This window comes from Lycium barbarum, chromosome 7 (genome assembly GCF_019175385.1).
Source record: "Lycium barbarum isolate Lr01 chromosome 7, ASM1917538v2, whole genome shotgun sequence".
In the NCBI taxonomy this organism is placed as follows: Eukaryota; Viridiplantae; Streptophyta; class Magnoliopsida; order Solanales; family Solanaceae; genus Lycium; species Lycium barbarum.
This window is the reverse complement of record NC_083343.1, coordinates 61,842,716-61,914,804: the sequence shown is the minus strand read 5'-3', so window position 1 is coordinate 61,914,804 and position 72,089 is coordinate 61,842,716. Positions and strand designations below refer to the sequence as shown.

Genomic DNA, 72,089 nt, shown 5'->3' with positions numbered 1-72,089 from the left:
CCCCATATACATATACATATCTCGTATACATATGTCATATAAGCATGCAGGAGAACCCAAAGAAAATCATGTATCCATCGGAGTGACGTAAGGTCGGTGACCTCCGATTACATTATGGAATAACCGTGATCGCTTGGTCTCACCTCGAAGGAACGAGTATTTTAAGGCGAGGCTATCAACAGAGAATAGCATTAAAAGAAACATAGAATGGAATCATGGGCATCATAGACGTCAATTCATATGCTTTGTAATCTTTAGAAAAATAGTGTCATAACTAAGGAATAGAATTAAAGATCAAGAACTAGTTTAACACTTTCATACTCATATTGAATCCTTGGCTTAAGACTCTTAGTCATGGAATCATTCTTGTCATACTTATCATAGACATATTCTCTTTCTTAGCATCATCGTTATCATTGTCATCATAGACATATTTCCATTAGAATAGTTACAGTACTTATCGTTTGATAAACGGAACAAGGATCAAAAGTTTCCTTTGGATTCTACTCCAAAATAAGTCAAACAGAACAATAAGGAAAATCCGGGAACAATGGGCCCACCTCGGATCAAATGAGGCGGCGTACAAAATTTATGCATATTACATTTCATGACGTCACTTGTGAGAGTTTTAAGGTAATCGGGTCCTACTTATGCAAGTTCTAGATGTTTAGGAAGTTTTTCCAACATTTCACACAATTTCTAATTCAATTCTACTGAATGAAAAAAGGGTAACTTTAGGTGCGGATTCCGGAGAATGGAGTTGTCCCCGAGGCTCGTATCCAACCTAGTATGCCTAAGACATGCCAAAGAAGAAAGAGTAAAGCCTTACATACCTTTTTCCGCTCCTTATGCTATTCAAAATTCAAGTTCCAAATCCTCCAAAATCTACAAATTGGTCACATTTACCAAACCTTAATTAGAGCATTTAAAAGTGGAATCTTAAAGTAACACTTGTCTACCGAAATTTCGGCAGCACTTCCCCTGTAAATACACCATCCCCAAAATCTAATTTGGCCAATTTCAATCAACAACAATCCGGGAATTCAACCCGGCCAAACTATCAACATAATGTCAACAACCATTCTAACAATTTCCATATTCAATCCAAGATACATTCTAACAACTCAATCAATATACTACTTCCTTCAAGACCTTTCAACCCCAATAAAAACAATAACAACTTAATAATTTACGCACTAACAACATCATATTCCATACACGCAAGAACATCATATTCAATTTACATAACCTCCCAAAACAAGCCTCCAACTACTAAACTTCACCAAGCTCATTAAGCTTTTATTTGCAACAACAAAAAAATCCACAACACAACAACCAAAATACTAAATAAACTTGCTCACCGTTCCTTCATGATTCACCAAATATACACGGCTATACATATAATATACAACTCACGGCCAACATCATGCACACATGGCTACAACTTCACTAAAATCATCCAACTTCCATTATTAACATAACACCCACAACAATAACAACCCAATACTAGATAAAATAATTAAAACATGATTTCTACACACACACATACATGCACGGCCACACCCCTATATTCATATTCCTCATGAATTTCATCCATTTTTTGTACACTACAACATGCACCAATATCCATAACATATAAAGAAAGAATTAAACCTTACATTCTTCCTCACTTCTTCACTTGGATAGAACTCACAACTTGCAAGAATATGGGTTTTTCTTGCTCCAAAGACCACTTCACTTTGCTAGGAACCCTTCAATTAGTAGAAAATGATTTTTGAAGAAAAAAATTTCCAAGGTTTTGTTGGATCTTGCTCTTGGCCGAAATGGCCTTGGAAAATTTCTCCTTTTTCTCTTGTTCTTTGTTTTCTTGAAAAGTCTAGAAAGTCCCATGGAAAAGATGACTAAGTCATCTTTTATTTGGTCTCTTAAACTTCTAGTTGGGCCTAAGCCCACTCACTTGGATGGCCAACATGGTCCAATGACCCAAGCCCTTTTTTTTTTTGTTCTATTATGCACTTCATGAAAAATAAATTTTTTCGAATTCCAAATTTACCCTTCGTCTTCCTCTATATTTCCACGAGTCATGTTGCAAATTTCCCTTTATACCCTTGACCTTTCTCAACATTCCCACTTCCAAATTCTTCATAAACAACTCATATGCCAAACAAAAATAAAAATGAAGCCTTGTTTGTCATCTTCCTGCGATTATCTTGATTTATCCGATTGCACAAAAATGCGGGATATAACAAACAGGTTATGGGAGAGGCACATTATTCCTGCTATTCTATTCATCCAGGCTCAACAAAGATGTACTATGATCTCAAGGAAGTTTATTGGTGGGAGGGTATGAAAAGAGATATAACAAGGTTTGTCACTCAGTGTTCAAATTGTCAGCAGGTCAAAATAGAGCACCAGAAGCCTGGAGGCCTATTGTAGGCTATGGAGATTTCGACATGAAAGTGGGAGGTAATTAATATAGACTTTATTACAAGGTTGCCCTATCACGACCCGACTAAGGGCCGTGACGGGTACCCAGAGCTAACCACCGAGCACCACTCATCCTACTACTTATCATGCTCATTAAACGTTCTTTTATCAAAATCGTACTCAAACTATACGAAAATCGTCTTTCATTCGGGAACATAAATAGTTTTATATGCACAAGCCTTTTGGTAATTAAAATAAAATTTACATATATATATATATATATATATATATATATATATATATATATATATATATATATATACATAATGGCAATCTCGTGAGACCATATAACCCACCCTGCGTACCTACGAGCCTCTAATAGAGTACTAGACATAAGGACGGGACAAGACCCCGTCATGCCCAAAATATACATATGTACACAACAGAATAATCATAAGCACCTCCGAAACAATGGAGTGCTCTCAAATCAGCTGACAGCTACTACGAGTCTGGATCAAGCTCACCTCCCTATCTACATGTGGGCATGAACACAGCGTCCAAAGAAAACGGACGTCAGTACGAACATTGTACTGAGTATGAGAGGCATAAACAATGATATTAAGTCAATGAAATAAAGGAAGCATCAATAAGGAGAATCTGTATTTGACTGTCAAATATAGAGGAAATGATGCATGCTGGCTTACTCATAATCATCATTTATCTACACTTACCGCAATTCACCATTTCTCTTTGATTTCTCCACAATTATGATTATAACTCGTTATCGCGTTTTCTCATATATAATACTTATTTCATGGTCTAAATGTCACTTATAACATATTCACAATCACAGCATACCAATATTCATGATTCATTCCAATCACTACTCAACAATGACACTATTCACACATTCATGACCCAATTTCTATGTCTTTTCACAATCCAAGTGTTTCAAATTTTAACCACTCAAACCATATAATATGGTCATAAAACTCACCTTAGATGATGGATAAACAACACTCAAGTGGAGCTCCTCTTCTAGCACCAAAACCCTAACTCACCTCTTTTGAGTTTTCTTAGCTTAGATGAACTTTTAATGAGTTTCATACACTTGATTTCATGTTTTTGGTGTAGGTGACCATGGTTTTCCCTTGAATTCTTGTAGATGAATAATGGAGAAAGTTCTAGAGGTTTCTTTGGTGTGTGGAGAATGAAAATGAAATGAAATAAAAATGAGGGAGGGTCCTTATATTAAATCATGAAATCAGTTTCGTCCAAGATGTACGGTGTGATCGACGGAGCGTCGATCTGGCCGTCGAAGTCGTTAAATTTCCAGTGAGCAATTTGTCGTTTCCCTTCATTCTACGGTGAGAAGAACGGTCCGTCGAACTGATCGACGGAGCGTCGACCTGTTCGTCGAATGGTCTTCGCTCTAGCTCAATTCTACGGCACAATCGACAAAGCGTCGACTTGTCCGACGGTACAAAGAACGGTCGTCGAACCCCCTTTTGCAGAACTACGTTGGAGTTTCATTTGACGAACTTTTCTCTCTAGCCTTTTACTTCTTTGAAATCTTAATTAGAATTATTAAGTATCCCTTCTTACTTGTAGGGACATCATGTTCACCTTAACTTACGTTAGTCCCTTCACCACTCAGCAACCTAAAGTTCCGAGGTGTAACATGCCCCGTACTCAGCGGAAGCGTGATTCAATATGGGTCACAGTTGATAGGCTTACAAAGTCAGCTCACTTTCTGCCTGTCAGAACTACTTATGCAGTCGAGGATTATGCAAAGCTTTACCTTAAGGAAATTGTACGATTTCATGGTGTTCCTTTAGCCATTATTTCAGATAGGGGAGCACAGTTCACAGCTAAATTCTGGATATCTATTCTGCAGGGATTGGGGACTCAGGTGAGTCTTAGTACGGCGTTTCACCCCCAGACAGATGGACAAGCAGAGCGTACTATACAGACCCTTGAAGATATGCTTAGAGCTTGTGTACTTGATTTTCAAGGCAGTTGGGTTGATCATTTGCCTCTTATCGAGTTTGCATATAACAACAGTTACTATTCCAGTATTCAGATGGCTCCTTATGAGGCCTTATATGGGCGGAGATGCAGATCGCCCATAGGGTGGTTCGATGTCGGGGAGAATCAGTTACTAGGCCCAGACTTAATTCAACAAGCAGTTGATAAGGTGAAAGTGATTAGAGAGAGGTTGCTAACAGCTCAGAGCTAACAGAAATCCTATGCGGATAATCGGCGACGTAAGCTAGAGTTCGAGATAGGCAACTGGGTGTTCCTGAAAGTTTCGCCTATAAAGGGAGTGATGAGGTTTGGTAAGAAGGTTAAGTTGAGCCCTCGATATATTGGGCGATATAAGATCATTCGTATAGTGGGTACAATGGCATATAAGCTAGAATTGCCTTCTGAGTTAGAATCGGTACATCCAGTATTTCATGTATCAATGCTTCGTAAGTGTATCGGAGATCCTTCACGAGTGATACCAGTGAATGACATCCAGGTGACCGAGCAGTTATCATACGAGGAAGTTTCAGTGGCTATATTGGATAGGCAGGTCCGTCGGTTGCGGACCGAGGATGTAGCTTCGGTTAAAGTCTTGTGGAGGAGTAAGAATGTGGAGGAAGTGACTTGGGAAGCGGATGAGGCAATGAAGACGGAGTACCCGCATTTGTTTCCAGCAGTATACGAGGTTCAGTCTGAGGCATTATTGCCCCCAGGTATTACTTCATTTCAGTTGTCGTGATTGGTCGTGTGAGGCCATGGCATTGTTTATTATAGTATGTGGCCCTCTGTGGCATTATTTTGGGTTGTTGCGTGCAGGGTGGATTGGTATAAGCACAGGGGAAATTCTGCCGAAATTTTTATAACCAAGGATTGTTCAAACATTCGAGGACGAATGTTCCTAAGGGGGAGAGAATGTTACACCCCTCGTGTTCGTAGTGGTAGAACCTATGGTTTCCTAGTCGAGTATGCCCTTGGAATAGAGACTCGATGTCACGACCCAACCCCGTAGGCCGTGACTAGTACCTAATATGGGTACTCGTATACACACCCGTTAGCTATATGTTCAGTCCACAACTATCAACAGATAATGTAGTACATAAGCCGACAAGGCTGTCATAACATGTGGGAATGTCCCAACTATATATATATAAATGCAAGCCAACAAGGCTGCTACCACAACATGACAATATCTGCAAACCGACGAGGTTGTTACAACGATAAAATACGCATACTGATAATACACACACAACTGATCACGTCTGAATACGACCCACATACATGTCCACAAACCTCTAAGAGTTTCAACAGTGAAATATGACGGGACAGGGCCCCGTCCTACCCTTAGACAACATATGCATATATTTAGATAAAAAAGGATCTATACCAAAATCTGGGCTCCGGAACAACGGAACTCTCCAAGATAGCAGAAGGGAAATCTTAAGCTGGCGGTTCACCAAAGCACGTATCTGTACCTGCGGGCATGAAACGCAGCCCCCCGAAGAAAGGGGGTCAGTACGGAATATGTACTGAGCCTGTAAAGCGTGAAATACAGTAAACAAGTACAATATTCAGAATACCAAAACACTTGCCTTTGTGACATAATCATATTTGTCAATATCATATATCAGATGCATATATATATATATATATATGTATATATATATATATATATATATATATATATATATATATATATATATATCGTACCCGGCCCTTTAATGAGGGACGTGGTGAATAAGATCATCATAAGCCCTCCTGGCCGCCATGACATGTCATCATATATCATATCATCATATCGACATATCGTCATATCATCATATCATCATATCATCATATACATATATACCGTACCCGGCCCTTTAGCGAGGGACTCGGTGAACAATGCAGTGAAACTGTGCACGATAACATACCCGGCCCGGGACTCGGTGAAAGATATATTGAGGCATGCACGAGCAGGGTAGTGAGAAACTATATGCAATTCAAAACATTTTTAAGGACTCAATAGAATAGTCAACACGAACCATCGTTTGCAAATTTAAATAATAGTCATATCATATACCTTTCGGATGTCCCTGTGGATTATATCAAAATGGAACTTTGAAATCATGTGTACATATCAAAATATAAAAAAAAAATATAAGTTATGGGAATCAAGATCATTAGCCATCCTAGTGGTTCTAGGAATAGGAATTCCTTTGGAATCGTATATATATCGTATATTCATTTCACAACGATCATGCCAAAAAAAGAAAGAAGGGTTAACTTCACATACCTTTAGCGCTTATTCGCCACACAATATGTATACGCTTCCCAATAATACTTCAACCTATATTAAGACGCCAACAACTACGGTTAAGCTACGGGGAGATTCAAAACGTATTCTAACGTTAGTAACTCCTTTCTAGATGTTTAGACGATGTTTTCCCTTGTATCCAAACCAACTACATACAACCAATCCAACATACAACACAATGCATAATCTTAATTATCATTAGTCTTCCAAGCTCAATAAGAACAACAACAACGTGTCAAAACAGCCCGTACTTTACAACACTCGATAATAGTTTACATGCGATTATGACACATCCAATTTATTCTTGTTAGTCTATAGTCATAATATTTCGTCGAAACGATTCTATAACAGCCCAACCACTATGACAACATGATGTATATTCTTAACTATAATTAGTTTTTCCAACTTAGCGAAAACAACACGTCCAAAACAGTCCCTAACCAACAACACGTCCAAAACAGTCCCTAAACAACAACATAACAATGCTCGGAATTCTTGCAAACTTTTACGAACATACTAAGCAAACCACATACGATTCTTACACATTATTTCATGTCTTCCTTTCATATAATTTCAGTAAGTTACGACCAGCAGTCACACGACAACTACATCATCAATTCATACGCAACTAAGCTACATTGTCATCACTATAATCCTTACAACAACCCACAAACGGTTTTAGTTCCAACTCCAACCATTAAACACCTTCATCTCCATCATAAAATTCATGAAAACAACAATCAAAATATCAAGTAAAATCAGTTCACTATCTTCCACACAAAACAGTCCCTATACGGTTTTAACCATGCTTCAACATCACACACAAAATTTCATGGATTCAATTTATATTCATACTAACACAACTTCACCTTTAACCTTCCAATTCTTTTCATTCTTTTTACCATGCAATCTATGATAGCAACAACCATAATTACTAGAGAAAATCCGTCCACCATTTCCACTAAAACAGTCCCTACGGCCACATTAACATTCCAACACCAACATTCATGATTTTATGCATGCAATTCATGTTCACCAAGTTACAACCATACTTCAACATCAACACATATAATTTCATGCATGCAACTTATATTTACACATCTACATCACCCTTAATACATGCAAAAGAAAGTTAAACCTTACCTTGACAATTTGACTTCTCAACTTGGCTAGAGTTTGTGCCTTGAATTTAATTCTTGTTCTTGATATCTAGGATCAATCCCAAGTTGTTATACACCTTCCAAAGGGTTGAAATGCTTGAATAAATTATTTTTTTGGTCAACACACAAAGAGCTCAATTTTAGCCCTCTTGGCCGAGAGCTTCTCCTTCTTGTCTCTAAGTTTCCTATTTTTGTTAAAGATGAGAAAATGAGCTCCCTTAGTCATCCATTTGATTAAACTATGATGTCTACAAGTTGGACACATGCTCCACTCATGACATTGAGCCACTCAATTAACTTTGAACTTAATATTCAATTTCTTTCTCCCTCAACTTTCGGCTACTTGGCCGAGCCTCATTTTCTTTCTCCTTTCCATTTAATTGTTTACAATACAATTGCATGTGTAGTGGATGAATCATACACTAACCTTTGTCAATTGCAATCATACAAGGATGAATTGTCAATATTTAAATGTGCAATGATTCTTCCAACATGTATGCCTTCATAAAATAATGGATGCCTTCATAAAACAATGGATGCCTTCAATATTTAAATGCATGCCTCACACTTTTCTCCCCCTATTTTCAGCCACTTTGGCCGAGCCTCCCACTTATCTTTCTTTCAATTTAGTTGTCCACAATACAATGAAAGTGTAGTGGATGAATCAACATTTAAATGTATATTTGTATGTCTTCCATAATAGCCTTATTTTAGATGACTTTGAGTCATCTTTTGGGCATTGGCACGTTAATGGCCATCTTGGCTCATTGTTGCCACAAATTTTTAATTAACACCACAATTAAGTAGTTTCCTAATCTCCAATAATATTTTTATACTAAGTAAAATTTATAACCAATTAGTTCTAATTTAGAAATTAAGAATTAAAGGTTTCTATCTCACGTCGATTCCTTCGCGAATAACTCGACGTATAAAATATGGGGTCTAACACTCGAACCCGAGTTTGGAGGTAGAAAATGGCTTACCCCATGTACAAGGGTACCAGCAGATATTCCTGGCAATTTATAGAGTTAACAGTTGAGCGAATCGAATCGGCGCGATCTGAACTGAATCAGAAAAATCTGCAGAACACCAGTCATCGTCGACGGGTCGTCGACATGCTCGACAGACCGTCGGTGTGCGTCGTCGACAGGATCCCGCAGCCTTGCATCTGTAGGTGCAGGTCGACGGAGCAAGTCAACGGACCGTCAACATGTCGACGGGCCGTCAACCCGCTCGTCGAATCGGACGCTGTAGCCTTTTTGGCTTCCAAGTATAAATAGGTGGTCCACGACCCTATTTCATATTTTCCTCCTTCCAAAATCAGAAAAACCCTAAGATATTCTCTCCCAATATTTTCCATCATATTAGTGAAGATTTGACAAAACCCGGACCCCGTAAACCCGAGGTGGTGAAGAGGAAGGTTGTTTCTAGGGTTTCTTCAAGGTTGTGAAGTTAGGGAGTTGAAGTTAGAGTGAATCGTGGGATTTTTGACCCCTCAAGGTATGTACATGATTTCTACCCTTACATTTAAGTTGAGTATTAAGAGTTTTAGTGATTCTAAGAAAAGAGGGGAAAGTGGTGGAAGTGGTAAGTGGATGAAAGACAAGACAGTGACTTAGGGTTATTTTAAAAGATGATTAGGAAGGGATTTGATATATATATATATATATATATATATATATATATATATATATATATATATATATATATGTATGTGTGTGTGTGTGTGTGTGTGTTGTCATTGTTAATGTGAGTATTGTAGTTGATGTGGGATCGAATGAGAAGTTGGAGAGTTGTAAGCTTACAAGGAAATTATTGTCTATAGTTCGTTGAGCTTTATACACATTTGAGGATGGTTAGTAAGCGAAGTAAATAGCCTAATTAAGCCTTATGCTATCTTAATTGTAGACTTGCAAGTTCATAAGGTAGAAGTTGGGCGATTGCGTATACTTTAAGGTATGATAAGACTAACCTTTCCTTCTTTTGGCATGATCCTATGATATGATCCAACAAGCGAGTAAGCGAGATTTCATATTACTCTCCTCTTAGAAGTATTAGGAGTACTTCAGTCTTTGATGTTCATGTACCCTATTTATGAGTAATCCTTCTGTTCATGGGTCCAGTCTTATGTAGCCCATTCTATGCATACAGTTTATTCATGCATTACATTTATTATATATTATGTATATTGACCCGTGACTAGAAGGAGTTATATATGCACACATATCAGGCGTTATACACGCGAATATTAGATATATGTAAAGTATGAGAAGATATATAGGTGTTATATACGCATTACTACTATGATGAGGATATTGATTATGGCCACAGAGGAGCTAATATGATATGACGAGATGCCATAGAGGCTTACAGGAGTTATATACGCACAGACATCAGGCGTTATATACGCACAGACATCAGGCGTTATATACGCACTCATATAGATGCACGACCATCATTGATAGGTATGAGCATGCATATCATGTGCCCACAGAGGCATTGTCAGTTACACAGATTTAGGCAGATACTAGTTCATAAAAGTTCATGCAGTCAGTTATTTCAGTTATGAGTTCAGATCTTATCCATGATTCTTATGTTTTTATGTTGTTCTTATGCCTTACATACTCGGTACATTATCCGTACTGACTCTCTGTTGATCGGGGGGCTGCGTTCATGCCCGCGGGTACAAGGAGAAAGACATGCGGTCTGGCTCAGTAGGACCTCTAGATCTAGCAGTGGTCAATACGCTCTATTTGATCCGGAGCTACAGTCAGTTTTGGTATGCCCCTTTTTGGATGTGTACATATGGGTATGACGGGGCCCTGTCCCGTCCCTTCTACAGCTTTTATTCCAGTAGAGGTCTGTAGACAGTTGTATGTAGTAATCAGATGATGTAGCCTTGTCGGCTTCTATTCTTTTGTGTACAGTTTATGTAGCAGCCTAGCTGGCTTGCACTGTTCTTCCGCATGTTGTGTATATGTATGTTGATTGTACAGAGTTCTGATGTTTTCCTCTTATGAGATTAGTTTAAGCCATTTATGGGCTTTTGATATTCAGTATGTTTCAGTTACATGTTTAGGGGTGTTTGGTCGCTAGAGGTCAGACTCCCGTCACGGCTCATCGGTTTGGGTCGTGACAATTCTGTTTTTTCTGAACAACTTCAGAACTACTTGTATTCTCCTGATTGTGCTGATCTTCCTCCACCAAACTAGCCAGAACATCAAATGGATTTCTTCTTGTTGCTTGGTGCTGTTATTTTGATCTTTCACATCAACCTTCTTCTTATTCACTTCACTTTGCTCAAAATTCTTCTTCTTAATAAGCGCCCCAGGATATGTAACTACAACACCACTAGACAAAACCTTTGGAATAAATTTTTGTACTAATATTCCTCTATATCTCCTGTTATAGCCATGAGTATACCTCCCTTCATGGTTTTGTTCCACTGGCTGCTTCCTCTGACCATCATGGTTCTCCAATGGTTTATCCTTGCTAGGACTAACAACGACCTCCTCCTCCTCTAATTCTGGATGCAACGTTCTACATTCAGTATTTGAATGTCCTTGTAACATGCATTCAGTGCAGTATCTAGGTAGATAATCGTATTGGATCTTCACCTTGACTTCACCGATAACCTTAGTATCATCATCCTCAATTTCCATCATCACAAACTTTGGTTTATTTGTTACACCTCAAAATTTTTGGATTTGTTACCTTGTGAGTAGGCTAACGTGAGCTTAAGGTGATTATGAAACCCTTACGAGATTAAGGAAGCTATTATATATCTTAAGGTGCATACTATAAGATTTTGAAGTTGTATGAATATATGAGCCTAAGTTTGTTGAAGGAAGTGAAATGTAAGCGTGTTTGGAAATATGTTCGCTATAATTGAGCTAATATTTATTTGGTAATGTCTTGAGGGGCTGCTATAGGGCCTATTGTAATGTTAATGAAGTGTTATATAAATGTCAAGAAGGTTCCACAAGGATTGAGAGTCAAACGAATCAACGAGAGAAAGTTTCGGATAACTGTGAGTTATACGACCACTTATACGGTCTGTATAACTTTATACGGTCCGTATAAGGGGGGTCTGTATAACATGACCCTTACAGAGAGAGACATTTTCTTGGTGGTGTTATACGGTCCACTTATACGGACCGTATAAGTGGTCCGTATAATTCTATCAGGCAGCTTTATTTATTTTTTTGTATAAATAGAAGACCCTTGTTCTTTTATTTCATTTTTCCACATTTCCTCAAGTCTTGAGAGCTCCAAACCCTTCTCCAAGCATATCCCACTCTAACCTAAGAGAAAACAAAGATCAAAAGGCAATAATCAAAATACCTATGTGTTAGGAGTCTTGCTAGGGTTAGTAGACTAAAAGAAATTCTTGGGTATTGAAGCTAGGGTTTTCATATAAGTTAAGAGCTGCTCCAAAGCTCATTCTTATGAGATAAAAGTTTAGTTTTCATGCTTATTTCATGTTATCATGAATGCTTGGTTGTTGAACAACTAGGTCGAAGAAGAAAGTAGAAAGTGAGGTCTAAATGTAGCTTTTATGACGTTTTTGAGTAGTAAGCTAACTTGAGTCATGATCCTTAGTGTGATATGGGTATAATCTTGTTATGGAAGGTAATAATAGTTATGAGGAAGCATTATATGAAAATGTGCTAAAGTTGGTATGAAGTTGCTAGTATGAGTTGAATATGAGAGTGAATATTGAAGGCTTAACGTAATGTGGTTACTTGATTATGATATTGTGGATGTTATTGTGGTTGTTTGGGAGTTGTTTTGTAATATGGTGGAAGTTGATGAAGTGGAAGTTGATGAAATAGGGGAAATACTGCCCAATTTTCGTCAGATCACGAATTATGCTAGTTTGAATTTAAAAGTATCATTAAGGCTTAACCATGGTATGAATCCTTCTAAATGTAGATTTCTCAAGCTTGACGGTGAACGTTAAATAGTTAAGAAGTTGACAAGGTATGTAAGGTTAATCCTTCTTTCATTAAGGCATGATTCCTTTGCTATATACCACCTCATGGGTTCTAAAATGTCTTCTAAATTACACCATCCCTAGAATTACTAAAGCTCATGATTCTTGATATTTTCACGATGCCATTGCCCCTTTTATATGATAGTTGATCCTCTAAGGAAAGAAGTAACGAAAACGATGATGATAATGATATTGGTGATACTTATGGACTAGTATGTACACATGTATAAGTATGAATGGCTATTATGTGACACCGAGCTTATATAGGTCAAGAAATCCAAATGGAGAAAAACTAGGGTTTTGCTCAAAGTGGAGCATTATTAACCAAAGCTGTTCCTATAACTTCTAAGGTAAGATTCATGATTTTTACATGATGTTTAAGGTATTGAAGAGTTGAAATACATAGATTGTAGAAATACGGTCAAGTAGGTCATGAATGATGAATAGTGACATTTTGAGGAATAGTTTGAATTGAATCATGAATGTTGTTGTGTTGTGATATGAATGTGTTATAAATGATACTAAGATCATGAACTAGACACTTTAGACGTGTCACGACCCAACCCCGTGGGCCGCGACTGGTACCCTAACTGGGTACCCGTACATACCTACCCGACCGACTTTCGAATCATACGGATTTTTTTTTTTTTAACAGAAGTAGGTCGATACAAATACGGCACGCGCACAAACATACATATATATACATACATACCTGAACATACAGACATTTACATATAAGCCGATAAGGCTAACATACCGACGAAACCCGTAACCCACACATCTATCTACAGGCCTCTACAAACATACAGAATCATATGACGGGACAGGGCCCCGCCGTACCCAGAATTTCCATACATATAAAACATACGGAAGAACAGAAGATATATACCAAAAGTATATGCTCCGGATCGAAGGAGCTCTTCAAACAGCAGAGTCAGAAACCTACGCTGGCGGCGTATCACCTGGTGCGTCTGTACCTGCGGGCATGTAGCGCAGCCCCCGAAGAGCGGGGGTCAGTACGAAAAATGTACCGAGTATGTAAAGCAGAAACATAGCAGATATAAACATAGTCCGAACCGGAGTCACAGAAATATAACGGACAGACCCATAAATCAGACGGACGGACGGAGTCATGATCCAGACAGACATACAGAGTCGTGGTTCATATAGATAAACAGAATCATGGTTCGGACAGACAGACGGAATCATAATACGGACAGACGAGCAGAATCAGTATCCATACAGACGTACAGAATCGGAGTCCATACGGGCGTACCGAATAAAAATCCATACGGACATACAGAATCAGAATCCATACGGACATACAGACATAGTCGTAATTCAGACGGACAGACAGAAGCATGTCGGACAGAATTATGCATGCAGAGTAGTACAGAGTCATACAGAATCATACAGAGGCATGTGCTTAAATAAATACAGATGGCACACGCATACATTCATACAGATCCCGGCCCTGTCTGGGGGCGCGGTAACAGAACCCGGCCCTCTTAGTACGGGACGCGGTGGACAGACAGAATCAGATCAGATCATATGCCATCCTGGCCGCCATCCCCATACACAGATCATAATATCATACAGACATACAGATCCCGGCCCGCACGCCGAGGGACGCGGTGAACAATGCAGAGAAATATGCACGATAACAGAACCTGGCCCGGGACGCAGTGAAGGAATGCATTGAGACAGACACGAACCGATAAATGAGAAACTACTTACATACAGACTCAACATACAGACTCAATCAAACTGAAGGGTGCCAAACGGCGAGTCAAAATCAGAGTATACGGATAGTATGCACAGTACGCGCCTATATCCTACTTGGGAAGGCACGACAGATTATTATCAGAATCAGATTCTCAGATGTTCAGAAATCATTTTATAAGAATTTCATAAAAATAGTTGTATCATAATCAAAACAATGGTTCAGATGGTTTTTGAGAAAATCGGACAAAACGGAAGTATTTAAAGTATTACAGAAGATATCGGGCCTTGCGGGCCCGCCTCGGACCAACTCGAGGCAACATATGTAAATTATCGCTAATAGACCTTATGAGGTCATCCATAATCGTTTGGAAGTGTTCCGACTCCGTTTAGGGAAGTTTTGCACAAAAACTCAATTTAAAGGCAATTTGTAAGAAAATAGCTTCAATTGAATTGAAGGAATTGGAGCAGTTTTCCGTCTCGAATTCCGGGGAACGGAATCGTGCTTAAGGCTCGCGGCCGAGCCTATCACATCCAGAACATGCCTAGGAACAAAGGGAAATGCTTCACATACCTCGATAGCGCCTTACGCTCGCTTGGCGTCGACTTCAATTTCGTCCAAAATCTAGAAATGGTCAAGTTTACCATTTGTTAGTTTCAAACTTTTCAATAATTCAACTTAACACAGACTTGCCTACCGAAATTTCGGCAGCATTTCCTCTGTATATAAGACATCCCCGAGACTTAGCTCGGCTCAATTCATCATCACAACAACCCAGAAATAGCATCAATAACAACAATATGCATTAAACATACGATATGGCATCACTAGCCATCCTTTTGACATAACGAAACATTTTGCGTTTCAACCTTACATTTCCAACCCAAACTTATTATTCTCATATTCATCATCCATCAAAATTATTACAACATACGTCGGAGGCATATCATACCATTTCCACACAATATACACAAGATATGCAAAACATACCAACTTTCCATTAAGCCACTACTTGTCCAATTTTTCCTAACTTTCAACATACAAGTTAATTATACAATTCCATCTTCCAAATTCATCAACATTACTCATAATTTGCCTCTTAACACTTCCATTTCCATTTTTACATAAGCTATAACAAGGTTGCATAATTTCCTTCAACAACTTAGTAACCATTTTTCCATGACAACAAAAACTATTATTTTTCCATTCATTTCACCATAACACACTTAACATATTAACAAGATTAAATTCATATTCCATCACCACACAACACCACACGGCTACAACCTATGTTTCTCCAACTTCCACAATTCATTCCACTTTCATTTCTAATACAATTTCTACCACACTACAACTAAATTTCAACATGAATTCAAGTCACCATAATCATGCAATATATATGCTTATATTCGGCCAACATACATACAACCACAACACACAAAATTTTCATGTTTTTCATTCATTCCCACACACTACAACATATATACATATATTCCATGACTTAAAAATGGTAAAATTCTTACCTTTTCTCAACTCTTCCACTTGCCACAAATGGTAGTTTCTTGCCAAAATAATTGTATCACCTTGAAGAGAATCTTGAGCTAAGTAGAAATTTCAAAAGGGATGGATTTTTGAACCAAGAATCAAGCTCCAAGAAATTTTTTTCTTCTTTCTCCTTTCTCTTTTTCTCCTAGGCCGTGAGCTCCTTTTTCTTTTTCTCTTATTTCTTTTGTTCTTTCTCCTTATTTCTTGAAGCTTCTTACAAGCTTATCCAATATATATAATTAACAATGTAAGAAGAATTCTTATGGGTTTGGACCCCCTATGGCCGGTTGGGCCTCACCCTTTTGGGCCTCATTTTCTAACTTATTTTTTGAGTCCAATTGTAGGCTAAATAAATTGTAATTCATGGAACAAGTTTCCAAAATTCCAATTTTGTCCTTGGTCTCCTTTCGTAATTCCACACCAACGTTATCATAGCCGACACATTCATACCAAGTAAGGTCCAAATATGGCCTCATTCATTACAAATCAAGTTATCTCGAATTTTTCCGAATATTCAAAAATGCCGGATGTAACAAGACGGATGGACGAAGTTGGATGTTATGACCGTGAATATGGGTGAATTAGAGGCAAATTAAGGAATCTAGATAATGTGGATAATGTGAATGACTAATGGCCATTGTTATGATATTAATGTAGGTATAGACGCTAGCATTGGAAGGAAGCGTGCAAGTGTAGAATAGTCCTACGAAAAGGTATGTAAGGCTAACCCTTCTTTCATAAGGCATGGTTCCTTGGCCAAACTCTTAAATCCTCTATATGAGTATGTTGTATTCAAATGATTGACACTCCGAGCTCATAAGCTCACGATCCTCGATATGTGCTACGATTGTACTACGCACCCCATATGACGAGTAAGCATAAGATATAGATGTAGCGAAAATGATGATGATAGTGATGACGATGATAATAATAATGATGCTAAAGGTGCTTACGGGATATTATACTTACATGTGCCTATGAAGGGCTATAATGACACCCCGAGCTTATAACGCCGGGTAGGATATATGTATATGAATATGTATAAAGTATGTATACGATTACGAAACGCGCGCACACCTCTGCAGATGGTACGGATAACCCTGAAGCCTTGGTAGGGCCAGGTATGAGTAACCTTGAGCCTTGGTTGGCCAAGTATGTATGAAACACCGATCCTATGAGGTCGGGTATGCTATGTAAATACTATGTATATGAAATGACTATGTATATAATATGAATATGAATGTGATAAGACTATGTATAAGAATACGAATAAGGACATGTATACGAATATGAGCACAAATATGGTACGAGTACTATTATGGAATACGGATGATGACGTAGGTGTACAAATACGTATGAAAAATGGAAAGTCCTACGAAAGGCAGGTAAGTGCTATGACGATGATATTATTGTCTCCCCCTCCTATGTTATTTCATATGTTGTTCATTATGCTTATATATCGATGTTGATCATGTTTTACATACTCAATACATTCTTCGTACTGACGTCCTTTTATTTGTGGACGCTGCGTCATGCCCGCAGGTGCGCAGGGAGACAGACTTGATCCATAGCTTCTTATTCAGAGATTGCATAGCAGAGCCCCATTTCTTTCGGAGCCGTAGCTTTTGGGTACTTATTCTTTTGTGTATATAATTATGGGCATAGCGGGGTCCTGTCCCACTCATGTGATATGTTATACTCTTAGAGGCTCGTAGTCACGTGTATATGGTTAGATATGTCCGGCCTTGTCGGCCTATATTTTGTATGTCATTTTGTTGGCCTCGTCGGCCCATGTACATTGTTGTGGCGCAGATGCCTATGATGATTAAAGATGTTGTTGTCCAAGGGGACTAGTATGATTTATGCTTAGAGATGTATGATTGATGATGTGGTTCACCTAGATGCAAGCATAAGTGTAAGCTAAGGGGTGCCCGGGTGGGCTAGCACCGGGTGCTCGTCGCGGCCCCCTTGTTGGGTCGTGACAGACAGGGAGACAGGCTTGATCCATAGATTTCTTGTCAGGGACTGCATAGAGGAGCTCCATTTCATTCGGAGCTACAATTGTTGGTATTATCATTTTGTGTACATACATATGGGCATGGCGGGGTCCTGTCCCGTCTATATGATGTTACATACTCTTATTAGAGGCTCGTAGACAGTTGTGTATGGTTAGATGTATTGTAGCCTTGTCGGCTCGTATTTTGTATATTATTTTGTTAGCCTCATCGGCCAATGTATGTGGATATGGGCATTGTTGTTGATGATGATATAAATGTGTCGTTGCCCGATATGATTAGTATTGTTGATGTATAGGAATCATGAGTAGGCCATGTGGCTCATCTAGATGTGAAGATGATTGTACGACATTAGGTGCCCGGGTGGGTTAGCACCGGGTGCCCGTCATGGCCCTACGGTTGGGTTGTGACATTATTAGTTATTAAGTCTACTTGAACTTTAACCCTCGCACAGTTTGGCCTTGTTTTGTTAACAGTAGACAAGTCCAATTGCATTCCAACAGCAGATGCCAACATAAAAAGTAACTCCTTCACAAAATAAGTAGGCAACAAGTTTGGAAACGAAATCCAAGCCATGGCTATGGATGTTTCTTCATCTATTTTAAAGTTGGAATCATAAACTAGAGGCCTCATTTGATAAGAACAACCATCCCTCGACTTCAACCAAAATGCAGGTTTAGAAGAAATATTGACAAAATCTTTCATTAACGTGCATCGTATCAAAACATGTCGATTTCTAAAAAACCCTACTGTACATTTACCCTTTGCACCACATTGTTTAGAAATGATGGTTCTCAGTTCTTCCAACTCAGGCCAACCATACGAAAACTTACCAACGATGGCATATTGCAAGTTATCAATCAATTCCATTCGAGCCACTTCATTCGACGTCCACTTCACATACACTATGCCATCAACGTACGTTACTTTCTTCTGAGGGATTGATTCACAATGCATTAATGAAGAAGACTCAGTAGCATGTAGTACACTTTTAGCAAACGAGATATTAGGGTTTGATGGAGGAGATGGGCGAGAAGGTGATGTTTCGAGTCTTTTCGTGGAAGGTAATTGATATGCTCAAATTACACCAAAATTATGGCGTAAGGCGGTCGATGTTAAATATAGTAACCCAACTAGGTTGGGGTCGAATCCCACAGGGAATAAAATGTAAAACAAATACTAATCATATATTTTACTAATCTCTAAAGACTTTAGTTCTATTCCAACTAGTATAGAAAAAGGGTTTTGGTTTGTATTCACTATTTTGAAGTATTTGGAATTTGTTTGGATTAAAAGATTACCAAAGTTGTGTCCCCGCTGTGATTAGATGTTATGCTATGGGTATCAATATGATATATTTCTAATGGGTCGTGGTTTTGTATGCTCTTAATCTCTAATGCGCTTCCTAATATTTTCCAATAGCTAGAAAGTATATCTTTTCATGATTTTCCCAAATATAGAAAAGATGCAAGTAAAACCGATTAAATATGCCAAGTAGAACTCATCTTATCCCTAAGTGAGTTTATTAAACGAGGGTTAACGCCCCGAGTCCTTGTTATATTATTTCAACTCAAACCCTAGTTCATCTTTCCAAACAAAATTAGGGTTTGTGTATAAGTAAGTGTTTGCAACCACTAACTAACAATTAATATGAGAAATAATAAAACACATCACAGCCCATTATATATATATATATATATGCAATGTTATACACCCATTACATAACACCCATCATTTGGGTCCACAACTTTGATTAAAAAAACTACTTATACATATTGTTTACAAAAGTCGAAAGCAATAATAGAGACATAAAGCTTACAAAGTGTAGTAAAGATGGTGGAAATAGAATCTTTTTGTCTTCACTAAGCTCCAAAAATGGAGTATTAAATGCTCACCCACCAATGGAACTAATATTAAATGTTGGAGAATATCCAGATCTGAACAAAAAAACCTAAAATGTTCTTTAAATAGGCTCTAAAAACGCATAACAACAATTGACAAAACTGCCCTTGGTAGTAAGATCGACGGACCGTCGATCAGTTCGACGATCCGTCGATGCCTCCATCCTTTGTTTCTTCAGTTATATGGTCCATTCGACGGTGCCGTAGAACAGTTCGACACTCCGCCGAGTCTTCCGTCTTTCTCTCTTCTTGTTGACAAATCTGTTCGATGATACAAGCGACGAAACGTCGATCAGTTCGACGCTTCGTCGATGCCTCCGTCCTTTGTCCTCTTCAGCTAAGGCCATCACTGGAAAGTTGAATTTATCGATGCTTCAAACGGACCGTCGAATCTTCATTTCTAGGAATTTTTTCCTTTTTCTTTGTTTTTTCTTTTGGGCCATCGTATTCCTAAAACACAATAAAAACGCATTAAAATGACCCAAACTTACTTGAAAACAACCAAAATTCATAGTAAAATGGCGTCGAATGTGCCACAAATCCGCGACACATCAGTAATGTAGGGAAAAGATCGTGAGAGACAATATCTAAAGGCTAGCCAGCTACCGTGGACGGCTGACCAGTGGCTGACGTAGCCATGGAGGCTATACTAGGTTTAGGGTTTGCATGGGAGAGGAGAGAGGAGAGAGGTTTTTTCTCTCAGAAGATGCAATACCACATCTAGGGTAGGCCGGAGTTCATGTCAGATACTTTATAACTGGACTAGGAGTTCATGTCAGGCAGTGTTTTAGCCATGGTGGCTACATGTTATGTTTCGAAACTATTTCAGTATTTCTAATTACAGACTTTCAGTATTTAAAACATGATTATGATTTATATTCCACACATGTTCATGTTTAACATTATGTCCAGTCATGTATGTGGTTCGCTCGGTCCAGCTCAGGCACTGGGTGCTAGTCCGCCGAGGTCCAGATTCGGGACGTGACAAGTAGTAATTCCGAAGAATGAAATATAGAGTGTGCAGAGTTTTCTTAAACTTTAGACAATGAAGGGTTGGATTTTTCTCGGTGTTTTGATGTTAAAAAAATTATAGCATTCGTTGAGCCTCTATTGCCACTGGTGAGCTCCACACTGGAATTCTTAAAACCTTTATTTATTTCAACTGGTCCAAATTTACCTCTCAACTTTACTTTAATGATGGGGAGTCTTAATAGTTGAGCATTAGTCAACAAAGGAGGTTCATATTTATAACAGAGTTAAAAGGACAAATATGAACCATTTTGCATGTTTAAATTTGAAACTTTTTTCTTTTAGTGTGGAAAGCCACTTGGTAATTGGAATTGGTGTAATTACTAAGGTAATAAATACACAGTCTAGTAGTTAAACAATATAGTAATTACGACGAGCAGTTTGTTTGTCATCATATGATTACAGTGTAGTTCCAAGCCTACAGTTTGGTTGCACAAGTATACTTACAGAGTTAGATTAATTTAAAAATAAAATTTAGTTACAAAATATTAAAATTAATATTTGACAAATATGTGCCTTTATAGATGATATAAAATTATGTATTTAAGATACATATTGTATCTTGAAAATATATTAATTAATAATCAAATATAATTCAGAAGAAAGAAACATAAGTTTTTAACCTCATTCAACAGCGAAATTCTTACTTTAATAACATCACTCTTACTAGAATAATAATGCAGTTAAATGAATAAAATAAATAAGAAAAAAGTACGAGCATTTACATGGAATCACAAGAAGTAAAGGTTGAGAAATGAGAAGAAAGGAAATGAAAGATAAATAATATAAAAAGAAAACTATATTCTTAAAAATAGATACAATTTAAAGGTAAAAATAAAAAAACGAAATTAAAATAATCAAAAGAAAAAATAATAAGAAAAAGAAATTATATAAAAATAAAAAGGAAGGAAATTTAAAAGTAACTTTGTAATTACTAACCCAACTTCCAACCCCTTTTGATAATTAAAGAGTATAATTACCCCTCTCAATCACAGTCAATTCTCTACTAACCAAGTAATTATTTAGCCAAATAGACAGATCAAACTGTGTAACTACACTTAAATCCAATTCCCATGTGTTCTTTTAAAGAGACCCGTCGTTTGGTACATCAAATAAGAATTATTATTCCTGGAAAGTTTTGGGATTAAGTTTATCCCATATTTGATTTGAGGTATTAGCTAATCCGGTGATAACTTTTACACTAGAATGGTGGAATTAGTTATCCCATATGATAAATATGAAAGTAAATATAAAAAGAGTTGCTTTTGGGACAGACCAAAGTAAGAGCCTGTTTGGATGAGCTTATGCATGTAAGCTGCAAACAGCTTATAAGCTAAAAAAAAATAAGTTGGGGTAGTCTAACTTATTTTTTTTTGGCTTATAAGCTATTTTCAGCTTATAAGCTGCTTTACATAAGCTAAGTCAAATGGGCCCAATTATTTTTTTGAACTTATTTTAAGCACAAAATGACTTTAAGCTGACCAACCAAATACTCAAAAAAGCTAAAAACAAATTATAAGCAACTTATAAGCTAATGCAAACGGGCTCTAAGTAGGGGATGGAGTAAATGTTAATGAGATCCAAGGGTGAGTAACCCACCGTTGGCACGCGGACGTGAGAGTAGCCCGGGGTGATAATCCCTTTTTAGCCTCCCCTTTTCACAGAGCTTACATAATTATACGCTCCGCTCTTCCAATTTCCAAAAGCTAAAATAATCCTTTGGCGCCAATTCTCCTTTCTCTGTTTTCGATGCAGCGGCAGAAGTCTATACTCTCCTTCCTCAAGAAACCCTCGCCGGAGAACCAAACCTCCGGCAAATCTCAAAGTTCCTCCATAGACCTTAAGGACGACATTTTGGGAACGGAAACTCCTCCCGAGAAGGTGCCACGTCAGATTTTCCATGATGAAAACAAGTCTTCTGTTTTCTCTTTTATTAAGCACAAGTTTATCAAGCTTGATTCCAGACACCTTCAACGGTATCACTTTTCAGATTTGATTGCTTACAATTTTAATTATCCACTCTCTGCTTTGTCACTGTGTGCTCTGCATAATCTTATTCATACTATACTATGTTGTAAATTGCTGTTTTCTATTGCTATAAGCCTTGTCAATATTACCTAAATACTAATTTACTGCTCTCTGTTATTCCTATTTGCTAATTTATTCCACTGAAAACAAGGGTTTACATTTTATATCCCACTCACTATCAACCGAGTTTGTGTAAAAGGTCCTGTGGTTATGCTTCATTTTTCAGTTCTTAGATTTTGCTTCTCTTTATTTTTTCTTGCTCACTGGTTCCTTGCTATTTTGATGGCTATTTATTATGTTACACTTGAAAATGTTAACTGTCATTTCATTTTATTGACAGAATATGCATACTGTCGTGTGATATTAACTACTCTTTGATGTGTACAGGGATCTAGTGAAAGATGATCCTTTTACGATCTCCTCAAAAAATGAAAGATCAGTGAGTGCTTCTGTTGCCTTACAATCAGGCACTAATAAAAGTGTTGTTAGTCCTAATGGAAATAGTAATCAAGAATTAGTATCTCTTATACCAAGTGATGATCATTGTTTTGGGCCAGAAGCACCAAGTATGCAACCTCAATTTGTACCTGGATTAAAGCGAGTCCAAGATGACATTAGTGATTGCTTTTCATTGAACGCAAGCAAGAGGATTAAACATCTTGAGGGTTTGAATTTTGGAAGGAAGAACCTCGAGGAGGTGTTTGAAATGACTGGCAAGTTTGATTGGCTTCATCCATCTCAAATCAAGGATGCAAACGGTAGAAGGCCAGGGGACCCACTTTATGACAAGCAGACACTATATATTCCTCCTGATGTGTTGAGAAAAATGTCCGCTTCTCAGAAGCAGTATTGGGATGTCAAACGTAAATACATGGACATTGTGCTTTTCTTTAAAGTGGTTAGTTCTACTTTATATTCTTCTTTCCTGCTTCTTGTATATAATGCTACTTCATTCTTTTTCTTTCTAGTGCAATAAGTTTTTGCTTTTAGATAGTTTAAAATGCTGATTTAACTTCATCATATTTAAGAAGTTGAGCTATAAGATAACTGCAAATAGTAACGATCCAGATGGATAGGCTTGTGAATATTAACTGAATTATCTAAAGGCTTCTAGATGGAACTTGGAAAATAGTAATACCGTTGGGAAAAAGCCTTTGAAGTCTTTCCACACTTATCAGATCTATTTTTTTTCTTATTATTTTAAGGTTAATTTTCTAACAAGATGTTGCTAGATGGTATGGCTTCTAGGATTTTCTAGGAAATGCAGATTGGCTCCTTGTTCTTTCTCTTGGTATAATTTAATCCATTAAGCATTGCTAAGTTTCTTGATCAGCATTTTTAGGTCTTCTCTTCTTCTGTAGGTTATATATGTGAGAAATAAAGGCACAGGAAAAATATTATTAAGATGCTTAACTTTACTGTATTATCCCAATTTATACTTATATTCTACACAGTACATAATGCACCTTTTCAAATGTGGGACACTAAGTCTACTATAAATATTAACTATCTAACACTCCCCCTAAAGCCCGTGCATATACATTTTCCAAAGGGATACTAAGTCTACTATATACATTAAATATCCAACAATATATTTGTATCATACATTTCTCTAGGTCTCTGCTTACCTAGTAAAAAGTGTAACAGTATGAGGTTTATTGTGGAAAGAGTTCTTAATTTAATACAACTATTGCCTCTTGCTTTTAGTTATCTGATGCGTGTTTCTTTTTCCTCTTAGTCATTTGCTGATTTGAAAGTCTTTGTTTTCACATATTAAGATTATTTACCTTTACTACTGAGTATCCTGATTTGAACTTTGAATACCATAGAATACGAGATTTTTAATACATCTTAAATAGTAGTTACCAGGTTTACAAGGTCGTGCTTTTAACATTTGACAGACAAATCACATGTGATATTGGTTCCTCAATGTTTAAATATAAGAATTATTGAAATTTATTATTAGATGGGTAGCAATGACGTTACTGTTGATAGGATCTATTGGGAAAAAGAGGCCTTACTGTTGATAGGATAAATAAATATTTGTTAGATGTTGTGGATTATCCAACCAATCTCATGAGAGGATTTATTTGTTGAAAAAAACCTTTGGGATACATGTATTCATTCGTTGTGGCTTAGGAAACGCATGTTTGAATCGTTTAATATATTTTGCAATTCTTTTTTGGAGAAAAAGAGGGAACAATATGAGTATTTGGAATGTGATGTGGATCCACTCCTAATAGTTTAAGTGGATCCACTCCTAATAGTTTAAGGGCAATATAGGTGAAGATACTTGCACTATAAGTGCTAGGATAGATATTCTATATATGGTTAGACACTTCGACTTGAGAAGAAGAAAATAATTAGTCCTACTTTTAAATGATTTATGGTTTGTCTTTGTTTGATTTTCAATACTGCAATTTTCTTTCATTTCAAAATGCACAAGGTTCCTTATATGATATAGTTTTCTCTGAAACATTGATGCTTTAAAAGGGGAAATTTTATGAGCTGTATGAGCTAGATGCTGAAATTGGTCACAAGGAGCTCGATTGGAAAATGACACAAAGTGGCGTGGGAAAGTGTCGACAGGTATGCTATACATAGGTCACTTGGGATATCTGTAGAGGTAGTTTTGATCATTTGCAGGTTTAGTTTAGTCATAGTAATCTAATTCATGGACTTATTTTCTTGCTTTTCTGTCAGGTTGGTATATCTGAAGTTGGGATTGATGAAGCTGTTCAGAAGCTCCTAGCGCGAGGGTAAGAGTTAGAAGTCTCATTTTTGAGATCTGTATCTTTTTTCAGGGAAACAGGCTAACAGCTTTTGCTGCTACTGATTTCCGATTTCCTACTTCCTAATGACACTGCAAGTTTATCAGTTATTAGAATTGCTGATATGTTTCTTTGTCTTGGTCATTCTTTAAGAAGTCCTCACTATGTCACCTTTTCTGCATGGACTATGACTTATGTTAGTAACAATTAGCAACTCACCACCCTGTTGATAATTTTCTTATTTAAGTGTCTGATTCTCATATGATGGTATCTTGTCATTTATCTTGAGTTTATCTAACAATTTGAAGGTACAAAGTAGGACGGATGGAACAGTTGGAAACATCTGAGCAAGCAAAATCTAGAGGCTCTACTTCTGTAAGTGCAGCATGAATTCTTTTAGTTTACCTAGTTCCTTAAAAACAGTGATAGTCCTTTTACAGTTCTAAATGTGATAACCAAGCAACAGAAGATACATTGAAGCAATTAATTCATTGAAAAAAAATCTGAATTCTTATATTTTTATGGATCTTTTCGTTGAGCACTCATTAATTTCTTAGCTTGCTCATATGAGCACTATCACTGGTCTTTGTTCATCAAGGCATTGAGTGATTTGATAGTGAGAAATATCTTTTTCAGGTTATTCGTAGAAAACTAGTTCATGTATTCACCCCTTCTACGACAAGTGAGGGTAATGTTGGGCCTGATGCAATTCATCTTCTTGCTGTTAAGGAGGTCAGTATCTTTTTAAATTAAAATTGAGGACATTGCCATGATAGAGTCTGTTAATTCTGCATGCCAGTAGAGTTGTCTATTATATGTGCAGAATAAAGCTTTATGCAATCTTACGTTTTCTTTCTCTCACAAAATAATTAAAAGAATGCTTTTTTTTTTTGATGTTCATATGCTCATCCTTGTGTTACAATGTGAGACTTCAACTGAGGCAGATGATTAAATGTTTTTCTTTCACTATGACATATAGACTTGCAATGAGCTGGAAAATGGTTCAACTGTTTTTGGCTTTGCTTTTGTCGATTGTGCTGCTCTGAAAGTTTGGGTAGGTTCTATTGGCGATGATGCATCTTGTGCGGCTTTGGGGGCTTTGCTGATGCAAGTACGACAGTTTAAGATCTAATATCTTTCTTTGAGTAGCTTAATAGATGTGCGATTTGTTTGGTTGATTATTGTATGTTGCTCTCTGTTGCATGTGTAGGTGTCACCGAAGGAGGTTATATACAATGCTAGGGGTATACATTTTTGTTAAATTAGACTTTGAGAGGATTATTTTGTTCTCTGGCAATAAATTTGTTGAGCCTGACATCCTTATCTCGCGCTTCCATTGTAACAGGTTTGTCAAAGGATGCTCAGAAAGCACTGAAAAAATATTCATTAACAGGTGAGGATTTTCTTGTTTCTCATAAGTTGCTCACTGTATCATGAAACAGCTGTGGTGTGATAGTTCTATCCTGATTATCTAAGGCAGTTTGTCCTGCCTATCATGTGAAGAAGCTGTTTCTTTGTGTGTAATGTGAAAGCCTGGATCTTCATCTTGTTCCATTTAACTTTTTCCCTGAAAGCCATGTATGTAGTCTTTATCCGCCATTTTTCTATAGCATGTAATGAGAAGTGGCCTAAATCCAATTTGTTTCATTTGCTCTTTAGCACACTTGTTCTTTCTTTTTTGTATCAGTTCGTATCACCTTTCTACATTCGAAACCCTCCAAACAGCTCAACTCTATTCAAAAGAATATTTAACGGCTTCAAAAAATGACATTGGGCTCAATTCTATAATTTAATACGCGGTCTGGGTCAAAGTCAACAAAAACGTCAACCACGAGCCCACATGCTCAAACCTCGAAACAAAATTTGTAGCTGGGTTATCCATAACCCCACGAGTCCAAATCTATAATTAAATTTTCATTTTGAATTCATTTAGTAACTCAAGTCATAAATTTACAAATTCTAGGGTTTAAACCAAAAACTTCCAAATTCCACCATCAAATTCCATATTTTAATGGCTAAACTTTGAATAGAATCATATATACTTATCATGGGTAAGTGTGGAATCATTACCTTGAGGTTCTATGATGATCCAAGTAAAAAAAATCCCATTAATCCCATAACTACTTCGTCCAAAAATGGTGAAAGAATGATAAAATCCCGAATTCTGTCCTTTTTATACCTTGACCAGGTCCTTCGCAAATGCGGTCCTTCTCTCTGCAGTTGCGGACCAAGCCCATGACCAGGTTCTTTCCAATTGCAGCCTTGCACTCCGCAATTGCGGCTCACCAGCCTCAGACCTACACCAGCACTATTTTTAGTTAAAAAATGTACCGAAACCCACCCGAGCCCCTCGGATCTCAACCCAAGAGAGTCTAGTTTAGGCTCAGAGCCTGTTTGGATGGGCTTATAACTAATGGCTTATAAGCATAAGCCATAAGTTAGGAATCCTAACTTACGGCTGTTGTCTTATTTTTGTTATTTTGGCTTAAAAATAAGTGCTTAAAAGCACTTTTTTATCTTACCCAAACACTACAAACGTGCTTAAAAGCTATTTTGTCTTAAAAAGCATCTAAAATGAGACAATTCAAACAGGCTCTAATTTTGCTAACTTTTCCACCAAAATAGTGGGAATTAAGATCTCTAAATTTCAATTGCACTGCCATGCCTAATTATTTCCTTGTCTTTAGGGCTTAAACTGCTCTACGGATGTGGTGTACTTCCAACTCCAGAAATTTTGGGCATGGAGAGGAAGGATAGTGTTGATGGAGTGGCCATTCATCAGATCTCTTAGATACACAAATCCTGAACATTTTTTTTTTTTGCATTTCTAATGTGTTTCCATGTGGATGTTTTTCTTGACCTTGAGTTCTGCTATAATCTCAAACAGTATCATTTTTTATTGACATGGGGCAATCAAGAAAAAGAATTAGGAAAAGCAAAAGGGAAAGTTTGAAAAGAAGGAAAAAGCTGGGGGTGGGGGTGGAGGAGGGGGATATGATGGAGTTTTCACTTTCTTAGGTCTCTTGATAAATTTCCTTTGTCCATTTAGGTCCTGCAGCACCACTCCTCTCTCCAGTTCAGCCAGGTTCTGATTTTGCTGATCCTGCAGAAGCGAAACATTTCCTTGACTTGAAAGGTTACTTTAAAGGATTTTGTAATAAGCGGGATCAAACCTTTGATGGAGCTAACCATGATGTTGCTTTATGTGCTCTTGGGAGTCTTGTTAATCATTTAGAGCGATTGATGGTAAGTCTCTGAACCGTGGCCTATTTTCTGTGTGTAATATGTGTGGTATTTTTTAGTGATTGTTTTGTTCTGAATTTGACAGTTAGATGAGGTCTTACGTAATGGTGATGTTCTATCATATGAAGTCTATAGGGGTTGCCTCAAAATGGACGGACAGACACTTGTCAATCTTGAAATCTTCAACAATAATGCCGATGGGAGTCGATCAGGCAAGTGCAACAATTTTTGGTCAAATCAAAGCTCTGTACTCATTCTAAGGTGCAGTTCTGGCAATTATATTTTCTTTTGTGTTTCAGGTACTTTATACAAGTATCTTGACAACTGTGTTACATCACCTGGGAAGCGACTTTTAAGAAACTGGGTTTGTCATCCCCTCAAAGATTTAGAGAAAATCAACCATAGGCTTGATGTGGTTGACAGACTTGTTGAAAATTCAGACGCTACATTATCCACTGCTCAATATCTTCGCAAGCTTCCAGATTTGGATAGGTTGCTTGGACGGGTTAAGGCTAGCATTCAATCTTCTGAAGCACTCCTTCTGCCCTTGATTGGGGCCAAAATATTGAAGCAACGAGTAAGTCTTGTTTGACATAGGAATTTGGTTTGCTTAGTCTGTGGTGCAGTTATGCTCCAAAAGAAGCTCTCACTACATGTGTGGTTTGCGAATCGGAAGAGAAAAATGAGAGGAACTCGGCTTGATTATTCCCTCAAGCTATTTGGGTTTAAATAGCTAAGTTTACATGTACCTAAAAAGGAAAGGAAATCAATAGAAATCAATTCCTAATTACATATATTCTACCTACTATATCTACATATATGCTAGAATATTCGCAGGATCCTAACACTCCCCTCAAGCTGGTGGATACAAATTAATACACCAAACTTGCTACATATATAACTCGTTCCGGGACCGGCTAGAGACTTGGCAAATATGTCTGCAAGCTGATCACTTGATCGCACGAACCGTGACGATGTCTCCTGAGATTACCTTCGATGTCTCCTGAGATTACCTTCTCTCTGACAAAATGACAATCAATCTGTATGTGTTTGATCCTCTCGTGAAACACTGGATTCGATGCAATGTGAGTGCAGCTTCATTATCGCACACAAGTTCCATTCTTTAATCTCTCCAAATTTCAACTCGTTCCGTAGTTGCTTGATCCATATGAGTTCACATGCCGACACTGCCATAGCTTGATATTTTGCTTCTACACTAGATCTAGCAACCACATTTTGTATCTTACTTTTCCATGACACTAAATTCCCCCAACTAGAAAACAATATCCAGAAGGGGATTTGCCTTCTAGGTCGAGCTCGTCGCACCGGGCTTGCCTAGTGCGGGTTACCTCTCCTATGTGGTTTGCGAGCTATTGCATAGGAGCTGGGTTTACCTTGTGCGCACCCGAAGGGTAGCGGCTGCGGGTTCCCATGTCATCAAAAAAAAAAAAAAAGAAAACAATATCCAGAAGTGGATCGTCTGTCCCTTCCGAATATCCAACATTTTTCTCATGTCCTCGGTCTTAATAAAGTAGTCCTTTCCCTGGAGCAAATTTTATGTATCGAAGAATACGAATAGCTACATTCCAATGACTGTCACAAGGAGAATTCAAGAATTGACTTACAGCACTAACCGGGAAGGTATATCAGGTCGAGTCACTGAGAGATAATTCAACTTTCCTACCAGCTTTCTATACCTTCCAGGATCGCTAAGAGGCTCCCCCTTACTTGGTAGGACCTTAACATTTGGATCCATTCGAGAATCAATTGGCTTGCAATCTGTCATCCCCGTCTCCTCAAGAATATCAAGTGCATAATTCCTCTGTGAAATGACAATTCCTGATTTGGATTGAGCAACCTCAATGCCCAAGAAGTACCTCAATCGACCAAGATCCTTAGTCTGAAAGTGCTGAAAAAGGTGATGTTTCAATTTGGTAATTCCCTCATCATCATTACATGTGATGACTATGTCATCAACCTACACCACCAAATACATGCACAAACCTGGAGCAGACTGATGATAAAACACAAAATGATCAGTTTCACTTTCTACCTTGCCAAACTCCTGAATAACCATGCTAAATTCCCAAACCATGCTCGAGGAGACTGCTTCAGGCCATAAAGTGCTCGTTGTAATCTGCACACCATGTTACTAGACTTTTTTTTTTGTTGAAACTGTTAACATTCTATTATAGACAAAGCTACACCTAAGGTGTACTTTAGTAATACTTACAAGTAGTGGTTACAAAGGCAAAACCTACCACCTAGGACCTTCACAGACAATCTAAAACAGTGACAATATCCTCAGCCTCTTGAGGAAGGTCATGCCTACACCAAAAATAGAAAAACACTAGACAATTCATTTTTAATTTCTGAAAGGAGATACTCTTGTCTTTAAAACATCGCTGGTTTCTCTCCTTCCAAATTGTCCACCCAAATGCAAGCTGGGACAATCTTCCATCTCTCCCTATGTCCTGACATACTCCCATCTCTGTTCCAGCAAGCTAGAACATCCAATGTACTCCTTGGCATAGTCCACCTGATTCCCATCAAATTGATGAATATCTGCCAAAGTTGTTGTTTCACTTTACAGTGTAAGAAGAGATGGTTTATTGTCTCTGCTTCAGTTTCACAAAAAAAAAACCATTTGGAATAAAGCTGAAGTCCTGTTTTCATCACTTTGTCCTGAGTTAGGACAGCTTGTCTATCCACTAACCAAGAAAAACAAGCCCCCTTGTGTGGAATCTTCACTTTCCATATCATCTTCCAAGGCCAAAACCCAGGTCGAGGTCTTATATATTGTAAGCACTTATAAGCACATTTGACAGAAAAAGACCCTTTTTTCTCCTTCAGCCAGACTAGACTATCTTCATTAGTAGAAAAATCCTTGAAAAGTTCAAGGGTGCTATATAAATCTGTCACCCTCTCCACTTCCCAATCATTGAGTAGTCTTCTAAAACTGAGATTCCACCTTGGTTATCCCTAGCTTCCAAAATTGTTGCCCTCTTCTGTTGGTTCAAGATATATATATCAGGAAACATGTGTTTTAAGGAAAGTTGCCCAATCCAAACATCATTCCAAAAGGATGTTTTCCCTCCATTGCCTACTTTGATCCTGGTATTTTTCCACATTTTAGGCCACTGATTCCTGATGGTTCTCCAGAAGCCAACACCATAAGGATTCTTCACTTCCTTTGTGACCCATTGACCTTCCAATCCATATCTTGACAGGACAACCTGTTTCCACAAAGACTGTTCATTTGAAACAAATCTTTATAGCCATTTCAACAGAAGACATTGGTTTTGTGTCCTCAGGTTCTTAATACCCATTCCTCTTGCTTGCTTACTGGTTATGACTGTCAACCACTTCACCGAATGAATCTTTTTTGTCTCACTGTTTCCTTGCCATAGGAAATTTCTTCTGATGGTATCCAGCTTTTCAATGACATTCACTGGCATGGGAAATACAGACATCATATAGGAAGTTCTCCAATTTTGCCTCCAAAGATGTTGGCCATAGCATTAATATTTGGCACCTCATTAACTGGGTACACAAAGCTCTTCCCCTAGTTGATGTGAAGTCCAGATATAGCTTCAAAGAGAATAAAAATAACTCTTAGGTATTTCAATTGGTCACTTTCTGCATCGCAAAAGATTAGAGTGTCATCAGCATATTGAAGGTGAGATATTGTCACTCCTTGATTCACCCCTGCATTGGTCTTGAAACTCCTGATTCTGTTGTTAATCTGAGCTGTACTCAACATGTCAATAAGTCCTCCCATTGCTAGAATAAATAGAAAAGGGGATAAAGGGTCCTCTTGTGTCAAACCTCTTTCAGAGGAGAAGAAACCAGAGGGTGATCCATTGATCAAGACTGAAAACTTGACAGTACCTCTACAAAATTTTATCCAGTTGATCCATCTCCAGCCAAACCCCATTTTCTCCGAAGTCTTCCATAGGAATTCCCAGTTTAAATGGTTATATGCTTTTTGTATGTCAAGCTTACACAAAATTCCAGGAACCTTAGAAATCTTCCTCAAATCGACACATTCATTTGCTATCAAGATGGCATCCATTATCTGTCTTCCTTTGATAAAAGCCATTTGTTGTGCATCCACCAATTTAGACATCACTTTCTTCAGCCTGTCAGTTAGCAGTTTAGAAATGATCTTGTAACAGCTACCTATCAAGCTAATTGGTCTAAAATCTTTCAGTTCTTTGGCACCCACCTTCTTGGGGATCAATGCTATGAAGGTGGCATTGAAACTCTTTTCAAAATAGCCTTGCTCATGGAAATTCTGAACCGCTGCTACCACATCCCCTCCTACCACATCCCAACAATGAGAAAAGAAGGCCATAGAGAAACCATCTGGACCAGGGGCTTTATCCCCTGCACATGAAAAGACACATTCTTTAATTTCCTGTTCTCCAAAGTGTCTTTGTAGCAAGATATTATCTTCATCATTGATCATAGATTGTACTCTGGGATTGAATTGTGGTCTCCATGTTTCTGTTTCAGAGTATAAATTTTGATAGAAACTAGTGATCTCCTCACTAATCTCTGCTGGTTCATCTACCATAGCCCCATTGATCAGCAGGCTATCAATGTTGTTATACCTCTTGTGACAGTTAGCAGTTTTATGGAAAAACTTGGTATTCCTGTCACCTTCTTTGAGCCATAAAGCCTTGGATGTTTGTCTCCACGCCACTTCCTCCCTTTTGATATTCTCCTCAAACTCCACAGTTAGGACAGCCCTCAGGTAGGCCTCATCATCAGTCAGAAGCAGTGTTATCAAAGGCGCGCTTAAGCCCTGAAGCGAGGCTCAAAACATGTTGAGCGCTTCGCCTCGCTTTATGTGCGCTTCAGTGTCATCATCAAGGCTCTAAGACATACTTTTCCTTGCCAATGAGCCTCTCTTGGAGAGGTGACACTGGATGATTGATATTTCACTTTATCGTAATATTTTTACAATTTCTTTGTCCATATATTTGTTATTCATGCTTATTATTTTCAATCTTGGACTAAACATATATATATATATATATATATTTGTATTTTTGCACCATTGTGCTTTTTTTCATTAAAGCACACACTTTATTTGCACTTTGCGCTTAAAGCCCCAGCTGACCTTAGAGCTTTTTTGCGCTTTTCGCTTTTGATAACACTGGTCAGAAGTCTTTGGTCTTGTATCACATCCAATTCGGACAATTGATTGAGGATGTTCTGTTTTTGTAACCCCAAATTACCTTGTAGAGTTCTACTCTATTTTTTTAACTTCACCTTTAAGGCTCTCAGTTTGCAGGAGAGGATATAATCTGGCCTACCTTCATACACCCCAGCTTCCCACCAAGCTTCCACTTTGTCCTTGAAATTTTTTGTCTGTAGCCACCAATGCTCAAATTTGAAGTAAGAGCTTGTCCTCTCCCAGTTGCCACATTCCAGTATCAAAGGACTGTGATCTGATGTGACTCTTTCTAGAACTGATTGCTTGATTTTTCTGAAAGATACTTCCCATTCTTTTGAAATCAAGAATCTGTCCAGCTTTGCTGCAATGTCATGCCTTTCCCTTTTTTTCCAAAAAAACTTGCTACCTACCAGTGGTAGGTCCTCCAATTCCATGTCCTCTATAAATTCAGATAGATCCTCCATTGCTTTATTGAATCTTGTACAATTGTTCTTCTCAGATGGAAATCTCAGTGTTGAAATCTTCACAGATCACCCAAGGCCCATTAAAGAGGCTTCTAACTGCCCCTAGTCCCACCACACCTCTTCCCTTTCCACTCTACCATTAGGAGCATAAATACTTGACAAATGCCAACAGAAATCCTGTGATTTGCCAGTAAATTTGCAGGTGATACAGTAAGCACCCACCTTACATATTTCTCCTTCCCAAATGCTACTGTCCCAAAGAATAATAATGCCCCCTCTAGTACCACTAGCCTCTAGTTGTGCATACTTCACCCATCTATTAGCCCATATCTCTTCAATAATATCCCTTATGTCACCTTCCAGCTTGGATTCTTGAAGACAGTACACGTCTGCCCTCCATTTGCTCATCATATTTTTTATTTTCGGCCTCTTTCTATGATCATTAAGGCCCCTCACATTCCAAGATACCATGTTAACCTTCATTGATTTGGTTAATAAAGCACCCCCCTACTTGTACCGAAACTCACAAAATTACTGCCCGGGTCCAGATTCTTCAGTTCTTTAGAACCCTTGCCTTTTGTCGTCACTGGAACAATAGCAACAACATTTTCTTTCGCATCTTGTCGCTTCCCATCAATTTTCATAAATAATTCCAGCGCTGCTTTCTCGCAGCCCGGAAAATGAACACCAAACTCCTTGCTCATTCCGATAATATGTTGTTTGACCCAAATAGGGATCCCTTGGTCTGAATCCGAGAGAACTTGATCGGTTGAGTTTAACGGAATAACATCCTCAATAGTTAAACCTCATTCTTCCTCCAATTGTAGAGTCTCCTCTGCTAATGCCAACAGAGGTTGAGAGTCATCTAATTGGATAATCGACATATCATCGTCATCTTTTTGTTCATCAAGGTTCCCCTTTGGTATTGCATGGCAGGAAAAGAATTGGGTGGTGATGGATTTTTGTTATTGACGGTTTGGGCCATTTTGGGGATCGAGGGAAAATTCTTGTTGGTGGGTGAAGGTTTGAGAGGTGCGGCTATGGTGGGTATATAAGAATATGAAGAAGTGAATTTTGTCGCCTTCCACAGCGAGAAAGATTCAAGAATTTGGAAGCGGTTGTCTTTAGTTCAAGCAGCACTGGATCGATATGAAATTGGGGCCTAATTGTTTGTAGATTCTGATTCTCACGTGACAGAGCACGTGTTTCATTTAAAAAACCCTCTTGCTTGTCTGGTTCCTCTATTTGTGAAAAGGCCTCCAAACGATTTGGGCCTAACAAAATTTTTGGGCCTGAAATTTTGTTCATCAGAGGGAAGTCACACGGGGGACTCACGTGCTTCCTTTTTGAATTTGAAGTCTCCTCTACAACTGTCTCCTCTGACAAAACCCTCGATATCTGCTGGGTAAAAGAGGGTTTGCCACTTTCACCGTTGTCTTCTCCGATGGAGTAAACCACCGGAATTTCAGCCCAGATCTGGATAGTGAAGTTCAGACCTTCGTTTTTTTATCGTCACCTCCTTCGGAATACTATAACCATCTCCCTTAATTTTGACCCTAGCCCATTTGAGGTGATTCCGTAGCTGCGTTTCCTCTTCAGTTTCAATCCATCCCCCACAAAGATCACTAAGTTTTTTGAACGTCTTCTGCGACCAAAGATGTAGAGGAACACCTACAAATCTTACCCAAACAGAGTTTGCTCTAGCAGAAGATTGAACAGCCTCGGACGTCGGGCTCGACCAATTCATTGTTGCTGGGTATCTCCGCCAATACCAGGACCCTTTAATAACTTGTTCAACATTTGCTTTGGAGGCAAATTCAAGGAGGAAAGAGTGATTCCTCATTTCGTAAATGTTTAACCCATGGGCTTGTTTCCATAGGGATTGTGACCAGCTTCTAAAATCCTTCAGGGTTGGAAACTTAGGCTTGCTAGCATTAAATACATACACCAAACATCTGTTAAGGACTTCATTGTGCTTTGCTAACTCATCAATGCTGACTACTTTCTTCTTTTCCTACCCAAATTGAAAGCTAGTTCAGAAACTATGATTACTGATCTTCTTCTCCCTCGTAAGCTGACAGATATATCTACCGGATTTGTTGAAGTTCCTTGAGCAGAAAGTTTCCGAAAAACTATCTTTTCTCTTCCATCCCTTGACTAAATTCCCTTTAGTCTTTGAGGCTTCCATCATGACTCGAGTTATCCAATCCAGAGTCGGCTTGTTCAGCTTGTTGAATGTTGTTCTTCTAATATATTCCTTGCCTTTTTCAGTCCAGTCAAACCATACCTCGGCTGCATCAAAGGATCTAGACACATCATAAGATTTGAAACCTACTGCGAAATATATGATGTTATCCATCTAGAAATGTAGTCTTAAAAGGGTGATGAGAGAATGAAAGAAAGGAGAGATTTCGATAATCAGAAGGATCACCGGTGGATGGACGAAGTGTCCAGGATGAACACTAGTAAGTTTTCTCGAAATAAGTGCCTGGGAGCATTTTTAATAAGTTTTGCTAATATGATAAGCTGATTGTCCATGTTACTAGACTCTTTCTGAGCAACGAAACTAGGTGGTTGCTCCATATATACCTTATCTTCGAGATCTCCATGAAGAAAGACAGTTTTGATATCCAATTGGTAGAGAAACCAATGGCGAACAACAACAACAACAACAACAAGCCCAGTATAATCCCACCATGTGGGGTCTGGGGAGGGTAGAGTGTGACCTAACCCCCACCTTGAAAGGTAGGGCGGCTGTTTCCGAAAGACCCTCGGCTTAAGAGAGGAGAACAAGAGAGGAAAAACAAGACAAAAGGTCAGATAGGACCAAGCATATCGAAAACAATATGAAACAAGGAATAACAAAAGCGAGAAAGTCATGGTAGAACAGTCCGGAAAGAATGGAGCATTAACTACTATAGATAAATAAGATAACCAAAGTACAACGACCCAACAAATATAAGCAGCAATCAAATGCAGAAATCAAATGGCAATAAACAAATGAGCAAAACTACAACTACTATGGTGGAAGGATAAGCCACCTAGCCTTCTATCCTAATCTGAGTCCTCTACAACCTCCTATCTAAGGTCATGTCCTCGGTGAGCTGAAACTGTGCCATATCCTGTCTAATCACCTCTCCCCAGTACTTCTTCGGCCTCCCTTTGCCTCTTCTGAAACCGTCCATAGCCAACCTCTCACACCTCCGCACTGGGGCATCTGTGTCTCTCCTCTTCACATGCCCAAACCATTTCAGCCTCGCTTCCCGCATTTTGTCCTCCACCGATGCCACTCCCACCTTGTCTCGGATATCTTCATTCCTAATTCTGTCCCTCCTAGTGTGCCCACACATCCACCGCAGCATTCGCATTTTCGCGACTTTCATCTTCTGAACGTGAAATTTCTTGACTGGCCAACACTCCGCCCCGTACAATAAAGTCGGTCTAACCACCACTTTGTAGAACTTGCCTTTAAGTTTTGGTGGCACTTTGTAGAACTTGCCTTCAGACGATCAATTTGTCCATCGGGGCCAACCTGCACTATATATACCCAATGACGACCAACAGTAGACTTACCTGGAGGTAGAGGAACGAGCTCCCAAGTACCGCTAGAGTGTAAGACAAATATCTCTTTAATCATAGTTTGTTGCCAGTTTGGATGAAAAAGAGCTTCACCTGTAGTCTTAGGAATAGACACAAATGATAGTGATGATACAAAGGTAGAATGGGCAATGGTGATAGCTCAAACAAGTATAAGATATGATGAGGGTTACGAGTAGAGCGATTACCTTTTCGAGTGGTAATGAGGGGACTGTGTAGACAAATCCTCAGCATGCAAGGATTCCGGTGACAAACGATGAAAGCTCAAACAAGTATAAGATAGGATGAGGGTTACGAGTAGAGCGATTACCTTTTCGAGTGGCAATGAGGGGACTCTGTGTAGACAAATCCTTAACATGCAAGGATCCGGTGGCGGGCATGAATCATCTGGACGCGGACGACGATGATAAATCAATAGTGGTGGAGGTGCAGCTGAGGAAGATGGAGCTGTAGGAAGTTAAGTGGAAGGGTAGATGTTGCCCTAAATTTGAATGGGACGGACTATGCTCTATATGCAACTACTATGTACCTGTAACAGACTACTCGTCATAACTTGAAAGATAAATGAGAAACGTAATGACTTCTGTATACAAATGTGGCCATTGGCCTGACGTATACAACTGAGGTACAACTGATTACAAAGAAACCCACCAATACTGTCGATGAAGCCTCTACGAATACCTACAATTGAACAACTGATACAAGCATCGGGACAGGACCCTGAGCTGCCCATATTGTCTAACATCAATGAGAACACTAGACCTGACTCAGCTCCAGGTAGAAGTGAAGCTTACACCCCTTTCGCTGAACATCTGCACTATCTGCTGGGAAAGTCTACCAACCTGTAAATCTGGACCTGCAATGTGGAAAATAACAAATGCAACGTCCCCTGGCAAAAGGGACGTCGGTACAGAAAGATTGCACCGAATACTTAAGGCAGATTGAATAATCATATGAAATAGCATCAAGTGTAAAGAGAGATAGATAGGGAAGAATCAATCGGAAACTCTGAATGCCACTGAGGGCGCATGATATGCATACATATACTTGTATACATAAATAACGTACCAGCCTTTGTGGGCGTAATATCATATTGTACCAGCCTTTGTGGGCGTAATCATCATAATCATATCGTACCCAACTAATCAATGGTATATGTATATATATATATATATATATATATATATAGAGCGCACAATAGGTGCCGTACCCAACCGATTATAGCTCGGTGGTAAGTAAGATACCATATACATATATATACATGCATGAGGAACATTAGAAAGACATTTTGAGCCCTTCAGAGTGACGTAAGGTCGATAAACCTCCGAATACGTTATGTAGCTAGTATCGTCAACATATACCTCAATAAGATATCAAGAACAAGAGTAGCATGATTCAAGTAACATTTCAATAAAATGAAGAACATGAACACTTATAATTATCAAGAATGGAATCACTATGAAGGAACGTTCGTTTACATTTCGGTTTAATCGGATTCATGCCGAAAGAAGGAAAGGATAGCCTTAACACACTTACTGCCCTTACGATCTGTTGAAACTGTAAACTTGTGGACACACCTGCCTTAACGCATAAAGTATAAGCTTTTTATGAAGGGGAGTCTAACGTCATCGACAGCACAATGAACTCTATATAGAGAAGGAACAAATGATAAGACTTCATGTCGCTGGATACGATAGGGACATACCTACTGTTCTATGATCTTGTTGTGATACTTTCAGAAACCATTCTCTAATCTTGTGGACCATCCTACCTTGGAAAGACTATGATCGTCTACGTCAGTGCGGTTTATCTTAAAAGAAGCCACATACCCCCAACAATGGTAATCTAAATGCTTACACATAATTCCTCTTATGTTACGCTTTATAACCCTTTAACGATCATCTGAATGCTAACCATATAATAGCTTGTTACCAGTTTAAAAAAAAAAAAGCCCATATAATAGCTTGTTACCATACAACTGACCTTACGTGAAAGGAACATCTGAGTATGAACAAGAGAGTCACGATACTTCACTTAACTCAAATAGGAAAGGATCATCTGAGGACTTTATCTCGCTAAATGCGAGATGGACATAAGCACTCATTTCACTATAATCCTCATTGGTGCTTCCCGCTTCACTTAACTCAAATAGGAAAGGATCATCTGAGGACTTTATCTCGCTAAATGCGAGATGGACATAAGCACTCACTTCACTATAATCCTCATTGGTGCTTCCCGCACCTGTATTCTAGCTGTCTATATGATCTTATCCTTATGAAGGCTATAACGTTCATATCAACTTAGTTCACCTTAACTGAGTTTCTACACCCCGATTCCGATGACATAAAAAATATAGTCATCGAGTCCATCTTAGGCAGTGACCTATAATCCCTTTAGCCTTACTTTGCAACCTGTCAATATCAACCCATTTGAGGGAGAGGCTCTAATCCCATAATGACAACTTAGTGACTTGACCTTGGGAGTAATACGCTCAATGACAAACCAAATCATGAACACGTAACATATTTCCTTATTTAGCTTATAGATGTTTATAACATGAAGCTAATATATTTCCAGAAACTCTAGAACTTTTCAACGATACCTTTTGAACCTTGTCCGTATAACTTATCTTCAATAAAACTTATGACTTGTCAACGATAGCTCGAAACTGGTCATTTGATTCATCTTACCGTTTGATCTACAACCCATTAACCACCACCGGAAGTTAGCCATACGATGATCCTACACATCATTCTATCCCCCATTAGCGCTCTTTAGAGGCTATCAACATAGTTCACCTTAAATGATTCTCTATACTAATTTCGACCATATGAACTATCGATATCATTTGTCTTAGCTATTGGTCTATACAGTGTTTAGGATGGCGAAAGGCGAGGCGTGGCGACAAGGGCTCGCCTCATGCCTCATGGCGAGGCGTGGCGTGGCAAGCGCCTTTTAGGAGCGAGGCGAGAATTAACAAAAAAAATTAAAATATTAAATATGCATATATAAATACCCAAAAACTCAAATACTCAACAAAATACTAGCATATATTTCAATTGAAAAACTAAAAGTAGATAGTTGATAGTTGATACTAAAGTCTAAAAGTCTCCAACTAGATAGTTAATAAGTCATAAGGTCCCTAAGTGTTAGCATTAACCAAATTATCACGAAGCAACATCTATTCTTCTTCAAGATCTAAAAATTCTTCAACCACAAGAGTGTTATCATTATATTGGCTGTCATCTTCTTCTTCCTCTGAGTCTTCATCAAAGAGGGTTCGACTTGAAGAAGCCACCTCTTTATCCTTGTTCATTGAACTTGAACAACTCGCCCTAAGACCATAAATACTCTCCTCACATCCACTTGCCGAAGCAACAATACCCCAAGTGAGACCATCATCTTCTAACTCTTCCTCTGTAAGGTCTTCGGGTGCTCCAGTTACCTATTCATTTACCTCATCAATATTCTCCAACCTAATTGGATCAATGGTGTCGCGAGCTTTATAACGACGCTTCAATGTTCTATTGTACTTAATGTACACTAGATCATTGAGACGTTTTAGCTCAAGTCTATTCCTCTTCTTGGAGTGAATCCGTGTATAAGTTGTAGAGAGTAATTAAAGAATACTAATAAAATAAGGATAATGTAATTATGTAATATAAAATAGAATAAATCTTCTTCTCTCTCACATGTTCATAGACACTCCAATTTCTTTCACATCCGGATGCACTACAAGTTAAGCTTAGTACTTTGATAGCAAACTTTTGCAAGGCTGGAACATGGTTACCATATTGCATCCACCATTCGACTACGTAAAAAATATTTCAAAAAGTATTAAGTATAAAGAAATCAAATAAGTTATAAAGACAACTAAAACAACTAACTTACCTGGTGACAAACGGTCTCTAGCTCTAATGGCAGATTCCTTACCAAATGTCCCATCTGCTTGTCTATACTTACCAAGCTCAACCGACATTTTATCTCTCAAATTGGGATCAGGGACCAACTTCTCAAGACATGAAATGTAGTCATCCCACACTTCTCCATCTAAAGTTTCAGCAGCTGCATTCTTATAATATAACCCCGGGTTCAGAATATGTCCTGCTGCATGCAAAGGTCGATGAAGTTGATCCGACCATCTTTTATCAATGATCTTAAAAACTTTTTCATACCTCCTCTCATCACCCCCAAATGCCTTTGCAATAGATTCTTTGCAAAGATCCATAGCTTCATAAAGATAGCCCATTGGTGGTTTTTTCTCCCCATCCACCAAACGAAGTACGATAATCAAAGGACCACCAACTTTAAGTGCCTTACAAACATCATTCCAAAATCATGGAGAAATAATGTTCCTCGCAACCTCTTTCCCTGCAATTTCCTTTGCATGTTTGCTTTGTTTCCATTCATTTGAAGTGACTAGGCTTCTTAAGTTTTTCTTTTGCATGTAAAAACTATGCAAAGTCAAGAAAGCTATTGCAAATCTAGTCTTGCCCGGTCTCACTAAATTTCTTTCATTTGTAAACTTCCTCATCAAGTTTAATAGCAATGGCCTTTGACTGATGTAAGCATACATCTTAGTAGCCTTGCTAAAAACTACAAAAGAAATACCAAATAGTTATTAAGTATAAACTATAAAGTGTAAAATGTAACACTTTGATGCTATAGCACAAGTACACAAGTCAAAACTATATTAAAGTTACCTGAAGCATACGGGTTGATCTTGAAAATGTCACCAAATATCAAATTGATACAATGGGCAGCACATGGAGTCCAATAAATATGTGGGAATGTGCCATGCATCATTTGACCTGCTTTTACATTCTCACTAGCATTATCGATAACCACTTGTACAACATTATCCTTTCCAATTGACTCAATAGTCCTCTCAAACAAGCTGTACATTTTAGTGGAATCCGTAGAAGAGTGGCTGGCATCATATGATCCAAGAAACAAACTACCTTTTGGAGAGTTTACCAAAACATTGATGACCATTTTTCCATTCCGGGCTGTCCATTTATCCATCATAATGGAACATCCAAACTTGCTCTATTGCACTTTGTGTTCCTCCACAATCTTGTCAACCTTCTCCACCTTTTTTTTTAGACAAGTAACTCTAACTTCGTGATAGGTTGGAGGCTTCATATTAGGGCCATATTCTCCTATATAGTCAATGACTTTTTTAAAACTTTTGGCATTGACACAATTAAAAGGGAGCCCTGCATCGTAGACCCATCTTGCAAAAGCACCTACAGCACGATCCCTTAAAATCTTCCGTGATCTTTTATTACTCAAACTGTCACCTGCCCCTTCCTTTGGCTTTTGTGGATAATAAAGATTCATAGGACCTTTCGTCCCGGTCTTCCTTTTTTGAGTTTTGGAGGGAGGAGGCATCATATCATTAACTTCATCCATATCATCATCACTATCATCCATATGATCAACCACATATGTATCGGAATTCATTTGGGTTTTTGCCACATTCTTTTGTTCCATATAAGCTCTCACGTTCAAAAGATGAAAGTTGCCGAGATGAGAATGTTGAGATGGATGTGTGGGCACACTAGGAGCGACGAGATTAGAAATGAGGCTATTCGGGATAAGGTGGGAGTGGCCTCGGTGGAAGACAAGATGCGGGAAATATTGGGCATGTGAAGAGGAGAGACATAGATGCCCCAGTGCGAAGGTGTGAGAGGTTAGCCATGGATGGTTTCAGAAGAGGTAGGGGTAGGCCAAAGAAATATTGGGGAGAGGTGATTAGACAGGACATGACGCAGTTACAGCTTACCGAGGACATGACCTTAGATAGGAAGGTGTGGAGGACCCACATTAGGGTAGAAGGCTAGTATATAAGTCTCGTTATCTTTCCTTATTAGTAGGCGCATTAGCGCATTATAATTTCTTGTGCTCTGATTTATGTTATTATTCACTACTTTCTGTACTTTGATTACTCTATTTTATCTGTGCCGCTTTCGTTATTTGCATTTCCATATCGCTTTGAATTCCTTGATTATCCTGTTTTACTGTGTCGCTTGCATTATTTCATTACAATATCGTTTTGAATCTTTTAACCTTATCTGACTCCCTTTTTATGCTTCTATTGAGCCGAGGGTCTCTCGGAAACAGCCATCCTACCTTGGTAGGAGTAAGGTCTGCGTACATTCTACCCTTCCCAGACCCCAAGATGTGAGATTTCACTGGGTTGTTGTTGTTGTTGTTGTTGTTTTGTTCCATATAAGCTCTTATTTCCGCCTTAACTGATTCCGGACATCTTTTACAAGCTTTAGAATTTGTTCCGACACCAAGTAAATGTTGTTTGTGCCGGGTTATTCCACCCTTGCTACTTTTTTCACAAAAATTACATATAACTTCATGTTGAGTTGGACCTTTTCTACCAAAATTCCACCCTATATCTCTGCCATCGGAATGGGATGCACATAACTTAAGATGGGTGTGCGAGGCACTTATACAAGCATCAAAAGGTTCTGGTTGTCTTTACAGAAGGTGCGGAAGAAAAAAACAACACAATCTTTACAGAGTTTATCAAAATTTCAATGTATATGGCAGATTTGTTCATCCAAAGCGGCAATGATCATCCCGTAGATTAACTTCAACAGTGGGTGGACAGATATTGCGGAGAAAATCTTACGATTTCTGGGGAAGAACATCATGTCAGGGCCACCACCTCCTTTAACAAAAACTTATCATGCAGCTACTTCCATTGATAGTTGGCCGGAGCTTAGCCAGTCAGCAAATGGGGGTGCTGAGTTTGAGAAACACCCTCTATACAGAAGCTTAGTGGGTATCTTTAACGATCCATTCCATCACAGCCCAGACCCGGAGATAATTAGGAAATGGTTAAATCACTGCTGGGATCAATGTCACTCCAATGGATCATAATTGTTTTCTCTTTGAACTTCCTTCCAGACAAGAGGCTGTGTGAGTAAAGGCGGGGGACTGGTTTTGGAGTGGCAGACACCTATCCCTCTCTTGGTGGTCGCCGAAGTCCAATTCATCGCAACCAACTGCAGAGAACATGTGGCTAAAAGTTTTTGATGTTCCACTGAATGCATGGTCATCAGATACCTTCAAGCGAATTGGGAATTAGTGTGGCGGTTTCGTAGGAGTTGATGAAGACACTAAAAACAGATCCCATTTCTTTTGGGCTCGTATTTGCGTTGCAAGCTCAGGCAAGAAGTTTTCGGCGAGTTTAAATTTTGAATTAGATGGATGGGTCTATGATCTTACAATTATTTCAGAGAACCGATCTTCTCCTTTAATTGCTGGACAATCGAAGGGTTTACTTAGGTCTGAAAAGCAGATGGGGCCAGCGTCTTGGGCAGAACCACGTGGCATCTACGCTAATAAGCCAGATGCGCAGCATGTGAGGGGTCCTGCAAAGATTAAAATCAATTCAAAAGATTTAGTGGCTAATGGGCCGGTCCAAATCAGCTCAAATAACCTAAGAAAAAGGAAGTTTTATAAAGGGAGCACCTCAATGGCCTTGAATAGCAACTACTATTCAAAAGGCCCAACAAAAGGGAAACACCACAAGTGGTCCATCAAGTCCCAACACTGGAGAGTATCTGTGTCCAAACTCGACCCATGCAGCTTTAAACTGTCAGCTTCTCAAATCAAAGAATCCTTAGACACCCTTGCGTTGGAGGTTCAAGCTTCGAAGCTCAGGGATTTGGAAAATATGGAGGGGGAAATTTCTCAATTGGAAGCAGACGATGAAGCTGATAGGGCAGACTCTTTGTTAGGTGTATGCAGTCTAAAATCTCTCCAATCTCAGACTGTCCTCCTCAGGAAGAGTCGGGAGTCTCATTTTTCTTTAATCTCCTTCAATAAGTTTCTTTCTCTAGCTTTCTCTAGTTTCTTTCTCTAGCTTCACAATAAAAAAAATTGACATTCCGGAGGTGGTGAAAACTTCTAAATGGACTAAATTGACTATGATGAACGCATGCAAAGTGTTGGGAGTGAATGTTGCAGGGTTTGAGCATGAATTATTTGACATTATTTTGAGAATAGAGGAAAGGAAAAAAAGCACAACTACTCGTACAGAACAAGAAAACAGAGGAATCCAACAAGAAGGGGAAAAATAAAACAACAAGTGAACTCAAAAAATTGGATTGGGGACTCCAAGAAAGCAGTGGGAAAAAAGAAAGGGGCAGGTCTCAAAAGGTTTTCTTCAGATGAGAATCAAATTACTCAGCTGGAATGTACAGGGGCTTAATGAAAAGAAAACGAGAAGCACTTTGAAATCTCTTATTCACAAATGGGGTGTAGATATTATATGCTTACAGGAAAAAAAAATTTGAGGAATGGAATTCTTCACTAACCAGTCAAATTTGGGGGGATAGATGGATATCATGGGCAGATTTCAAAGCTATTGGCACAAAAGATGGAATCTTAATGATGTGGGACAAAAGAGTGTGGAATTGTGTTGATTCTGAAGTCGGGGTTTTCTCACTTTCCTGTAGATTTGAAAGTCTATCTGAGGACTTCAAATGGGTTTTCACGGGTGTCTATGGACCTCACACTAATCCAGAAACGGAGGATCTATGGCTAGAATTAGCATCTGTTAGGGGTTTATGGTCTGATCTGTGGGTGGTAGGGGAGGGGATTTCAATGTCTGTAGATTTGAAGAGGAAAGAATGAACTGCAACAGAAGATCTAGGGCCATACAGGGGTTCTCTAACACAATCCTGGACTTGGAACTGATTGACCCTCCACTTCAGGGAGCTCAATTTACTTGGTCAAGAGGGGGGGAGCCTTTTCAAGCCTCAAGAATTGACAGGTATCTCATCTCACCTGAATGGAGTGAAATGTTCAATGCCATTAAACAGTACACATTGCCTAGAGTAGTCTCAGATCACAAGCCTATTATTTTGGAGAGTGGGGATTGGGAAGCTTCACCCTCTTATTTCAAGTTTGAGAACATGTGGTTGCGGTCAGAGGGCTTCATTGAAATGGTAAGAGGCTGGTGGAACTCTTACGTTGTTTTGGGCATTCCGGACTTTGTTCTTATCCAGAAACTCAGAAATCTCAAAAGAGATATAACTAAATGGAATAAAGAGGTATATGGGAAAATAGAAGTCCAAAGGAACAAGGCTCTAATGGAATTGGGGAAGCTAGATCAGGAGGCTAATTTTAGAACTCTATCAGAAGAGGAGAAAATGCAGTCACTCAACCTGAAAATGCAACTTCAGCAGATTGCCATTGCAGAAGAAATGTCATGGAGACAAAAATCAAGATGCTTATGTCTAAAAGAAGGAGACAAGAATACGAAGTTCTTCTAAAGAATGGCAAACTCTCACAGGAGGGGTAATTGCATTGACAGACTAAAGATAGGGGATGAAATAATTGAACACAGAGGAAAGATCAAAGAAGGTATTCTGGATTATTTTCAACAAGTCTACAAAAAGAGACAGAAACTTGGAGACCTTCAGCTGTTTTTGAGGGACTTGCCTCTCTTAGCACAGTAGAAAAGGAGGAGCTTGAAATTCCTTTTTATTAATTAGAAATCTCAGTTGCTCTCATGGCTTGTGCCCCAGTCCCGGATGGCTTTCTATCAGAAATCTTGGGATTTTATTACATCAGACTTGGTAGCAGCTCTCAATTTCTTCCATCAGCACTGCCAAATGGTAAGATCCTGTAATGCTTCATTCATTGCTCTAATCCCTAAGAAGAAAGGAGCAGCGGAACTCAGGGATTTCAGGCCTATTAGTCTTATTGGCAGGGTCTACAAACTGCTAGCAAAAGTTCTAGCTGAGAGGTTGAAAAAGGTGGTGGGATCTCTAGTTTCAGGGCAACGGAGTGCTTTTATGAAAAATAGGCAGATTACAGATGCTTCTATGATTGCTAATGAGGTGCTAGACTGGAAAATTAAAAGCGGAGAGTCTAGTATCCTATGTAAATTAGACATTGAGAAAGCTTTTGATCAACTTAACTGGGCTTATCTTGTCAACATCTTGAAACAAATGGGCTTTGGAGAAAGGTGGATTTATTTCTGCATATCAACAGTAAAATTCTCAGTTTTAGTGAATAGAAGTCCAGTGGGTTTTTTCTCTTCTGAAATGGGCCTTAGGCAGGGTGATCCTCTCTCTCCTTTCTTTTTCATCCTAGCTATGGAAGGACTTTCAAAGTTGTTAGCTAAGGCAAAAGAACTCCAATGAATTCAAGGTTTCCAAGTAGGTTCTTGTTCCTCCATTTCAATAACTGTTTCCCATCTATTATATGCAGATGATACCTTGATATTTTGTGGAGCCGACAACCAGCAAGTCTCCAACCTCAACATTACTCTCATGATCTTTGAATCCATCACAGGCCTTCATATCAACATGCTTAAGAGTACCATTTACCCTGTTAATACAATTGCTAACCTGGAGGAACTTGCTAGCATCCTTAGCTGCAAAACAGGTTCCCTCCCCACAACTTATCTGGGACTTCCTTTGGGTGCTAAATTTAAATCAGTTGGAATTTGGAATGGTGTTATTGAAAGAATGGAGAAGAGATTGGCAACTTGGCAGATGCAATATCTATCTATGGGAGGTAGGCTTACTCTTATCAATAGTGTGCTAGACAGCATCCCCACCTACTGTATGTTACTTTTTCCATTGCCAAGTTCAGTTCTAAAGCAGATTGATAGGCTCAGAAGAAAATTCCTATGGGAGGGCAACAACAATACTCACAAATTCCCCTTGGTAAAATGGCAATCTGTCATTCAACCCAAGGTCTATAGAGGGTTGGGAATCAGAAATCTAAAGCTTCATAACAAAAGCTTGCTTATGGAGATTTGGGCAGAATGAAGCAGGTTACTGGAGGGGCATCATTAAAGCAAAATTTGGCATTGAAGACCACTGGAGGCCAAAGAAGAGTAATGAACCATATGGTGTGAGGGTGTGTTTATCAGTAGTCTGCAGGAAGACATTTTTCAAAGTGTCCCTTTCAAGGCTGGAAATGGGCTCAAAATTAGATTCTGGCTAGATAGATGGCTTGGGGATACTCTACTGAAAGATTCTTTCCCCTCTTGTTCCAGATAGCCTCTAACAAAGATGCCACAATTGCTCAATACCAGGACAACAACTGTTGGAGTCCAATTTTCAGAAGAAACTTGCAAGATTGGGAAATCAATGACTTCCTCAATCTTCTAGCAACATTGGAGGGCAGGCATATGGTGGTTGAAGATACAGATAGAATTCTTTAGGGCAAAGCAAAGGATGGAATTTACACTGTAAAGGAGAGTTTGTAACTACTGGAGCTCTCAAAATGGCATTCTTGAGGAATGGCCTTGGAAACATATCTGGAGAACTAGGCAGCCTCTCAAAGTCTCCTGCTTCACTTGGACTGCTCTTAGAGAATCCTGCCTAACACAAGACAATCTCAAGAAGAAAGGAATAATTCTTATCAATAGATGTTTCATGTGTGGGCAGGACAATGAAACAGTAAACCATCTATTTTTACATTGTCCTGCATCAGCTGACCTTTGGCATTTGTTCTACTCCTTAACTGGGCTTCATTGGGTAATGCCCTTATCTATGAAAGATGCCTATGCAAGCTGGTCACTGTGGAGAGTTGGAAAAACCATCAAAAGAATCAGGGGTTGGCTTGGTGGTAATTGGCTTGAGCCTTGGGGTGCTCCCTTTCAAGGTCTCAAGTTCGAAACCCACTGGGTGCAAACAATTTCTGAGGGCCATCGGACTGGGGTAAAACCCTGAATTACTCGTGGTGCACTTGCGGGAAACTCCTTGCCGAGGGCCTGTGCACCCCCGGGATTAGTCGGGGCTCAAAGAGACTCGGACACCCGGTGCTTAATCAAAAAAAAAAAAAAAACTCCGCCCTTGAAGGACTTACAACAAGTCAATCCTTTCGACCAGCTTCAAACCTGTTTAAGATGGACTAATATCATATCACTGACAACGCAATAACACATAACAACTATTCCAACAGTCCTATGACATTCTACAGCTATACCAATAATATTATCAAGCAACCAAGGAGCGATAAGCTCCAGAGGCTATAATTCTATGGTACACTTCACACCCAACCTCCTTTTAACAACACACAAGCTCATCACGAGCTACCAGACCCCTCCCGATCTCCATACCATCAAAACATCCCACAATTAACTCCTTATCAAAAAACATCCCACAATTAACTAAAAGCAGCAAATAAAACCCGCACCCACAGCTTCCGATCACCGTCCGATGAGTTCTAACCAAAACCACATCTAAAAATACTCAGACGAGCTTATAAAAATAGGGATAGAGGTGACAACTACCTTGGCTGTTCCAACCTTGAAACTCCTTTAATTATTTAATTACTATTCTTGAAGCTCCTTCCCACCAATTGAAATCAAGGAAGATCAGTACAACACCATATAATAATAGAGCGGGAATCCAAGTTCAATCTTGAAGTTACTTACCTTAACATGGGCTGTTTGTATAGAGCAAGCCCCAGGAAACTCTAAGGATTAGAGTTCACTTCAAATACTTGAGCTATGGAGAGGAGAATAGGGATTTTCTTTGCTGCTTTGAGCTATAAGCTATGAGAAAAAGAAGAAGAGAGGAGAATCCATGGCTGCTTTGCTAGGGTAGAACGTTGATAGAGAAGAGGTGGCTGGTTTATCTTGGAGAGAGGAAAATAAATGACAACATCAGGAAAGGATCATGTATATATTTCAGCCCTTAAATGGGCTTGGGTTGATTGGGCTTGGACTGTCCCATCTCACCTTTTCCTCTCCCTTTTTATTTGGGCCACTCATTTTAAGTAGGTGATGCACCTACTTGTCAATTACCTAAGCTAGAAGGTTGCTGATTTCCTCTAAGCTCGTGTCATCCTCATTTAATAAGTAGGACGTGAAACAAGATCTGGAAGGGATCATGTATATATTTCAGCCCTTAAATGGGCTTGGACTGTCCCATCTCACCTTTTCCTTTCCCTTTTTATTTGGGCCTCTCATTTTAAGTACGTGATGCACCTACTTGTCAATTACTAAAGCTAGAAGATTGTTGATTTCCTCTAAACATGTGTCATCCTCGTTTAATGAGTAGGACGTGAAACAAGTAGCTCAAGCAAGTAGGGCGTGTAACGGTGTAAGCAAATAGCTCGAGCAAGTAGGATGAGTAAGCAAGTAGCTCAAGCACATAGGACGTCTAAGCAAGTAGGTGAAGCATATAGGTGACACACATAGGTGAAGCTAGTAGGTCGTCTACCTTTGTCCGACGTTTCAATAGTTTATGAATCTCATTTACCTTAACTAGACTTAACATTTACATACACTTGGACCCTTAAGACAACAACTACAACCTTAAGACAACAACTACAACCTTAATCTTCCACATTGAAGTAACCTCGTCAACTTCAACTTAGTCTTACACACGTTGAGAAGTACGGGGTGTTATAGTAGACTATGGCGGGATCCCCAAAAGATGGAACTGCAGAACCTCAGAAATGCCTAACTTTTCAGCAGAAGAGGATGTAAAGTAAGGCTAACCTTCAAAGAAAGTAACATCAACGAACATAAGGTATTACTGGAACATAAGGTATTACTGGAGGTTAGGTGAGAAGCATCAATATCCCTTCTGTACACTTGAATAACCGAGAATGATACATTTAAGAGTACGAGGAGCCAATTTATCTTTTCATGGAGTGAGAATGTGGACAAAACATGTGCTCCCAAAGACACGTGGTGGAAGAGAAAATAGGGTTGACTCGGAAACAAAATAGAGTTCGGAACCTGATTTTGAATAGCAGAGAAGCATACGGTTAATTAGATAATAAGAGGTACCCAAAAATGCAATGGAACATTTGCTTGTATGAGAAGCGTGCGTGCAGTCTGAACAATATGCCTATTCTTTCTCTCTATGACCCTATTTTGTTGTGCAGTGTAAGGACAAGATGTCTGATGAAAAATTCCATGGGAAGACATAAATTGTTGAAATTGAGATGATAAATATTCACGTGCATTATCATTACGAAAAGTGCGAATAGAGACACCAAACTGATTTTGTATTTCAATACAAAAAGTTTGAAATGTGGAAAATAATTCAGAACGATCTTTCATTAAGAAAATCCAAGTACACCTTGAGTAATCATCAATGAACGTAACAAAATACTTAAAACCCAACATAAAACTAACTCTATTAGGACCCCAAATATCAGAATGAACAAAACGAAAAAGAGATTGCACGATTATTAGGATTACATGGAAAAGTAAGTCGGGTGTGCTTCCCCAGTTGATTCGACTCACAATCTAACATAGACAAGCTAGATACCATCTTTTGAAGTTTGGATAATCTAAGGTGTCCGATTCGTCTGTGGATTAAATTTGGAGTGTAGGAGACCGAACACACTGTAGTGGAGCTAGAGAATTGAGATAATAAAGTCCATCTAACTCACGCCCTTCGCCGTCACCCTTCCGTATTGAGGTCCTGTATAACAAAGAAGTCGCTAAAGAATGAGATGAAGCAATTTAAAGCTTTAGCCAAACGACTGATTGACAGAAGGCTAAAAGGACAACCAGGGACAAAAAGAACATTATTCAGAGTCAAAGAAGGTAAAGGATTGGCTTGACCGACTCCGGTTGCCATGGTCTGAGAACCATTAGCTAAGGTAACAGTGGGAAGGGACCGAGAAAAAGTAATATTAGACAATAAAGATTTGTTACTAGAACTGCGGTTAGAAGCGCCTGAGTCCACAACCCAAGGGCCAAGTCTGGTGGATTGTGAGATACAAGCAACAAGATTACCAGTCAGAGCAACGGAAGCTATTGATGAAGATGTCTTCTTACTCGCCTGATACTTAAGAAAGTCATTGTATTCTACCTCAAATAAAGAGAACAATTGATTGGTCGGATTACCAGAGGATTCAGTCTGAGCAACATGAACATTCTTTGGTTTACCATGGAGAGAGTAGCACACATCACGAGTATGGCCCAATTTGTTCCAATACCCACACCTTGTCCGAGGTTTCCCAGAGCAGCCTCCATGTCGATTTCCAGTCTGAAATGCAGTTTGAGATCATAGAATGGAAGAGTCTGCAGGTTTCACTGGCTAGCTAATCCTTAATTAGTTTACAACAAGTAGGGGCTCAAGGGTAAGCTCTATAGATCCTTCCAATATTCTCACATTTCTGCCAGCTCTTGGTACATATCATTTATGGGATTTATATGTTTGACATGGATTTCTTTCTATTTAAGCATCCACCACATGATTTTTCTTGGCACTCGATTATATTCTTTTTCTAGTTCAATTGGATATCCTTCTTCCTCGAACTATAAAATCCACATGTCTTGTTAGCTAGTAGGTAGTTTGTTGTTACCTTTAAAAATATCAAATTTATTCATTCTCTCCAACTTGAATCATATGGAAAGTATAAATAAGCAATTGAATGGTAATTATATAACGAATGGAGTCCGATTCGGCATGTTTTGATTACGGAAAAGCATTATGTAAGTTGATTATACTAAATTGGCCAGCTCAACTTCAGTTTTGATTGCTTTGTCCTTCTGGTAAAATGCTAAAAAAACAACTGCCAATATTTCTTTGGTCAAGCGGTTCTTTATCTCAGATTTACCAATTAATCATATCCACTTACTTTCATGCTGTGGACATATTCTGTTTCTTATTTTATTTCCCGACTATTACGACCAAAGTGTTAACTTACATATCCTTTTTAGCGCTTGATAGTTAATCCTATAAAATTTCCTGAGGATAGATCATTGGTGTTAATAGATAATGACAAAATTATCAACTCTAAGCAAGTTTCTTCATTTTTTCTTCTACCTTTTCTACGTGTCGCTCTCTTCGTATTGTTTGTCATCCATATCTAATACTCCCTCCGTTTCAATTTGTTTGTCTTACTTTCCTTTTTAGTCCATTTAGAAAAGAATGCCTCTTTCCTTTTTTGGTAACTCTTAATTCCAACTTTTCATATGGCATGTCTAAGACCACAAGATTAAAAGACATTTGTTACATTCTACATATCTTTAGTTTAAGATCACAAGATTCAAAATTCTTCCTTACTTTCTTAAACTCTGGGCCAATTCCAAACCAGACAAACTAATTGAACCGGAGGGAGTAATGAACTTGCTTGATTATTTCCAACTTTTTCCTACTTGAGCAATGAGCATTACCTGAATCATTTTGCAAGTCCAATAACGTAGATATATTTATGTCGCGACCCAATTTGTTTAAGCGGCGATGGCACCTGACTCAATCTGTTAGGCAAACCCAAAATCAATAACAATCCAAAATGATATTAAAGAGACCAGAAAATATCTTAAAGCAGTTAAATATCGTATGGAAGCAAAGCTAGAACCAACATAGTGCAGAACAAACCTAAGTTGCTCAGACTCGGGTGCGGGTATCCGATGCGTGTACCGATCCGAGTGTCGGATTCGGCAAAATCTAAATTTAAGATTTGGGGGTGTGTATCCAGGTATGGATACGGCCTATGTATGCCGGGATTCGACTAAGAAAATTTAAAATTATAAAAAATAGATCACGTCTTCGTTCTTCCTTCAAACGAGAAAAATAAAGCCATTCAAGGCCTTCCACCAACTCTCCATCTATATCGCTGCTATTGTTTACCATCCGAACTCAGAAACATGACATTGAATTCTTGGCTTCTCTGAAACACGAAGCAGTAAAAATGAGACAAAAGTACTATAATATTGAAGGCATGCCATTTCCCTTTATCTTAAATCTTAAATCCATTTTATCTTTAATTTTGAGAAATCAAAATCTCAATTTTCCCCCCAAATTTGTAGATGGACTCCAGTCAGAGTATCCGAAGTTGGTTGAATGTATCCCGGACGTATCCTGCTCCAGCATCCGTATCCCCCCGTATCGAGACGGGAACAACACCAAAAACGAAGAGTCCACGCAACTTAGGAACAAACCATTACAACCCCAGGAACTGGTAGTATAGGTCATGAGCGTCTAAGATAAAAGGGATAATACAAGTGTCAACAATACTGTATTGTCCGGAATAGTGAACATATAAAAACAAATTAAAAGACTCTAAGGTGCTGGGGAGGGGATCAAGCAGCTCACCACGACAGTCTCAATTAGCTACTCGATTCACTTATTGGCTCTACTGTACTCTGTAGCATGGACCAGTATCTGCACAAAGTGCACCAAGTGTAGCTTGAGTACACCAACACGTGTCCAGTAAGTATCGTCAGCCTCCCCCAGCGCGGTAGTAGCGAGGGTTAGTCTGAAAACACTTGCTTAAATAACTTGTGCAATAATAGCATAATCTGGACAGAAGTAAAGCACAAAACAACATAATAAAGTATGCACAAATACATCAGAATGAGATATGCACAAATACGACATAGAGCCTGTTTGGATGGGCTTATGCCTATAAGCTGCAAACAGCTTATAAGCTAAAAAAAATAAGTTGGGTAGTCTAACTTATTTTTTTTGGCTTATAAGCTGTTTTCAGCTTATAAGCTGCTTTAGCTAAGTTAAGTCAAATGGGCCCAATTATTTTTTTCAGCTTATTTTAAGCACAAAATGACTTTAAGCTGGCCAGCCAAACACTCAAAAAAGCTGAAAACAGCTTATAAGCAACTTATAAGCCAATCCAAACGGGCTCATATTAAGATATGCACAAACACATGAGTCAGGAATCAGGAATGCATGGTAAAGACTCGACCTTTTACTCAACATAGCGCTCTCAGTGCACTAATCTTGCGTGCACATCGCTCGGGTTATTTAGTGACTCATGAGGGACAGATTCATACCCATCGGCCGCACAAACAACTCACACGTCAAATCATAACTCACACATCTAGGTGTATTTCAAGTATGCAATTATAAAGCATACATATAGTGCATGACTGACAGCTAAACATGTAATCAAACATGCACATACCTCATAATGTCAAACTAGTATGAAAATATGATGCCTATAACATTATTCTAGCATGGTATAATGTGTCATGGTACAGAAAGGAACATGTAAAGCATGTATGACAATAATACCCTATACCCCATATAACAATCATAACCACGGTAGTCGCATAGATGCTCGTCACCTCACATATTTTGTACTCTCACATATATTAATAGTATATGTAAAACAATATCAATATGGGAAATTCCTCGTTAAGGTCAAAGCCTAAGCTTACCTCAGTCCGAAGTAACTCTGGCCTTCTCAAATTGCCTTTCCTCACCCTGAATCCTCCAAATAAGCTCGTTATATTCAAAAGAATGTCTAGACGAATCCATTGATGTCAGTTCCATATTTTTAGTCTCGGTCAAATTACGAGTCCAAATCTACTACTAAATTTCCAATCCGACTTCAATTCAATGTTCAAATCCTCAGATTACACTCTTAAACCTAGGTCAAAATACCCCAAATTCACCATTTCAAATTCGTGTTTTAGTTGTTAGATTCAATGGGTAATCATGAAATATAATCAAATCAAAGTTTAGATTGGTTGCCCCAATTTTGTAGATGAAATCCCCTTCGAAATAGATTGCTTATCCCAACTTTGTAGATGAAATCCCCTTGATCCGAGCTCCCAAGATCTAAAAATGTTGTAATAAGCAAAAAGTTCCGATTCTGAAATTTATATACCTACACAGCCTTTGCGCGATTGCAGTCTAGGCCAAAAAACTATTCCAGCATTATCGTGCCCAAGAGTTCGTGGTGGTCAACTGAGACCAATAGTGCGATGGCGCTTAAACCAAAAACCCTTCAACAGGCACGGTGGCGCTTAAGCCAAAACCCCTTACACTAAAATTGCTTCCTTCTCTTTTTAATTAAAATTAAAAAATTCATATGCTCATTGAAGAAAAATAATGAATATTCGTATGATATTCTATGTGCTTTTGAACGACTCATTCCTTGGTATTTTTGTCCTCACTGAAGAATATTTCTGGATCACTTGGGAATTTTTCTTTCATCTCTATTGATGTAGTCAATATAACCTCTGTTTCACTTAAGGTTGTCTTTTTGATACTACAGGTGAAAGTGTTTGTGTTGCTCGTTAAAGGGCTACGGATTGGGCTGGATTTGTTAAGGCTGTTGCAGAAGGAAAATTTGACATCTTCCCTAGCTAAAGTGGTTTCCTTGCCTGTTCTAGATGGTGACAACGGGCTTGATAAATTCCTCACCCAATTTGAAGCAGCAATTGATAGTGACTTCCCCAATTTTCAGGTTTGTGATACAAGATTCTTTGGTTCTTTCCATGTCAAGATTGTTTTGGACCATTATATTTAAATCTTTTTAATCTTCGAATTGATGAGAATGTGCTTGCTATCTTTTCCTTCGTCTTTTCTTTATTTTCTGTGAAGCATCGGAAAAATCCCCTGTGGGTACAGGTTCAAAATTCCGGATACTGTGGACCCACCCTCTACCCTCTAAAGAAAAAAGAAAATGTGATTGCTAGTTGGATATCTAATGATGTGTGTGTTGGTGAAGTCTGCCCGTTAATCTAGTCAGAGAGTTTCCCTAAATCTGCATTTTCAAGTTTTTTGATTGGCACTAGAAGGAACTGTTACATTGGCAGTCCTTTATTGTTTGGAAAGAAGCAATGTTTGAGGGCTTTGGGAAACATAGTGTATGATTGACCTTTATATGTGCTTTTATACTTCGCAGTTCACAACTTTATTTCCTGTTTTCTCTAATCAAATTATTGTTTATGCTTGATTTTGAAACTTTTCTGGATTAGCTAGCCTAATAACAAATTGGAGACAAATACCATGATTGGTTAGGTTCTCGTTAAGTAGGATGTATAATATGGCTTGCTTGCTGGTCATGTTTGTCTTTGAAGCCCAGTGTGAATAACAGTCCGCTGCTTCCAGGTAAAAGCATCAGTTTGGTACTGTAGAAAATTGCTTCCTTTCCCCACAGCTGTCCACAACCTCTACATCACCCCCCTCCAAAAGAGAAAAAATAAACAGTTTGGGTGTGTTCGGTATGAAAGAAAATGTTTTCCAGTAAAATAAGTGGATTTCTTATTTTCTTGTGTTCGGTACGTAAGCAAAAATTATTATCCTAAAAGTATTTGTAAATAATCTTGACAAATACTATGGGTGGGGGCGTGCGGGCTGGGTGGGGGGGGGGGAGGGATGGGGTGGATGGCGGGGTGGGGGTGAAGATGAGGTGCGCTCGAGGGTGGGGAGAAGACAATTAATCTGGAATGCCACTTGTGCGACTTGTTTTCCCTACTTCCATTAGGGAAGTCATTTTCCTCATTTTTAAGGAATTTGTTTTTCTAGAGAAAATGTTTTCCAACATTTTTGACCAACCGAACATGAGAGATTTGGAAAACAGAAAAATGTTTTCCTCCATACCGAACACACCCTTTACCTGTCAGTTCATGAATGCAGCTCCCTCACTCACAACCCTATGTAGTGGTCTGGTACTTCAGTTTGATGCTTAGCCATAGTTGTATGCATTATAAACCTAATTATACAATGCTTTGACTGTGTCCTTATGGCGAACCTGTTATTTTACTATCCTCATCCTGCAGAGGGCTGTGTCAGTAATTCCCTCTTCCTGTGCTGTGCCAGGACCATAATGCTACTGATTTTGATGCTGAAACGCTATCCATTTTGATGGAGTTATTTGTTGAGAAGGCTATTGAGTGGTCTCAAGTCATTTATGCCATAAGTTGTGTTGATGTGTTAAGATCATTTTCCATTACTGCAAAATTTTCCTGTGGAGTTATGTGTAGACCAGTGATCTTGCCTCTTTCAAAGCCAACAAATTTCTGCAAAGAGACTGGTGGACCAACACTAAACATCAAAGGGTTGTGGCATCCATATGCTCTTGGTGAAAGTGGGGGACTGCCTGTTCCTAATGATCTCCATCTTGGAGGGAATATGAATATCTGTTATCCTCGTACTTTACTATTGACTGGACCAAATATGGGTGGAAAGTCAACTCTTTTACGTGCCAGTTGTTTGGCCGTCATAATGGCTCAGGTTCATTCTTCTCTAGGTTCGGAATTTCTATTATCTATTGATTTCGGTTGTACTTGGCTTCTGGAGTTTAACGATAGCTATTTCACTGCAGTTGGGTTGCTATGTGCCTGGAGAAACATGTGTGCTTTCACTTGTGGACATCATCTTTACCCGTCTTGGAGCCACTGATCGAATCGTGACTGGTGAAAGTAAGTTCCATAGGAGTGCTTATTATTTGAACTACCAGTCCTCCCCCTCTTTACCTTCGTTTTACTATCTATGTAGTCATTCATTCTTTGGGCGGATGTGTTTCCTAATTTACTAGGAGAAGTCTAGTTCAAGATGTCTTCCAGTGTCTCCAAGTTGTTCTAGACCACTGTCCCAAGGAGTAAGAATCAGAAAATAAAAGAGAAAAGAGGAAAAGGACAATCTAGAAGAGGTCTATAATTGGCTGCTTTTGGAATATTGACGTGATAGTCTTCCTCGTCGTGACTACTCATCTTGTGGAATATCCTTTTATTACAACAACATACCCAGTGTAATCCCACAAGTGGGGTCTGGGGAGGGTGGAGTGTACGCAGACCTTACCCCTACCTTGGGAGATAGGGAGGTTGCTTCCGAAAGACCCTCGGCTCAAGAAAAAGCATGACAAAAAGGGGGTCAGATACGAATTAACGAAAGTAAAGAAGCAATGGCAAAATATTATAGCTAAGCATTATAAAGAAAAGTAACAGTAATACGATAAACGAAGTACAAGAGACAAATAGTCGAACTACAAAAACAACAAAGAGCAGAGATTAATGGACACGAAAGTACAAAAAGAATACTACGACTACTAGTATGAAAGGGTATGTGGGACAACACTCAATTACTTACTAACCTTCTACCCTAATTTGTGTCCTCCATAACCGCCTATCTAAGGTTATGCCCTCGGTAAGCTGCACCTGCAGCTTACCTGCGCCATATCCTTTCTAATCACCTCCCCCCCAATACTTTTTCTGCCTACCCTACCTCTCCTGAAACCATTCATAGCCAACCTCTCACATCTCCGCACTGGAGCATTTGTGCATCTCCTCTGCACATGCCCGAACCATCTCAGCCTCGCTTCCCGCATCTTATCCTCCACCGAGGATTTGTGCATCTCTTCTGCACATGCCCGAACCATCTCAGCGTCGCTTCCCGCATCTTATCCTCCACCGAGGCTACTCTCACCTTGTCCCAGATATCATCATTCCTAATCCTATCTCTCCTAGTATACCCACACATCCATCGCGGCATCCTCATTTTCGCAACTTTCATCTTTTGAACGTGAGAGTTCTTGACTGGCCAACACTCAACCCCATACAACATAGTTGGAATATCCTATAATTACCGCAATAATAAAAGAGTGCCTGCTCTTTTCAATTTGACACCAGGATTCCACAAATTGAACAATCGTTCGCGATGCTCTCTGCATCATCATCATTATCATGAGCACTGAAAATTTTAGCACTTGTCTTATATGTATTTGATTACTTCAGGCTTCAGCTATGATGTGACAGGTGGACTTCTTATGTAAATATACTTCCTGCTTTATCACACAGTTTTTAGGCATGATTCGAAGTCTAACTGTGGTCTTGGGCTGGACAGTAGAAAAACCTTCAGACTCGGATTAAAGATGATTTTTAAGTAAATGACACCAGATGTCTGGGTTCACATTTGTTATCCTCTTTTTAGTGCATCATGGAGAAAATAGACCATGTTCTGTGTAAAGCTCAGAACCAGAAACATCTATGCCCCACATGCAGGATAAAATTTATTTGATTAATTCTTGTGTTGCACAAGTATTCATTCATACTTATACTTTTTACAGGTACCTTCTTTATTGAGTGCACGGAGACCGCGTCAGTTCTTCAAAATGCTACACATAATTCCCTTGTTCTTCTGGATGAATTGGGTAGAGGAACAAGCACTTTTGATGGATACGCTATCGCATATGCTGTGAGATTCCCCATTATTTTCTTTTATTGCATGATTGATTAGCTGCGTACAAGAGTTCTATTTTCTTTCCTCAGATAGATAGGCGTGGGAGCCTTTTTTTGCATTTGTTTACCTGATATTTGATCCGTCTTTCGCAGTCCACTGGTGTAATGCATGATAAAGTGCCTAACGTGTATACACAATTTTAGTTTAAGAGCTTTTAGTACAATATCTTGAGCTTAGCTGAGTTACTCAGATCAATTATTACCTAAAGATTTGGCATGCCATACCATATTAATTTATCTGCAATTACTGTAAGTGTTTATTTTTGCCATCTGGGTTAGCTTTTTATGCATGTGACCTATTCCTAAGGTATAAGATCACAAGATAAAAGTGGAGTTCTGTTACCATTATCAAAAAAAAAAAAAAAAAGATAAAAAGTGGGGCTACTGTAGCTATGAAATTCAGAAAATTTGTTGGGGGCTCAGCCAAATCCTTTTAAGATTCTCTGCATTATTGAAAGGGAATGTTGATTGTCTTCGAGTCTTTTTGGTCGTGACATCTTTGGTTTTGTTTCATACATTCAAACTGTGAGGTGAGCTTTTTGACATGTTACAAGTTCTGTCCAGGTATTCCGACACCTTGTAGAGATGGTGAACTGCCGCTTACTGTTTGCCACACATTATCATCCACTCACTAAAGAGTTTGCTTCTCATCCTCATGTGACATTACAACACATGGCCTGCTCTTTCAAGTTGAAATCTCAAAGTCCATCTCCAACAGAGCAAGAGCTGGTGTTCCTTTACCGCCTAGCCTCTGGAGCATGCCCAGAGAGCTATGGGATGCAAGTAGCACTCATGGCTGGAATCCCGAAAATTGTGGTTGAATCTGCATCGAGTGCGGGGCAAGTCATGAGGAAAATGAATGGAGAAAGTTTTAGGTCATGTGAGCAAAGAGCTAACTTTTCAACACTGCATGAAGAATGGTTCAAGACGCTTCTAGAATTCTCGAAGACGGACGATGGATTTAACAATGACAATGACAATGACCTATTTGATACACTGTTTTGCTTGTGGCATGAACTAAACGCTGATAGATCCACTTGCTAAAGATGCTAGTCTTCGGAATTGAGCATTATGCTGTGAACAGACCGAATGATATGGTTTTTTTTTTTGTTGGAAGAATAGGGTGTGCATGTTCCTATGTGCGGAAGGGTCTCTGAATTATATTGTATATTCGTGAAACTCTTCAGTGGAAATGGCGGTGAAATTATGGTACTAGTGGTATAACTGGAGGGTAGAAAAGCTAATTGTTTTAAGTCTGTCAAATGTTGTCTGTTTTATAATAACAGCAAGGTGAGAGAATTGCTTGCTACGGGAAGAGACAAAGAAACTTGCAATGTTGCAAAATTGTCCTTTGCTTCAAGTGTGCCGTAATAGTTGCGAAATGAAGAGTTCATATAGAGTGAAAATAAAATGTAATGAATCCCAATAGAACGTAATCATCCTTTAATTGGTTATTGCTTCCAGCGCAAAGGGAAGAAATAGAAAATAACTGTGCTAATTGCAAGAAAGCTTGAAGACTGAAGTTATATAATACAATAAATCTGAACTATTATGTTCTATTTTTAATGTCTAATAGTTAATCATATTTTTTAGGAAAACCTTCTGGCTAGAAAGTAAAATATTTCTAATGCCTAGTTTATTCCTTCTCAAGAAAGTCCTTAATTAGGGAAAATTTCCTGGAGATGCAGAATTATGGTCCTATTTACCAAAGATAATGATAGAACCAGTCTTACAAAAAGTAGCAATAATTTGATAGCAAATTATATACAACCAGGGTACAAAACGCTATCCACATACAATTAATTTACCATAAATGAGGCCCACGGTCGACAACATTTTCATAACGGCTCTCTAGAGAGAGATAGTTCCCCTTCTCTGTGATCTAAGTTTCCTATCAATCGCTGAGCTTCATGAGAGGCAAGCCGGTCGATAACGTTCCTGCTCACCCCAAACCTAAATCCCTTGGCTTTAGGTTCTAAATCCAGAAGATCAACCAATACCAACCATGAATTACCATTTCTCAACTTTGGGACTCAACCCCAATTTCTACAACCCAAACATGGATAAAAATAATAACCAATGGAAGTAATCATGGGGAAACACCAAATAAAAGGTTAGATACTTACCCTCATTCAAAGACGAGAACTTTGCAAAAATCACCTCAAACGGAGCTCTAGAACTCAAGATATGATGTAAATAGCAAATGGAAGAAGTTTGAAATTTAATACACAGGGATCTTTGCATTTCCAACCAAAATATTCGCATTTGCGACCACAGGTTCGCATTTGCAACCAAAGGTTTGCATTTTTTATCGCACCAAACACCAGCAACAACCTATACGTCGTTTTAGTCAAAACACCGAAAAGAGGTCGTCTTGACCCGATATTGACCGAGGTCAACTTCAATTCCTCAAATTTGCTAGTTACTCTACCAACGACCCAAATCATACCCGAACACCTCGGGACCTGAACCAACGGCCCGAATAAGTCATAAATCACATTCTGGACCTAATGGAATCGACGAAACTTCAAAAAGGAACGCATTTACCCCAATGTTGACTTTGGTCAAACTTACTGATTTCCTTAACTTAAGACCTTCCAAATTTGCTAAAACTGATCCGAAACTCACCCGATTGTCTTGGGAACCACTCCACCCATCTTGGCACTTCATAAATATCGAGATGAAAATACGGGAAGGGTATTTTGGGGTGTCACGCCTCAAACCCGAATGAGACGGACACTATATGCAACTACTACAGCCCCGTACAAATGGTATGACATAACTTATGAGGCAATTGAGCAATACAATGTTTTTTGTATGTAAATGTGGCCAACGACCCATGACATGCAACTGAATACAATTGAACCCACAAGTACTATCTATGAAGCCTCTACGAATACTTACTACTGAACAACTAATACAGTGTCGGGACAGGGCCTCGATGTCACGACCCAACCAAAGCGCCATGACGGGCACTCGGAGCTAACCTACCGAGCACCTCCTGACATACATCTCATAATCATATCTAGGTGGCCCACAAAGATAACTCATAAATATCATAATCTGTAAGGGCACGAGTCCAAGAGATAAATGCACATCTATTCATTCGCCATCAAACTATGCCCATATATATATATATATATACACACATACATACACAAGCCGACAAGGTTGCCAAAATGATATGACAAAATGTGGACCGAAAAGGTCACAGAACATCTAACTATACACATCTGTTTAAGAGCCTCTAAATGGAGTGCATAACATCATAAAGACGGGACGGGACAGGACCTCTCCATGCCCATATATGTACACAAAAGAATTATACTAGCTGAATCGCAGCTCCGGAACAAATGGAGTGCTTCTGTACAATCGCTGATGAAGCAGCCTAGGGGTCTGGTCCGTCTCCCTGTCTACCTGCGGGCATGAACGCAGCGTCCACAAACAAAAGGACGTCAGTATGAATAATGTACCGAGTATATAGGGCATAAGTAATAAAATAATGAAAGTATGAAGATAACATACGATAAAGAGATCAATCTGTACCTCTGAATGCCTCTTAAGACAAATGTCATACATGCTTAGTTTTGTTTTTTAAAATATTTTCATACATACATGTATAATAACGTAGCTGGCCATATAGGCTCGGTGTTATCATCATATCATCATCATCCCGCGTCCGGGGTAACATCATAATCTGCCCACTGCAGTGGTGTGCATCTCTACGTGCCTGCTCGGCCGACTATAGCGCGGCACAGTGTGAGAAAATACATACATATATATAAAGCATGCATGAGAGCCCAAATGAAAGCTATAACTCTATCAGAGTGACGTAAGGTCGGTAAACCTCCAATTGCCATTATTGAATCATCATCATCGCTATATCTCAAATTGAAGGAACAATTACCATAAGATGAGATCAACAACAATGAACAAGATCCATAATCATGAAACAAAGTTCAATAATATCATAAGAACATCAAGAACTATAAGCTTTAGTATTTCTAGAAATGGAGTCTGTTACATCTTGAAAATTTCGTGTCGTTGCATTATGAGAAGACTAACGCAAGCCTAAAGTGGACATGAAACCCTTATAAGGTTAAAGAGGGTATTTGATAAATTTAAGTGTGTACCTTAAGGTTTTGGAGTCACAGGAATCGGCGGAAGTAAGTTCGTTGAAGGAATTGGAATTTGAGTCATGTTTTGGAAAGATTTCGTATCATTTGAATTATACATTGCGTAGAATTACCTTGAGAGGGAGCTATAGGGCCCCTTATATGGTTAATGAAGTTTTATATAAGTTACAAGAAGGTTCCATAAGGATTGGAGATCAAACGAATCGAAAATAATACTTTTCGCCAAACAATCGGAGTTTGTGGACCAGTTTACTGTGCAGCAAATTGGACGCAAACTCACCAAAAGGGCTGGCCTCACTGCCCAACCTCCTCCCTAAGGAGAGGAGGGGAGTTGCGGCCGCATATCCAATATGCTGAGCTGCAACTCCATCGCAAATTGATGTGGGGTGGGGTGGGGGGGGGGGGGGGGGGGGAATTTGACACCTTTTTAAATCCCAAAAGATCCCATTTTTTATATCAACCTTCCACACTTATTTTGTTACACCTCTCTTTTTTGTCGCAAGGAAGTCTTTGGCCTATGCGTGGTTTATGACCTTAGTATGGAGATCCGTACCTGAGTTTTAAGATATTAAGTGCCTTACCCCGTGTATACCAAAGTATAAGTACATGTTCCTTACGACACGACAGGATTAGAAGCTAAACGAATTGAATCAACACAGGCTGTAGTGACTCAGAAGAGTCTGCAGAAATCCGTCCCTGCTCCGCCGCCTCTGAAGTTTCAGGTGGCAGGTCGACAGAGCACGTCGACCCACCGTCGACCCGCACCACTGGAACCTTCTAGTTCTTTATATATATTTGACCCTCACGTTTTATTTTCATTATTTTCCACTTCCAAAATCAGAGAAAGTCGTAGAATATTCCTCTCATCATTTTCCACCATATTGGAGGAGTTTTAGTAAGATCCGAGCCCGTAAACCCGAGCTTGTGAAGAAGAAGGTTGTTCTTAGGGTTTCATTGAAGTTGTGGAGCTTGGAGATTGGAGTTGAATTTTGATTCTTGGAACCCTAGACTTCTCAAGGTATGTATATGATTCCTACCTTTGTGTTTAAGCTAATTACCAAGAGTTTTAGTAGTTTTAAGTAAAGACGATTATAGTTATGGGAGTTGTAAGTTGAATAAGGGTAGAGTTGGACTTGAGGGCTATTTTGAGGGATGATTGGAGTAGAATTGATTATATTTTGATATGTAAGTATTGATATGGTTATTGTTAGTATTGTTGTAGATATTAAGTTAAATTGGAAACCGAGGGATTATTGAGTTATGAAAGAGATGTTGCCCGAACTCTGCTAAGTTCCTATTTCACTTGAATTAGATAGTAAGTGTTCTAAAGAGGCTAATTGTGGCCTATGTTATCTTGTTTGTAGACTTACGAGTTCAAGAAGCAGACGTTGGATGATTAGATATGCTTCAAGGTATGTTAAGGCTGTCCCTTTTATTCTTTTGGCATGATCCCTATCATCTGAGCGAAGAAGTAAGTGAACGAGTTCCACGAACTCTATTCTTAGATGGTACAACATTCATCGTATTCTTGATTCCTTATGTTCGAGACCATGACTTCTAGAGATTTTTCTTATGTAGAGTAATCCAGAGTATATATTTCATGCATTATATATATATATATATATATATACATATATGTACAACTATTTTCTTACACCGTGCCAACATGGTCGGGCAACACCACTATGGTTGGCGGCATATGGATGATGATGTATGATTACACCGTGCCTATATGGCCGGGCAGCACCACTAGTGGGCGGCGTGCGATGAGTATCGTCCCGGACGCAGGATGCTTGGACGTGGGATGCCCGGATGCGGGATTATATGATATATGGATCGGGCCGTACGTTCCTCGACACTGTTATATGAGATATGGATCGAGTTGTACGTTCCACAACACTATCAATTATTTTATTTTTACAGAGTGCATGCATATCATACACCGTAGAAGTGTCTTCAGTCATACAGATGCATTCAGACAGTCAGTTTGTTTATGAGTTTCAGATTCATTTCATGATTCCTATATATACATGTTACTCTTATGCCTTGCATACTCAGTGCATTGTCCATACTGATTCCCCTATTGCTCGGGGGGCTACGTTCGTGCCGACAGGTTCAGGTAGACAGACGGACGGTCCAGCTCAGTAGGACTCTCTTCCAACGGTGGTCAATGCGCTCCACTTGATCCGGAGCAGCAGATCATTTTGGTATACTACTTTTGAGGTATAGATATGCATATGGGTATGATGAGGCCCTATCCCATCCTTTCTACAGCTTTTATTCCATTAGAGGTCTGTAGACAGTTATGTGTAGATGACTTGTGATGTAGCCTTGTCGGCTCCCATTCTTTTGTGTACAGTCCATGTAGCAGCCTAGTTGGCTTGCATTGTTATCTCAAGTATATCTATATATGCATGATGAGCCGTTCCCTATATTATTCTTGGTGAGTCGTTCCTGATATTATTCTTTCATGAGTCAGTTTAATCCAGATTGAGTTGCTTGTGAGCCCTTACTATGTAGTATTATCCAAGTATGAGTATAGAGGTTTTTGGTCACTATAGATCAGGCACTCATCGCGGCTCCTCCGTTTGGGTCATGACAGAAGTGATATCATAGCAGTTCCGTGCTAGGGTTATCTACAGACCGTGTCTAGTAGAGTCTTGTTTATGGGCGTGTCTTGCACCACACTTATAAATAGATGGCTACGTGAAATTTAGGAAATTATCATTCTTTCTCTCTTAGATCGTGCGATAGAGCCATGTCTTAAGAGTCCGCCTTCTAATAATTTGTTCTAATTTCAGCAATCCCTCGCAATAAAGCTACAGCTGCCCAGAAGGGCAAGAGAGTGGCTGGTGAGGCCACCAGCCATACTCAGCGGGCTACCAGGGCTCGGGGTGAGTCCCAGAGTGAGAGCCTATCCCAGACTTCGCATACATCGCCTCCAGCACCTGCCCCAGTGCCCTCAGTTCCTCAGCCAGATGAACCGGCCAAGGATATGCGGGATGCTATACAACTATTAACCAGATTGGTAGCCGCTCAGGCGCAGCGTCAGGGAGTTGGTGTTGATCAGGCAGACCGAGCGGGCTGTGCGAGGGTTAAGAATTTTCTTGGGTTAGACCCTCCAGAGTTTTCTGTGTTGAAGCAAAATATGGACCCTCAGGACTTTATTGATAGTATGCAGTGGACTTTGAGGGTTATGCATGCTGATGAGGTCGAGGCAGTGGAGCGTGCATCTTATAGGCTCCGTGATATTACAGTACAGTGGTATCAGACATGTAGCATCCCCTTCGGGAGGATACCACTTACGAAACAAAAGCTAATTTCACACTTACAATGTTTAGAAGAAATTTATGCCAAAAGATATTCACAAAAATATTTAATAGCGGAAATAGGCCCATGCGAAAAAGAGTTGAAAGTGCGACGTTTTTTTTTTTTTTATTGTACCCTCCGAAAAATTTCTTAGATGAAATACAATATCAAAGTATCAATTTAAAATGGTAATGCCCTTCTCAAATAGTCAACACATTTAAGAAGGGCATTACCATTTTAAATTGATACTCTGATATTGTATTTGATCTAAGATTTTTTTCGGAGGGTACAATGAAAAAAAAAAGAAACGTCGCACTTTCAACCCACTATTTGAGAAGGGCATTACCATTTTAAATTGATACTCTGATATTGTATTTCATCTAAGAAATTTTTCGGAGGGTACAATGAAAAAAAAAGAAACGTCGCACTTTCAACCCACTATTTGAGAAGGGCATTACCATTTTAAATTGATACTTTGATATTGTATTTCATCTAAGAAATTTTTCGGAGGGTACAATGAAAAAAAAAGAAACGTCGCACTTTCAACCCTTTTTCGCATGGGCCTATTTCCGCTATTAAATATTTTTGTGAATAACTTCTGGCATAAATTTCTGCTAAACATTGTAAGTGTGAAATTAGCTTTTGTTTCGTAAGTGGTATCCTCCCAAATGAGATGCTACAATTTTTGGTATCAGAGCCTAGGTTTGTGATTCTAGGACTTTTGTTGTGACTTGTTGGTATACTTGTTTCTTTTTTTTTAACATGTTTTGTTGAGTGTATTGCGCATATGTGATCTCCCCTTATGTAGGAATTGCGTTATGGCCTCTACTTCCTCTAATAGACCTATGGAAGCCGCTCGTGAGGGTTTAAATAACTCTAATGCCAAACCTCACTTACAAGAAAGGGTTGGCGAACATTTTTCTGATTCTAATCTTCCTTGTACTAGTGGATCTGAAGTGGGAAATAATCAGGGTACAAGAGTTGGGCCATGTTACATCCGGCATTTTTGCATATTCGAAAAATTCGAGATAACTTGGCTTGTAATGAATGAGGCCATATTTGGACCTTACTTGGTATGAATGTGTCGGCTAAGAATACATTGGTGTGGAATTACGAAAGGAGGCCAAGGGCAAAAATTAGAATTTTGGAAATTTGTTTCGGGAATTACAAAATAAGATTTCTAATGAATTGGGCTCAAATAATTCAAGAAAAAAATTGAGGCCCAATTACAAAAGGGTGGCCGGCCATGTGCATATGGCCCAAGCCCACCTTAATTAATTCATGTGATGAATTAATATAAGATGACCAAGTCATCTATATCCATAGAAGATTCAAGAGAGAACAAGAACAAAAAGAACAAGAGAAAAAGAAGAGGAGCTCACGGCTAGAAAAAAAAAAAGGAGAAAAGAAAGAAAAATTCTTGGAGCCTAATCTTGGGTTCAAAAATCCATTTCTTGTGGGATTCTTACTAGGTGCAAGGTCCTCTTCAAGGTGGCATAATTATTTTGGCAAGAAAGTGGCTTGGGTGACAAGTGAAGGAGTTGAGAAAAGGTAAGAATTTTACCATTTTTATACCATGGAATATATGTATATATGTTGTAGTGTGTGGGAATGAATGAAAAGCATGAAAATTTTGTGGGTTGTGGAAGTGTGTGTATGGCCGTATGTATGTATATATTGCATGTCTATGGTGACTTGAAATTATGTTGAAATCTAGTTGTAGTTATGGTAGGAATTGTATTGGAAGTGAAAGTTGAATGAATTAGTGGAAGTTGGAAAATTTAGTGTGTGGCCGTGTGATGTAGGAGTTTGAAATGAAAATGGATTTGTTGTATTAGTATGTTAATGGTGTGATTGTGAAATGAATGGAAGAATAATGACTTTAGTTGTTATGGAAGAATGGTTGTTAAGTTGTTGTAGGAAATTATGCAAATTTATTGTCACTTATGTAAAAATGGAAATGAAAGTATTAAGAGGCAAATTATGGTTGTCATTGATGAAGTTGAAAGATAGAAATATATCATGAACATGTTTGCTAAAAGATTGGAAGTTGTGGGTGAATTATGCTTTTGGTAGGAAACTTGTATATTGTGTATACTTTATGTATATTTGGTGAAAACGATATGATACGTCTCTGAATCATGTTGTAGTGATCTTGATGAGTGATGAATATGAAAACAATAAGTTTGGTTTGGAAGTGTAAGGTCGGAATGAAAGATGTTACGTTATGACGGAAAGATGGCAAATTGTGCCATATTATGTGTTTTGAGATACTTGTTGTCATTATGGATATTGTAGTTGGGTTGTGTTGATTGTTGGCTGTGTTTAACTTTTGGGGATGTTATATATATAGGGGAAGTGCTGCCGAAATTTCGGTAGGCAAATATATAATAAACTTGGAGTCTTAAGGTTTGAATCTGACAATTGGTAAACTTGACCATTTGTAGATTCTGGACGAAATTGGAATCGAAGCCAAGCGAGCGTAAGACGCAATCGAGGTATGTAAAGCCTACCCCTTCATTCTTAGGCATGTTCTGAACGTAATAGGCTCGGCCACGAGCCTTAAGTACGACTCCGTTCCTCGGAATTCGAGATGGAAATCCGCTCCAATTCCTTCAGTAAGATTGAATCATTTTTCTTAGAATTTGTCCCTAAACTGAACTTTTGTATAAACACTTTCCTAAACGGAGTCGGAATACTTCCATATGATTATGGATGACCTCATAAGGTCTATTATCAGTAATTTACGTATGTCGCCTCGAGTTGGTCCGAGGTGGGCCCACGGAGCCCCGATACCTATTGTATGATCTAAATTGTCTCATTTCTGTCCGATTTTCACAAGTAACCTCTGGACTATTATTCTGATCCCGATATGACTATTTTTTTTTTTATATAAATCTTATAAAATGGTTTTGCCATCTGGAAATCTGATTCTGGTAATAATCTCCCAAGTAGGATATAGGCGCGTATTATGAATACCATCTGAATACCTTGATTTGACTCGCCGCTTGGCATACTTCAGTTTGATTGAGTCTGTATGTGTGTGGTTTCTCATTAATCTGTTCGTGGATGTCTCAATGCTTCCTTCACTGCGTCCCGGGCCAGGTTCTGTTATCGTGCATATTCCTTTGCATTGTTCACCGCGTCCCTCGGTGTGCGGGCCGGGATCTGTTTATATCGGTATGATATTATGATCTGCGTATGGGGATGGCGGCCAGGATGGCACATTATCTGATTCTGTCTGTCCACCGCGTCCCGTACTAAGAGGGCCGGGTTCTGTTTACCGCG

At 38.9% G+C, this 72,089-nt stretch overlaps 2 protein-coding genes across 3 annotated transcripts; one reads left to right on the top strand and one right to left on the bottom strand.

Annotated features, from left to right (window-relative positions):
• Positions 1 to 22,678: 22,678 nt before the first annotated feature.
• Positions 22,679 to 62,812, top strand: LOC132603453 (DNA mismatch repair protein MSH7). 2 transcript variants are annotated; one of them, XM_060316521.1, is made up of 17 exons: positions 22,681 to 23,093; positions 23,533 to 24,043; positions 25,639 to 25,734; positions 25,849 to 25,904; positions 26,225 to 26,291; positions 26,553 to 26,648; positions 26,896 to 27,027; positions 27,127 to 27,160; positions 27,262 to 27,309; positions 28,966 to 29,162; positions 29,245 to 29,371; positions 29,459 to 29,736; positions 57,390 to 57,581; positions 58,940 to 59,353; positions 59,445 to 59,541; positions 61,185 to 61,312; positions 61,921 to 62,812. In XM_060316521.1, exons 1-17 carry the CDS (start codon positions 22,867 to 22,869, stop codon positions 62,398 to 62,400), a joined length of 3,180 nt encoding a protein of 1,059 aa, XP_060172504.1. In that variant the 5' UTR covers positions 22,681 to 22,866; the 3' UTR covers positions 62,401 to 62,812. The 2 variants fall into 2 exon arrangements, with proteins under 2 accessions (XP_060172505.1, XP_060172504.1); XM_060316522.1 differs by lacking the exon at positions 61,921 to 62,812 and having other exon boundaries at positions 22,679 to 23,093; positions 58,940 to 59,369; positions 61,185 to 61,219.
• On the bottom strand, positions 40,994 to 42,843 carry LOC132603454 (uncharacterized). Its single transcript, XM_060316523.1, has 2 exons — positions 42,297 to 42,843; positions 40,994 to 42,216 (listed from the first exon to the last, which is right to left on the bottom strand). Exons 1-2 carry the CDS (start codon positions 42,652 to 42,654, stop codon positions 42,035 to 42,037), a joined length of 540 nt encoding a protein of 179 aa, XP_060172506.1. The 5' UTR covers positions 42,655 to 42,843; the 3' UTR covers positions 40,994 to 42,034.
• Positions 62,813 to 72,089: the final 9,277 nt, after the last annotated feature.

What these genes read in the sequence shown, in the direction of transcription:
- LOC132603453 (XM_060316521.1), top strand. Translation starts at nt 22,867, where the DNA reads ATGCAGCGGCAGAAGTCTATACTCTCCTTCCTCAAGAAACCCTCGCCG. An exon ending in GCGTGGGAAAGTGTCGACAG is followed by an intron (nt 25,735 to 25,848) that starts GTATGCTATACA and finishes CTTTTCTGTCAG; the next exon opens with GTTGGTATATCTGAAGTTGG. An exon ending in TGGCCGTCATAATGGCTCAG is followed by an intron (nt 59,354 to 59,444) that starts GTTCATTCTTCT and finishes ATTTCACTGCAG; the next exon opens with TTGGGTTGCTATGTGCCTGG.
- LOC132603454 (XM_060316523.1), bottom strand. Translation starts at nt 42,654, where the DNA reads ATGGGCTATCTTTATGAAGCTATGGATCTTTGCAAAGAATCTATTGCA. An exon ending in TAGAGACCGTTTGTCACCAG is followed by an intron (nt 42,217 to 42,296) that starts GTAAGTTAGTTG and finishes TTTTTTACGTAG; the next exon opens with TCGAATGGTGGATGCAATAT.